At 41.8% G+C, this 71,072-nt stretch overlaps 4 protein-coding genes and 1 long non-coding RNA gene across 7 annotated transcripts; 2 read left to right on the top strand and 3 right to left on the bottom strand.

Annotated features, from left to right (window-relative positions):
• Window positions 1-12,694: 12,694 nt before the first annotated feature.
• On the top strand, window positions 12,695-20,236 carry dmbx1a (diencephalon/mesencephalon homeobox 1a). 2 transcript variants are annotated; one of them, XM_080862093.1, is made up of 5 exons: window positions 12,695-12,999; window positions 16,146-16,315; window positions 16,840-17,018; window positions 17,596-17,992; window positions 18,105-20,236. In XM_080862093.1, exons 2-5 carry the CDS (start codon window positions 16,162-16,164, stop codon window positions 18,542-18,544), a joined length of 1,170 nt encoding a protein of 389 aa, XP_080718219.1. In that variant the 5' UTR covers window positions 12,695-12,999; window positions 16,146-16,161; the 3' UTR covers window positions 18,545-20,236. The 2 variants fall into 2 exon arrangements, with proteins under 2 accessions (XP_080718219.1, XP_080718218.1); XM_080862092.1 differs by having other exon boundaries at window positions 16,146-16,314; window positions 16,824-17,018.
• Window positions 20,237-22,850: 2,614 nt separating this feature from the next.
• Window positions 22,851-30,791, bottom strand: nsun4 (NOP2/Sun RNA methyltransferase 4). Its single transcript, XM_080906614.1, has 8 exons — window positions 30,653-30,791; window positions 29,224-29,443; window positions 27,213-27,360; window positions 26,971-27,125; window positions 26,684-26,844; window positions 26,442-26,566; window positions 26,154-26,286; window positions 22,851-26,017 (listed from the first exon to the last, which is right to left on the bottom strand). The coding sequence occupies exons 1-8, from the start codon at window positions 30,743-30,745 to the stop codon at window positions 25,874-25,876; spliced, it is 1,179 nt and encodes a 392-aa protein (XP_080762740.1). The 5' UTR covers window positions 30,746-30,791; the 3' UTR covers window positions 22,851-25,873.
• A 139-nt stretch (window positions 30,792-30,930) lies between these two features.
• On the top strand, window positions 30,931-33,658 carry LOC308383357 (cytochrome b-c1 complex subunit 6, mitochondrial-like). The gene is made up of 4 exons (XM_080861275.1): window positions 30,931-31,077; window positions 31,455-31,511; window positions 33,049-33,210; window positions 33,286-33,658. The coding sequence occupies exons 1-4, from the start codon at window positions 31,030-31,032 to the stop codon at window positions 33,316-33,318; spliced, it is 300 nt and encodes a 99-aa protein (XP_080717401.1). The 5' UTR covers window positions 30,931-31,029; the 3' UTR covers window positions 33,319-33,658.
• Window positions 33,659-34,155: 497 nt separating this feature from the next.
• On the bottom strand, window positions 34,156-43,111 carry pif1 (PIF1 5'-to-3' DNA helicase homolog). Its single transcript, XM_080907378.1, has 13 exons — window positions 43,022-43,111; window positions 42,232-42,793; window positions 41,942-42,065; window positions 41,651-41,776; window positions 40,719-40,872; window positions 40,007-40,121; window positions 38,785-38,891; window positions 38,432-38,571; window positions 37,746-37,852; window positions 37,552-37,639; window positions 37,263-37,408; window positions 34,642-34,833; window positions 34,156-34,365 (listed from the first exon to the last, which is right to left on the bottom strand). The coding sequence occupies exons 2-13, from the start codon at window positions 42,781-42,783 to the stop codon at window positions 34,318-34,320; spliced, it is 1,899 nt and encodes a 632-aa protein (XP_080763504.1). The 5' UTR covers window positions 42,784-42,793; window positions 43,022-43,111; the 3' UTR covers window positions 34,156-34,317.
• Window positions 43,112-51,456: 8,345 nt separating this feature from the next.
• On the bottom strand, window positions 51,457-53,744 carry LOC308413094. 2 transcript variants are annotated; one of them, XR_013974661.1, is made up of 3 exons: window positions 53,479-53,744; window positions 52,683-52,743; window positions 51,457-52,195 (listed from the first exon to the last, which is right to left on the bottom strand). It is a non-coding gene; the product is annotated as an uncharacterized lncRNA (long non-coding RNA). The 2 variants fall into 2 exon arrangements; XR_013974662.1 differs by having other exon boundaries at window positions 53,135-53,744.
• Window positions 53,745-71,072: the final 17,328 nt, after the last annotated feature.

Consider the following 71,072-nt stretch of genomic DNA (forward strand, 5'->3'; position numbering starts at 1 on the left):
ATACAGCCTTCGTTCTCACAATATCATACAATTGATTGTCCCAAAAATCAGAACAGAATTGGGGGAAAAGGCTTTTAAATACGCTGCCCCTGCTTCCTGGAATAATCTGCAGAAGGAACTGAAACTATCAGAATTGTTACTTTGGGAGAGTTTAAGTCTGTCTTAAAGGAACGAGAGAATAGCTCTTTTACTCAGTGTGATTGTTTTTAATGCACTCTTCATTTGATCTGTTATTGTATATTTTTCACATGTTGGTATGGGATATTGTATTTGTTTTAAATGTTATATACTCATGTGGTATGTGTATTTTGACTTTTGTTGCCATGATGCCATGTCTCTCTTGGAAATGAGATTTTTAATCTCAATGAGATTTTTTTTTACTGGATAAATAAAGGACTAATAATAATAATAAAAATGAGTGTGAAGTCCAAGTTAGAAGTCCAAGTTATCTCCTTGTGCAGTAAGGTTAGACATGCACAATTTGACCTGTCTCGACAAACGGGGCATTCAGCCAGTTCCCATGCAGCCTTATGAAAACGTGACAAAATGTCAGTGTTTGCGTGGAAGAGAAGAGTAGACGTTTGGACACATTTTGCATTTGACATCAAGGAAAATTGGCACTTTGCAAACTGTGTGGAGCAACTCTCACTGGTAAAAACATGTCAAACTTTTACATTTTACATTTTAGTTATCTAAATCAACTTTAGATTTAGTCTGCTTTCATCTAAAACTAAAAGAATGCAAATGCTGTCAGAATTAGCACTGATTATAATGACTACATGAGGAAACACGAGCTTGGTGTTGTCAGTTAATGTTTTTGGGGCTTTTGTTTTGCCTTTATTTGACAAAACAGTGAAAACCAGACAGGAGAGCAGGGAAAGAGAGTGAGGGAAGACTCAAACCTGGGCTGTCACATTGTGCCTTTATAGCATTGTGTTGCCAGATTACATTTGCTAGACCAGGGGAGCTAAACATGAAGCCAGTACTGTCAAAATGTAAAAACAAAATGACAGAGTCATTGCAAGTTTTACATTTTCATTTCTGCACAGATTAAACAAACGCCACATTGCATCTTGTGCTGGAAAGTAGAATTCAGCCTTATTAAGCTACAACAGCCAGCTTGTTCTCCCTGTTTCAAGTCTTTATACTAGGCTAAGGTAACATCTCCAGGCTCTAGATTCACAGGAGAGTGGCAGTTTTGTCTATCATCTAATTCTTGCCAATAACTTGAATGAGAGCAAAAGGCTCAGAAAATGTGTGCCAACAGACCAAAAACTGCATCGAAACTTGTGCACCAGAAAGTAGCTAAAGGTGAAGTTTACAAACTTCTTCTCCATCTGCCTTTGTAAACCAAGTTGGAGCTGAACAACCAGTCATCCAGTGCGGCCAAAGACCCTCATCTAAATGTTCCCCTGACCAATAGGTCTTCCCTTTAGCCAATTAGCTGCCATCGCAGGATCAGACTCAGCTCTTATTTGCCAGCCAAAGAGGCTCAGCTGCTCGACCCCCGGCAGTAGCCTAATGGAGCCACGTTGCCTCCTCGCACCCTTCCCCGCCTCAGTCACCCCATCCCAAGTCTTAATTCATACACTTTGAAGTATCTTGGTCTGTGGTGAGGAGCCACTCAATCAATTACGAATGAAATAATCTCCTTATGATATTTCGAGGTTTCCTCAAGTAGAGGAAGGGGGCGACGCAAGAAAAGATTATGGAAGCCAAATCAGTCTCTCAGCTGCGTCTAAAGTGACAGGGGGAGAATCAGCTGAGAGGATGGTGAGAAATTAAATAAGAAAAAAAAAGATTATGTATAAGTGTGTCACCTCCAAACACTGCTGTGAAATCTCTAACCTGATCCATGAAGAGTGGAGGAGCGAGAACGGATTATTGCAAGCTGTGTTTAAAAAAAAAAAAAAAAAAAAGGGGGGGGGGGGTATGATTGCTTTAAATGCTTTTTACTCACCACTGAGAGAACAGTGGGTGTGACAGAAACTGGGAAAAACAAGCACAGACAAAGGGCGATAACGTGAGGGGAGTTTCATCTTATTGAAAATCAGACTTTATCTGATAAACACAAACATACTCCATTTATAGATCCTCTAGGAAAGGTGTAGGCCCACAGATGTAATATATGCTTTATGGGAAAACCGAAGGGGAGTTTGAAATGGATGAATTTTGGAAAATAGGAAGCAACATTACATGCAGCACATCTGGAAGTTCAATAGCTTAGGTATGACCGCAGCAGCATTTGAAAAATGAAGCCAAGAGCTTTTGGTGAGTCTGTTCCTCGACACTCTCCTGTCACAGCTGCCAACTTAAAAGCAGAAACCGGCATATTTACAGTTGTTCTCTCTATAGCTAATATTTCTATTCATGAGTTTTAACAATTACCTATTTAAAATTTATGAAGCATATCTAGACAATCTCTTATGTGCACTTGGTGCTTGGAGTCACACTATTTTAAATTATTTGCACATTTAAAATAGTCCTATACACATAACCTACATGCCACCTTTAAAGGTATGCAGCAATTTCAAGCATAAACAAAGCATCATGAACCAGCATGCATAATTTCACACTGTCCTCAGAAGCAAAATGTAAAGAAATGAAGGGTGGGTCAAGACTTGCACAGTAAAAAAGTTGCATGAAATCAAATGAGCAGAGATTTGCAGCTAATGGAAATTTAAGACGGAAGTGAGAAAGAGTCACTACCAGATTATTGGTGTGGGAACATAAAAATGTCATCCGTTAACTGATGTAGGTTGTAGATGTTCAGTTAACTTGAGGGATGATGATTTATCATTTCCTCTGGGATTAATAAAGCATCCTGATTCTGATTTTGTAGCGAGTTGGTATAGATCTGTTTCTCACATATCACCTGGCTTTGTGGTTCTGGCAAATTCTCAAGCATCTGAAACATAACAAGACCTCTCCTCCCTTTCCTCCAACCTCCTTCATCCGCTCTCACACCCGCATCAGTGTTGCTCACACATCTTGCCTCAAGCCCTCTTGATTTTCTCCATGGCTGACTGTTGTTTCTGCTAATGCAAGCTCAGCCATCAGCACACATTGATCGCTCTCCTTCATCCTCAGCGTCCCCTCCGCTATACCTGACTATGGCGACTAATTCCCCCATTCTCACCCTTCTTCATCCCAGATTGAGAGGGTCGGAGGAAAAATCAATAACGGTGCCAAGTGGGACGGGGTCAGAGGTCAAAGAGGTCCTTGACAACTGTGTCAGGGGAAGGAAGCAGTGAGAGAGAAAGAGAGAGAGAGAGAAAATATCTGTACGTGTGTGAGTGTGTGTTACATAAGGAGTGGTCAAGAGAAACAGAGTGACCAAAGCCCTCGTGGGCGCAAATGTCAGGCTTGTCAAAGATTAAATTTATGACCATTGATTGAAGCTGTGCACGTGTGTGCACGTGTGTGTATGTGTGTGCAATTGGATGGTGATGAATGTGTGTTTTTTTGATCGTGGTGGAATCTGACAGGGGTGAGGAGTCATCATATAAAGCTCATTATAGCCAATGAAACAAATGAATCCCATGAGAGGTCCCACTGAAGCACCTGTCAGTCACATGTCCGTCTGTTCATCTGTCCATTTGTCCAGACAGCCTGAACTCAGTAGAAGAAACATATCTAATATAACTATATATAACATAACTAATGATGCAAATAATGTCACTGAGGTGTACCTTTCTTTAAAAGCTTATTCAAACGGCTGAGGATGTGCATGCAGACAGTGGACATTGCATTTGTATGTAACTGGATTCCTGAATCCACAAATGAGATGGAGAACTTACATCCCCGACCTCTGCATTCATGATCATCAGAGGGCCACCCCTCATTGAGAAAATAACCCTACGTCTCACTTAATTTATTATCACAGTAAACACTATATTGAAGAGTTTGTGGTCTTAATTGCTAGTTTAAAGCCTTATTTAATAGAACACCAAGTTATTTTACTAAATTGTGGTGTCATTTGGAGCTAATGAACTTACAAAGAGGCTATGATTTAAGGTGTTACTAAACCTTGTTACTAAAAACTCTGTGCACCATTCTGGGCACGCAGGTCCTGAGAGGTTAAATACACTAGCAAAACAAACAACAAAGCCTTCAGACCACGATTCTGCTTGTCACAACTGTTTGACTGGACAGGTAAAAAAAACAAAAAAAAAACAAAAACAAAACACTATCAAATAAAAAGTATTATAAAAGCACACAAAACAAAACAGAAATAGAAAAAGAAACACAACAAAAGTGGAATAAAAGACAATGGAAAACAACGCAAACAGAAAAAATGCTGCAAAAATGCAAAAAACAAGCTAAGTGAGAAGCTAACAATAAATGGTTAATAGGATACATGTATCTACAGTATGAATCATGTGATTGAAACGCACATTACTTGCATCTATTTCTCCCTCACAAGCAGGTCAAAAACTAAAAGCCAATGTTTTACAAAAACAAACCATCTATGGGTTATTTTAAAGACTGGAACAAACAGGAGACACCCTGATGATTCTGCTAAATTCACATGTCATAAACTTTCTACACTTTTGTGATTGTATGGAATAAAGATTCAAATTTTTCCATCCGTTAAGAATGAAATTAAAATTTTGCAGTGTTTCTCTTTTTGTTTCCTATTAAAGAAATGCAGGAAATGCTTCCCAAGCTAATCTTTTGAACTGGCACCCATGTGAAGAAAAAAAACCACTTCATAATCTTCAGATATCCAGATGTGCTGTTAAAATGCATTCAAACTAAAGAAGACCCCACGTTATCAGAGCATATTGTTAATAAGTGCTTAGCTTAGGATGTCCTGCTGTTGCTTTATTTAATTCCACATCAGTCGTTGTTAACAGCAATCTTCCCAGCCACCCATAATCAGAGGCTTTCAACACCCAGGAATTAGCTCACATCTCTCCCAGGGGATTGTGTGTGTATATTATGTGAGAGGGTGTGACTTGATGACATCTATTTAACAATGACCGAAACAAGCTCCACGATACAGGTAATTATCCCTGTCGTACTTCACTTGTTACTGAGACGCAAATGATACAAAGTGTGACTCGTGTTGGATTTTCCCTTCTGGAGTGAAACTTTTGCTTGATGCTTACAAACAGATTTATGCAGGTGAGTGCTTTCTTCCGCAGACGCGCACCTCTACCGTACCTCCACGCTCTGCACGTGCAGGGCAAATGGGAAGCAAAGATGAAGCCTCGAAGAAATCCATTAGCAATTTAAATGGAAATGTAATGAGTCCATGGTGGCAGTGAATTAGCCTGCTGATCAATTGATCATGTCAAGGACAAATAGGTAAACAAACATATCCATTAGCCTCCTGCTCCACCTCCTCTCTCTGCTCCCTGCTGTGGAAGGGAGCTGGAGGATCACTGAGAAGAGTGACGATGGTGTGCGTCTGTGTGTTTGCACACGAGATGAGTAGAAGTAAGGGTGACGCAGCCAGTACCGCTTCAAGTGTGTTTTCATGGGGGAGGCTCCCTGAAAAAAAGTACAAGGTGATCCCTTGCAAACACATATACACAAATGTAAACACATAGACACTCACAATAGCATACCCCACTGTGACTGCCCAGCCCAGCTTGTTACACAGGCAGTTGGGCCCAGCAAGGTTCCTTTCAGAGGCAATGGAGAGAGCAGAGGAGGGGGAGGAAGAGGAGGGGGGGGGGGGGTGACAGGGCCTGTGAGACTCAAATAAGGGGCAAATAAGGAAGGAAGGAGGAAACAGGAGACGCTGCCAGAGGACAGAAGGCTGGAGCCAGATGTGCTGCCTCGTCTCACCCTAACCTGTCTGCGACTTTCTAAGAGCAAGAGATCACGTCTCTCAGAAAAGACGAAGACCAATCAAATGTTTCATTAGTGATGAACTTATTAGTCATGAACTTATTTATTGCTATGCTAAAAAAACTGCTAAATCTGACTGGATGTCTGGAAAAAAAGAAGTAATTTTCTGCTCAGATATTTGAATTTGCCAAAATATTGATATTCCATAAATCACTTCAATCCACATCCCCCATCAGACTCAGCTGATTGTATCTCTAATCTATCTGTCTGTGACAACTCAATCAACGCAGCTAATTCACGTTAATAAAAACCCAATAATGTCCTTCTCTGTTTAAAAAAAAGAAGCATGAATACTCCCTGTTAGTCAAGACAAACAGGATGCTCTGTTACATGGAAAAAGCTCGTGTAAACCTACACTTTAAAAATGTGTTTGTATGGGAAATATGACTGAATCTCATCAAGGCCACGTGACATTACCGGGTTAGCGGTCTCAGGTGGCAGCTATAAGAGAGACTGCCCTTCTGCAACCTCTTGTGATCCTGTGAATAAATTAGTAAAATGTGGTCTGGTGTTGGGGCTAAACTTGTCTACCTGGAAACCCCGAAGAGCTATTAGCTCTTGGCTTAATGTTGAGAAAGAGTGCATTTTAACTAAAACCTTTTAAATATCCTGCATCTTAATTTGTGTCCTAAAGTGTAACCAAAAAGCTAAATTAGTAAGCATGCATGAGTTGTGACTGAAAGAGATATTATTACTGAATGATTTATCTGTGCATTTATTTTAAATAATCTGTTAAAAAATAAATTATAACAGTGCAGAATAGACTCAATAAGTGCTATAGCTAAATGCATGATAACTTGTATTTCATTTACTGCATTAGTAAATCACTTTAACAACCACAATTCAACCATAAATTGAATTCTGCTTTATACACATTTGTTATGTTTTATGTGCTTCACAATGATCGACACCTGATTCGTGTCATTTCTTGAATTTTTCAGGTGTAACACGTGCAATCGTCATGCTCAGTAAAGACAGCACTGGAGACAAAGGAGAGGGTGACAACTTGAACATTTCTATCAGGAGTTATTTCATGCAGACTGCCTGTTCAGCAGGCAGAAAAAAACAAAACACCGCCACCATCTCCACATCCAAAGCAGGATAGGACATTACCCTTAGCCTCGGAGGGCAAGGACACATAGAAAAGCATTGGGAAATTCACACATTCCTGCGTGTGCTTTATCTGTTTTGGTGACACTTACGATTACAACTAGGTAACAAGCGGAAAGTGCACTCTTGCTTTGCAATGTGAGCATTATGGATGCACATTCCTTGTGTCTAATTAGACAGCTCATTTGCACGTTACATGTATGCATCAAAGAAGGGAATTGTGTAAATATAGACTCTTATAATAGACGATCCACAAACGTGACAGGCAAGTGAACAAAAAAAATTAAAAAGTGCTGATGAGGGAACGGCAGGTTAATACGGGATGAAAAGAATGAAAAAAAAGAAGCGCCCGGCAAAAAGAAAGAGCTTTTTAAAGAAGACCATTTGTAAAACAAGGAGTTTAAAGCCAGATTATAGGCCAACAATGACACAATCCCTTATGTTCATTCCTGTAATACGCTGTGAAGAAGAGGATTTATACTTTATTGTGGTGGAATGCATCAAGGCTGCTTTCTGCCTCCTTCTGCGTCTGCCTGCCTCTTTGGGAACCATTTTCCTCCTCCTGAGGCCAGGTGTAATCCCTGCATGAAGGAAAGCAAGATGCCTTCAGCCAACTTATAATGGTTCAAGTATTACGAGCGATGCCACCGGAGGGAAAATTACTTCAATCCAGTCTAAAGCATTTTCTCTACACTGGCTGACTGCTTGCACAGAGCGATGTTTGGTTTGGGTGGCTGCTCACTGGATCTCTCCCTGATTTCTCTCCGTGTCTCCTGGTCTGAGATGGATTGCAATGGATTGTCTTAATTGTCTCTAATGACTAAATTGTCCCAACTATTTGCTTCATTAGCCGTATGCTAGCTCTATTAGGAAGGAATGAAGCCAAAGAGGAGAAGGTAATTGAGGGTGTTAATGAATGTAATATGAGTGCCATGCTGAATGTGCCTAAAAGTAAAAGAAGTGGGGAGACAAGCGGAGATGATTTTGACAACTTTGACAGAGTGGTGGGGCATTTTATTCTGAAAGGGTCTTGAATTAAATACATATTTAAAGAGTAAATAGTTGAGATTTAGCTAAAAAAAAGGAAGATAGTTAAACAAATTTAACTAAGCAAAAATTCATTATTTTAACAGCGATTTGCTCCATAAAATGCTGCAGATATCTCGCTTCTCCCACCACCTGTCCCTCAGAGCTATGACTTAAACTCTGTGAGCACTCAGTCAGATAAATCCAGCTCCAGATTAAAGCTTGATTGTCCAAAGTGGAGCCGATACAGTGAGATTTTCTTTGGTAAAGACAGATGTTTGAGAGGAAGTGAAGGGATTCAGGCTGCACGAGAGGCTTTAGATAAGTCATAGCTGTACAGGTGGACACATTTCTTTTACTGCAAGAACAACCTGGGGCAAAGCAGGTGGTGTCATAAGGAGCCACACCTGAGAAAAACTGAGAATTAAAAATTGATCTTCTTTAGCCTGTAAAATAACAGGTGGCTAGTTAGAGAATATAACCCAAAGCAGAACAGCTGAAACAGGGGTAACACGATGGGCAGTGATTTAGAAACAATTTAAGAAGAACTGTTTTAAACATAAAATTGCAAAGAATTCTGGGTTTCTTTGGCACATGGAAATCATTAAACTATTCAGAAAGTGAGGCTGAAAACCAACACTGAATCACTGGGATATTTGCACCACTGCATTAAAAGCAACATGATTCTATGGAAATGTTCATGGATTTGCAAACTGCACCCAAAAAGACAAAAAGCAAGCAAGCAACAAACAAAAAAAAAACAGCCAAAACGCTGCCATGTAATGAAAAAATATGAAAATCTAAGACTTCTCTGGGCGAAGTGGAAAATCATTATTTAGTCTAAAGAATTCAATCAGAAATTCCTTTTTGTAAATGTTAGATGCCATGTCCTCGAGGCTAAAGAGGAGAGGGACTGTCCAGCTTGTAATAACCCCCTGGTGGGGGTGAGGCTGACAGTGGGCACTAATGTACACAGCAGGACTGCTGAATAGTAATATTTATAATATGCAAAGGCTTTTTCACCAGAATGCGCTGCCATCCAGACATCTTTGCTTATTTCAGCAAGACAATACCAAACCACAGTATGCAGGCAGCTTCTCAGGAAACAAATAATACTAACCCATAAACACTGTTGGGACTCTTAAACTGCACAGTCAGCGGTGCTTGCATTAATGAATACACATTTAATGTTAAGTGTGAGCCGATGCTGCAGGTTTTAGCCTCAAAATCAAGCCACATATTAATCAGACTGACTGAAAGGCTTTTTTAGAACATCGCCCAACCCTGTTAAACAACGTTTTCTCATCTTTTGTTTACATTGATCAACACACTTTTATTTTCAGTCATGGCCAAATTGGACACAGCATTAACACATTTGTGCCCACGTCCACTTTGGTGTTATCTTCACTTGTCAGCATAAAGAGATCCTCGTGTTTTCTTGACAAATGCATCTCTTAAAATAACGTCCTGCTTAATGAACACACCAGCCTCCTTCATTTCGACTGCAAAACACGAGCTGGGGTCTTTAAGTGAGAGATGCGCTACAGTTTGGCAGCACTTAACACTTGAAGCTTACCCGCAGGTGAGAGCTTGTCAGTATGACTTACCTCTTCCTGAAAACTTCTACCTCCTCCGTGTGATCTCCTGTTCAACCCGAGAGCGCGTGAGATTTTTCTCTCTCTCTCTCTCCAACATCTCTTGTTTTCTCTCTTTTTTTCTCCCCCTCTCCCATTCTCTGCCACTCTCCAGTTTCTTCCTCTCTTTCTTTTCAACACATAGGTGGATTAAGGCAGAGGGGCTTTTGTTTAGATAAAGCAAAGGATTAGGGAGAGATTTGCCCCCATAAAGTTGTGGGCTTGATGGGCCTTTTATCCCTGCATGTCCCTAAAGCTGTGTTGCCTCTGGATTAGGACTATACAATGGGGCCCCTTGTGCAGAGGGATCCGAGCCAGAGAGAGACAGAGAGAGGGAGAGAGCAGAGAAGGCAAGGAAAATAAACGAGACAGAGGGATTGAGACAAGGGAGGAAAAGAGGGCAATAAGAAAGAGAGATGGGGATGGACAGAGGAAAAAAGAGGGGGAATTATCCAGCTTTTAGAGGAAACTGACAGGTTGAAAACTTTTAGAGGAGGGATTTGCCGAGGAGATCCTGAGATCTTGTCACAAATAAAAGGGATTTCAGGAGGATTCAGAGGTGTGGTGCTGACAATAAACCGCAAAATTGTTGCTGTCTCTTTAAATTCATATATCAATTTTTAAAAAAAGATTTATATATATATATGGAAAGCAGCTCTTACTGTGGAAGTGCTCCTATAATATTGTGTGTAAGAGGTGGCTCCTCCTGGCAAATTGCTTTGTTATTCTTGTCAAAAAAAAGGTCTCCCGCAAGAAGTCGGTTTTAAACTACACATCAAAATGATTAATTGCTCTGGGATGAACAGATGCTGAAATACCCTTGAATGGTGCAGGAGAGGCTGAGGCTTGCTGGATTGCACACCTAATGTATTCATGAAGTTGCAGAAACATCATTAAGAGTATTAATTAGCTGGCAGAAGTGAGCGCATTAAAGATAGTTTTGTTCTTTGTCAAATAAAAAGCTTGATTTGTTAGTTATGCAAATAGGCTAAATATTATGTGATAAAGGTGGAGGGTAAAACCCGAAAAGAAAATCAATAACTCATCCTGAGCCCTCCTGAGTTTTCTTTCGTTTTTTTTCTCCATATAAAAGGAACATTTTCAAATTTGGCGTTGCTCATCGTGTGGAGGTCATTGTTCGCCCACCTCGCTTTCAGCGGTGCATGGCTGGATGCAGGGGTAAGGGGAGCTGTTTTATGGCGTTTAAGCCCCTCAGATGCGCTGGACAGCTCTAGCCGCTCTAAGGAGCTTTAGGTGGAGAGGCGCTGAGAAGAAACTCTTTCTCGCTTTAATTGCTTTAGAGACGGTCCTCACAAAGAGACAGTGGCCAGATTTACCTCCCGTTTAAGTTCTTATTTCCATTGGTTCACAAGTTAATCCTCTTTCTTTCTCAGACCTCGGAGAAAACCGGAGTGATAGGAGCCTACCAAGGAGACACAACCAGAGAGGCACACGAGTATTTATTTTTTATTTATTATTTTTTTCAGGCGAGGGGAAAGAAAAAAAAAGACTTTGAAGAACACATGAAAAGGTTTTAGGTTGTTATAAAAAAGACTGAAAAAGAAAGATGACATAATAATAATAATAATAATAATAATAATAATAATAATAATAATAATAATAATAATATAATTTTATTATTTGACAGCCTTACAATTATTAATTTTACAACTTCTGAAACATACCACTATTTCTTTATTGTTAGGCTTTGTTTATACACATCTAACGCCATTTTTGCTTTCAAATAAATAAAAAAAAATACGTGTGGACCCTCACCTTTACCCTCTCTCTCTCTCTCTCTCTCTCTCTCTCTCTCTCTCTCACACACACACACACACACACACACACACACACACACACACACACACACACACACACACACACACACGTTTAACTTTCAGATGACCCACGCAAACTTTTTCTGATACAGGCGCGCACACCGCTGGTTGCTCCTGTGAGTGACGCGCTCAGAGGCAGATGTGTTTTCTACGTGCCAGCACGCGTTAACATTAATATTCTTTATTCCGTGAAATCTTTTGTCTACCGTTCAGATTTGTTAGAGTGAAAAACATGGTCAGAGATTTTTTTTTAAAAAAAGGAAGAAATAAAAGCGTTATAGGCCAAGCACTTTCCCAAAGAATCTCCCAACAAAATATGCAAGCTTTACATTAAAAGGATACTTTGCGCTGCCCTTAATTCGCTACCTAAACGGTTTTGCTCCGGGAGAAGAAATCTTCTCTGAAAACCCTTCAAGAAGAGAAGGGCATTATTGCCCTAATCCTCTTACCCGCAGTCATTTTAAGACAGGGGTTTTTGGAGGCTGAGATGGCGTCTTGTCTTTCCTATCCCATCCCAAATCCTTCCAGGCCGGGAGAGAGGCTAAAGGCAGCACTCTGGCATCTATTAGCCATCTCTCTAAAGTCTCTCTCTCCTCCACGGCATGGAGAAAAAGCCGAAAAGCAAACAAACTATGGGTCGGATGCTTGTGCTCTCTAAAACTAACGAAAGACAATCGGATTCGTGAACGAAGTGCAGACAATCTGTCTGAAGACAGATTTGAGGAAAAAAAAAAAAACTAAATATATTTCTTTTTTTCTCCATAGTTGTGTTTTCTGTATGCCTTATCGTGGGAGAATAGCTTTACTCACCGATTCAAGGTTTAAGCTTAATAAAATAAAAATAAAAAATAAAAAATAATTACTGTGTTAAATTACACCTCATATATTCGCATAGTAATGTAATTCATACCACTCCATCACGATAGTAAAACAACATAGCCTACATTCCCGTAAAGTATCCAATATAAACCTTCACTTGTCACGTTTCAGGTTTGTTTATCAACTCCAGAATAAGAAGGGAAAAAATGTGTCCACGGTCACGGGTGGATTTCAGCGGGCGTAATGTGCTTAAATTGATCATATTTGAAAAATAACTCCAGACGTCAGTGCACCGACACGCCACTAGACCCTCAGCTGTGTCGCTCCCTTAACTGGCAGCACCGAGAGCCAATAGAAAGCTCGTACGACCCCAGCGAGGCTCTACTTAAAATCCCAGCTCGGGGATCTCGCGCTCCAGCAGATGGCGGCTTCCCACTTGTGCGCGAGACGCAGAGAGAGAGAGAGAGAGAGATAGAGAGCAAGAGGAGCGCGAGCGGACGGGCTTTGAGCGAAGCAGCACTCGGAGAGGACTTTTTCCATTGAGCTGACTTGTCATCTCACTGGCGGACAAAAAGGACGGTAAAGAGGGCAAAAACACACCCGACAGAGCCGCTAAAAGATCCGAAAAGAAGAGGAAGAGGAAACGAAGGAGCTTGGGTTCTTTCTGTTTGTGGAGGAGGTGACAACGAAGAAAACTACCGGCGCAGGAGGTAAAAAACAAACAAACCTTAAAACAGAAAAAAGTCTTTAACTTTCTCTTATTTATCTAGTCGTGTCTGTCTGTTTAGCTGTGTGTATATATATGAAGAAAAACGGCAGACTCCTACAGAGCAGCAGCGAGTCATATGAAGTTTATAATGTTTGTAAAGTTTGTATGAAACGAACTGCAGGTTATTAGATGCTGTTGTGCTATTAGCTATTTGCAAATTGCATGTTTATTTTTGCACTTGATGAAAATGAAAGCAGAGCTTTGGGTGATTTTTTTAAATTTTGTTTTAGTTATTTATTTTTTGTAATCGTCTGAATGCGAACGAAAATACACCCCATACTATTCACATAAGAAAACAATTAACAGGATAACGTAGAAAAAAATATGCGTACATATTTATTTGTGCGCAAAATTAATATAACCTCAAAATTAAAGGCCTCCTGATTTTTTGACAGCGTCTCACTTATTGTCTTCTTTTACTTTTATGAACTCCACTGTAATTTTTCAAAAACAGTTTCTTAAAAAAACAAAATAACAAAAGTTTCATTTCAGTGTGATTAAAATGGCTTAAAATGTTAATTAAATGCTGACAATTAAATATATATAGACAGTGAAACACCTAAATTTAAATCTGGTCTGAACGTAACAAATATCATTCATAACAGCAGCTCCGGGAAAAATTACAGATGTTCCTCGCCCTCTGACAGTTTTACACTAGTGACACAGCAAAGAGCAGATTGTCAGGTCGACTCAGTCCCCGGAGGGCTGTTAGCAAATAACATTTTTCCTAATTTAGTCGGATCAAAGAGTTGCACTGTACATGCCAATTTACATAATGACGGTTTCATTATTGAAGCACTGAGCAGGGCAGCCAGGAGGGCCCAGCGCCTGGAGCAACGAGAGACTTATGAATGACAATAACACCGCGGACACGGCTCACAGCGACGGGCTATTGTGCAGAATCTGATAGGGACAGGAGATACAGGCTACAACTAGTATTTTAAAGCTGGAAACAACGGGAAGTCGGGTATAAAGTAAAAGTTTACCTGCCCACTAAACACGGGAAAAGCATGCAGACGAGCTCACGCTACGCTTATTTGCAGCTTTGGTGGATTAAAACCAATGACAGATTACCTGCCCACTAAACACGGGAAAAGCATGCAGACGAGCTCACGCTTTCTGCTCTCACTCCGCTGGATGGTGATTCTTTTTTTATTTATTTATTTATTTTCTTAAATCTTTTGCGACTAGAGGCTTAATTTAATTTAATTTCAGAAGATGTAATGCAGAAAAAGGTAGCTGAGGAGAACCGAAGTCTGCCTGAACGCGCTCGCACGCACGCGCACACGAGGGAGCTCCGCCGCAGAGCTAAGCGCTGGGTCCCACTGTACGTCCGTCCATGTCAGCGGTGATGATAAATGGAGGGCCTCGCAGTCGAAACCTATTTGCACTTCCATTAGACGGGGAGCCAAATGGGGATCAACATGCATATTTTTACCCGCGGAGCAGCCATACATCTCAGCCAAAACGTTGCCCCGGGGCGATGGGATAAGAGGCCGCCAGAGAAGGGAAGGGGAGGTGTGTGTGTGTGTGTGTGAAGGGGAGGGAGGGGGTACCCATTCAACTCAAATACTTGGGGGAGTAAAGTAAATGTTTAGCGAAGCACCTTCTGTCCCCGCGAATTAAACTATTCCCCACTGCCCTCTGATCACATTCATCAGCCGCCGGAGCCACTTAATAGGCTGGGAACGGGCACTGCGGGCGTCGCGCGCACACGCCAGAGCACGCACGCACGCACACGGCACTAAAAAGAGAGGAACAGAAAGAAACGCCTTTTACAACGACGGCAACCCGTGTGTGCTAAAACTGGCTCAACATCCTAAATGGTTTACATGTTATTATCAATAATAATAATAATGAGGAGACACAGAAGTTACCTAACTGAAATGAATCACATGTTTATCATAGTCGCAATCAAATTAACAACAAAGTCATACATTACTGTTATCCATCACAGCATTGAACAATTTAAACTCTTCACACTAACATGTACTGAGTTACTGGCCCCTTAGTGTTACTGCATATTCTGATTTGTTACACGAAGAAGTCAAATTCATCTAGTTAAACAAAGCAGTTAAGAAATTAAATCACGCCCTTAAAGTTTTAATTGATGATATTATTTGAGTTCTCCGTTTAAGCGCAAGAATTTACAGCCACTTACAAAGCTGTCATCCAGCAGGAAGATTTATATCTTCTCCCTGTGGTCCCTCTGTTATAGTTATAATAACTGTTTGGGCCTCGGAGATAGCCCCTTCTGTCAGCCTCCTTGGTGCTAATACATATCTAATCGTGTCCTCAAGCGGTCTCATCTATGAAAATCTCGGTCGTGAAGGAGAACTACAAAATAGAGTTTTTGGAAATTGCTGCCTGGTGGACGATTTCCCTTCGATGAGTTTCCTGCCTTTAAAGCTGCAAGTGTTCAGGCCTGTAAGACTTATTATTAATAGCAGAAGACTACCAGCAAATGACTACCTTTGCTGTTAAATATGGGGACAAAAAAGAAAAATATAGCCTTGAAAATTAACATCACTTGACCGGATTATTCATGACTTAATACTACTACTACTAATTATAATCCTGCTATCTGGCTGCACCTTTTACCACCGACACTCTTAACAATCAGCTTGTATCATGTCCTAACACATTTCATGAGCGCGTTGATCTGTCAAAGCAACGTTTTCAGTGGGGATTTAGGTTCTCTTGAACACACAAACGCCGGGAATAAATTCATGAATAAGGCATCCGTCACGGTTCATTATGGCGAAGAGTGATAATTACCCCAATTAAAAGTCTTTTGTATAATTAATGGATTGAATAGAGCGGTAATTGGATGTTAATGGATAACACTTTAGTCTGACTGAAAACATTAAAATCTATTGGCCCCTGAGTGCGTGGGCCTACTGTCACTTACTAATAAATACGCTGTGTGTGTGTGTCACAGTTCATCTGAACTGGATGTCTCCAAACCATTTGTTCTTCTAATAAAAAAAAGGTTTTAGATCACGTGTTCAACAATGTTGCCTGCCAATCAGCAGTCACGCGCCCTCCCCTAACGCCAGATGCCCATCCTTCTCTTCCCTTCCGCAGGTAGCGACCTCTCACCATGCAGCACTACGGGGTGAACGGCTACTCTCTGCACGCCATGAACTCCCTCAGCGCCATGTACAACCTGCACCAGCAGGCCGCACAACAGGCGCAGCACGCGCCCGACTACCGGCCGTCCGTGCACGCGCTTACGTTGGCTGAGAGACTAGCTGGTAATTGAATGCACGCTCACACACACAAGCAGGAGACAGTGTTTATAGAAACGAGCTTGAATTTGTTTGTTTGTTTTTTGTAAAAAGAAAAAAAAGTATACATAGAGCCAAAATTCGCGTCTGTGATTGTTCTAGAATATTTTTAATTAGGTGTTAATATTCGCTTTCACGATTAATCATCTTACACCGTGAAGGGATATAGCTGGGATCAGACTAAATAAACAAGTGAAATATGTGCTGTGGTAGGCCACAAAGACATTTAGTGACGTATTAGACTTTTTTTTATTATTATTTTTTACAATTAGCCATCACAAAAATCTTTTTTTCCTTTTTGGAAAAGCAAAAGAAGAGAGTGGATAATATTAAAACGTGTCTAAGCCCTCAAGCTTTTTTTTAAGCAATAAGTAAATTAATTAAATTAACAAATAAGCTGCCCCAAGTATGAAAGTGCCACACAAACCCACCCTGTTCAGTGAAATAAAACTTGCCGTGTGTTTTCTCTTCCAACGGCTGCACATTTCAAGACATCATCCTGGAGGCTCGCTACGGCTCTCAGCACCGCAAACAGCGCCGGAGCCGCACGGCCTTCACTGCGCAGCAGCTGGAAGCGCTGGAGAAGACTTTCCAGAAGACCCATTACCCGGATGTGGTGATGAGGGAGCGACTTGCCATGTGCACCAATTTGCCCGAGGCCCGCGTGCAGGTAGGCACGTCCGAAGAAGAAGAATAAAAATATAATATAAAAATATATTATTTTATATTAGTGTTGGGTTTATGACGTTAGAGATAGAGATTTTATAAAAGATGGGAGACAGTTTTAAGTAAAACAAACAAAACTTCTGTCTTCATTTCACAAAAACACAGCTTGAAACACTTCAATAAAAACGTGATTAGCAGTGATAAAAACAGTATCTAAACGATATTTATAAGCAGTGCTATGGCTTTTGTAGATTGTGAAGTTTTGCATTATCATCCACAAAAGATTGTTCATCTGAACAACCTAAAAAAAACAACCTAAAAAAAGTTGTAAAAAAACTGCCAGCTAATAAGTATAACATTTTTGAAGCTTGATTGTGAATTTAAAGCGTGGGCACTTGAGCATATTATATTTTATTTTTTGATTTAAACCCCCCCCCACCCCCCAACAAGATCAAAATTAAGAACACAACAAATTAATAAAAACAAAAAACTTCTGGAACATAGAGGATCACTTATCGCAATGCACTAAAGTCTCTACCCCAGTTTCCTATTAACGGTCTATAATAATCTTTATCCTCCAGGTTTGGTTCAAAAACCGCAGAGCAAAGTTTCGTAAGAAGCAGCGCAGCCTCCAGAAGGAGCAGCTTCAGAAGCAGAAGGAGGTGTCCGGGGAAGGAGGAAGCGAGAAGGAGGACATGCCTCCCTCCACCACTATCCTTTCTGATACCCAGCTTCCACCTTCATCCTCCTCCTCCTCCTCCTCCCCGGAGACAGAGGGTCCTGTGGTTCGTCCTGTTCCGCTGGACATGGAGCTGAACGTCACGTCAGCAGAACATTCAGGCAGCGAGTCGGCAACAGAGGATAATGCCACCGATAAGGAGGACGAGAGCAAATCCCAGAAAGAGGAAATGAAGTGTGAAAGGGCGGTGACACCTGGGGACGACTCTCCAGCTTGTAAAAGACTCAGCCCTAAACCAGGTAAGAATACTAAGTACAAGTCCTTTTATCCATGGCAAACTTAATGCATTAAATCAGCTGACTACTAAAGCATATATATAAAACTTTCTTAACCCTCCTTGTCCCTGTACAGATTCCCCCCTGGTCTCTCCGTCAGTGACACCTTCGTCCTCCAGCAGCAGCCTGGCCAGCACCGGTCCTCTCTCTCAGAGCCACTCTTACTCTTCGTCCCCCCTCAGTCTGTTTCGTCTGCAGGAGCAGTTCCGCCAGCACATGGCCGCCACCAACAACCTGGTGCACTACCCCGCTTTTGACCTCGCTGCCCCGTCTTCACTTCCCTACCTGGGAATGAATGTTAACATGCCCCCTGCGCCACTGGGCTCTCTGCCCTGCCAGTCCTACTATCAGTCCCTGTCCCATCACGCACAGCAGGTGTGGAACAGCCCGCTGCTGCAGGCATCAACTGCAGGCGGCCTCACCAGCCACAACAGCAAGACCACCAGCATTGAGAACCTGCGTCTGAGGGCCAAGCAGCACGCCGCCTCGCTGGGACTGGACACAATGTCTAACTGAGAATCAGAAGGGGTGAAAGATGGCGTAAACTAGGCCAGAGCCTGCACATTACCATACCCTACTGCGTGTCCGTGTGGCTGTGATAGCTCTTTAGGAAGCATACAAGGACTCCTCCAGCAGATGGGCACAGAACATACAGAGATGTTCGTAAATAAAACACGCCAAAATGCTTTGGACCTACAGATCTCCATTTAACATCTCTTCAAAACGCACCACATGTCGACCACCTGCTCGACTTCTCATAGCTTCTGTTGCAACTCAGCGTATCGTTGGAAAAGAGAAAACCCCCAAGATAATGGACAGCACTGCTGTAAGATGCAACACTCCATAAAATGAAAATACTTCCAACAGTCATGCAATGCTGGACCTTCCTAAATAAATGAAAAAGAATCATGAAAAATGGTGTGAACGGCTGGACGCGCTCACTTAAACAAAGCAAAACAAGAAAAATAACAATGCAAATAATGTTTACAAGAACAATGTGAATAAATGAGGCACTTTGGAAGGAATCACTCGTGCAGCAAAGAGACATTTCAGTGAAGCCGTGTGGTTATGTACATACCACGTAAAACACAACAGCACATAAATAAAAATAAACCCGAGTCATGTTGTCCTCAACACCATAATTATAAGTGACTAATTCACTAGTTTAATAGCCACTAATATGCCACTTTGTACAGAGGCTGGCTTGATAATGAGCAAATGATTTCAGTGACTAAATTCTCAGAGGTTTTAATTACATTTTGCCCTGGGCTGAGGGAGCTGGGGCGAGCGCAATTACAAACACGCGTAACACTTAATGCAGCATTTTTAGATTCAAAGAGTCCGTATGCCAAAACTGTTGACTGAGGCAGACGCACGACTTTGCAGTGACTTGTTCATCTTCTGTGAATACAGAACGATGGTAAACATATTAGGACTCGGTTAAAGATCGTCTTGACTTGTATTATTCCCGCCTTAATAGTCTCTCTGCAGCTTTTCATTGAAAGCCACACCGTCAGCACTTGATGAGAATCACACACGTCTCTGATGTTTTCCGTTAATGTGTTTTGGAAGATAATGTCTTCAAATAAAAAAAAAAGCACATTATTTTAATATGTAAAATACAAAAAAAGTCTATCTATTAATGTTTACTGGTAAAGTAATTGTAAAGTTCCTATTATGTTGTATAATTAATAATAATGGACTCTGTCTCAGATAAAATTCCTTGTCAGATTGTAAGATTGTATTTACTGAGCTCACCGACAGCCCTGTCCACCCCCTCCTGTCTTGGTTGTCATTTTAACACTCCTGGATTGAACTGATATTTAAAATTTTAAGTTTTTTTTCCTTCTTCGAGAATTAATTTAAAAGAAGAACCTGAGCACATTTAAATTTTCTGGAGAACTACCACCCTCCGTGTTTTTCAATCAATCCAGGTGTAAAAGCAAAAGAAGGAGAAGACATCTCAGTGAATAATTGACCTGAGTCCTCTGTGTTCTGCTGTCTCAACTCTATTTGAGTTCTGTTGTTGTTTCTAATGCTGTTCCCCGACTGTTTCTGTCAAACTACTTGGTCCGGTGCTAAATAGATATGTAAAGGTGGAGGAGAGCGACCGGACCATCAGCAGTGTTGTTTTCTTTGCTCCTCTCAATAATGTAGACTTGAACTTGTGTTGTTGTAAAATAACTTCAAATAAAAACATTGCCTGAAGATCTTTACAATGAAGACTTCTTGATTTTTGCTGAAGATTTAGACGGGACGGGTGTTCACGGACAAACCTTGAAAAAAAGTCATTAAACAGCATGAAGTTAAAGATATGATGAGCATATGATCAAGCTTTATATTTGTAATATTGTTACACCATTTTTCAGGTAAGCAAAACATAAAACCAACTGACTGAGTGAAGGACCTCAAAGTCCTGCAATTAATATAAGCAAGTACATATTTAATATATCAGTTTAGTCTGAAGACATGGATGATGAGAAGAGAGAACGAGCAAAGCAAAGAAAAGGCACGGGGACGATGAAAGAGCGGAGGGAAGGTCAAATTTAAAGAACACTAAAAATACAAACACAAATACATGAGAATTTGTAACAAGACAAAGGGTACAGGAGCAACGAAAGAAACACGTAATCTGAAATATCTGGGAAATAAAAAAAAAAAAAGCAGCGTGGGGACATACGGCATCCCCAATGAATAAGCAGGCCATTATCCTGAAGAATGACAGCCTGGGGCGGTGATTATGCTGCTATTATATCTTTAACAGCATGGTTTGTCAAAATGCAGACCCCCACCCAACCGTACTCTCTCTCTCACACACACACACACACACACACACACACACACACACACACACACACACACACACACACACACACACACACACACACACACTCAGGGCAACTGGGCATCTCTGCCACATCCTCTAAAGCACGCCCTTGCTCCTCTCACAGTAAACTTTACATGTATTGTATGTGACATTGTTCTGCTCTTAAATGAATTAGCCTTGAATATACATATGTCCCTCTCAGTGTGTGTGTGTATACGTGTGTGTAAATAACTAATGCACCTCGGCTGCAGTTATGAACGACCGCTTCCCAAAATTTGGACAGACGGGGATAATGATCTCACCAGATTAGCAGCGTTAATGTGGGTGTAACACCTCACCCTAAACCTTGTTGTGTTTTATTACACCACATACACGCGCGTGTCCTCGGCCAAGGGCACGCTGATGTGTGACTGATATGTCTGCATCCAAAGTGAATGTCCTTGTTATCCAGAGGAGGAATCTGTCCAGGTACATGGCAGGATTTCCTCCCATGGGGCTTTGGACCAGAGAACATAACAATAGTCTTGTTCCAAATGTTCACTCCCCCCCCCCCCTTAACACCCATTCCTCCCCCAACACACACACACCCTGGGGGCTGAACAGGGATTGCTTGATTGTACTGCTTCAGGGTCAAGTGTGTTGAGCCCTTGATGCTGGATCAGGCGCTTCCATCTCTAACACTCAGGGCTTCACTGAGGCCATAGCCACTTATTTGTAGGCAGTTAGAGATGCTCATTTACTTTCCTTAAAGCAAGTGATGGCGATGTGTGTCCTGTGTGTGTATCTGTAAAAAAATCCATCCAGTCTTGCAAACTTTTAGTTTGTAAAAAGCATGAAAATATGCTTCTGCTTCTCACACACACACACACACACACACACACACACACACACACACACACACACACACACACACACACACACACACACACACACAGCCCCTCGGAGCAAGACCCCCACACAAAAATCACAGTGTACCATTCAATCAGTGCTTTTTCTCCCTCCTCTCCATGGTTCTCTCAAAGGTTTAAACCATGGCGAGAATGAAAACTGCCAGTGTTGGAAATCTCGGCCCATTGAGTAGGTGACAGGGTCTGCCAGAATATGATCCTAATCCTGTTTCCAGCATTCTTTTAGCCCAGTGGCATTGCCATTTCGCAGCATATTCTCTGAGCTGTCAGACCCGGGGAAATCCCTCTAATAGTGCATTGCCCAGATACACATCAAAGCTCTCCTGGAAACCACCAGCACGAACTTAAGGGAGAGGGAAGCACAAGTACAATCAGACTCACAGCTGCCCAGGAAAAAAAAAAGGCTTCGTCATTTAACTCACATTTTCTGCCGAAAAGTGGAAACAATCGTTGCCACTTTCCCTAACACCTTTCACAGACATAAACAGAGGGAAATGGGTTACGTGGACAGAGAAACAAAGAAGAGAGTGATATCAAGAGGCCGACAACAGGTGGCTAAACTGTGTATCCAGGGCCACCCTCCTTTAGTTCCACTTCATCTTCCATTTTCTTCTTGCCCTTTTTCTCTTAAACACTCTGACTGCCATCTCGCCCCTTCCTGGGTAATCTTCTTAAAGAGAAGAAAACCCCAATTCTCTCTCTTCTTAATATGGCTGCAGTCTAAACCTTGGGGTGCATTTCCAATGTGGGCGTCACTAAACCAAACGGGAGCTCTCCCAGCCACTTCACGGAGCATCGAGTCTGTCGACGGATGCTTAGATTACACAGTGAAAACACGTCTAGTATATGAACCTCATTTTATGAAAACCGTTAAATGGTACGGTGTTGGTATGGGCCTGTTGGATCAAACTGTAAGGTCCATGTGAAATATTTAAGTCACAGATTAGTGGCTTGTGATATGGATAAAACCTTTGCATGATAAACTCAACAGGTAACACAGTAGTTATAGTCACTGAAAACAGACCCCTGTACGTGTGTAGAAAATCCACCACAAATTCTTTTTATTATTTATTTTAAAAAGTATCTTTATTTACCACATTGAAAACAAATAAAACAAGTACATTCAGTGTGTATAAAACCTTGTGTCTATTGGTGAGGTTTGCTTCACTGCTGTGGCTGTAGATCTACTGTTCCAGTGTAACCGTTGAGTAATTATAAATTATTCAAAGTGGAAAAGTCTGAAAATTAAAGAAAAAGGCAGGTCAACTGCTCTCAGTCCGTCTCCACCTCTCTCAAGTTTCTAACATTTCCACACAAGCATCAAAAAAACACAACGTGCAAATGATCTTTTGATAAAATGTAAATAGACGACTGGATGCCTGTAAATATGAGCGAGCTGTGGAGCTGAACAGTAAAGAGACGAACAGCTGCACTCTGAAAATGAAGAAGGAAAAACGCACACACACACACACACACACTCTATAGCATTTCTGTGCACTCTGTGGTTGAGAACAGCAGAGAGCACATCCTGCTGGGCTCAAGTCTACATTAATGTATCTGCAACAAAGACCCCCACTGCTGAGATCTTCTGCCCCGCTGCTAGCTGGGACACGAGTCTGAACTTCACCTCTGGGCTGGAATCTCCACAGCAGGAAGAGCAGCTTAACTACTAAAACCTGCAACATTCCTCCATGTGTGTCTTTACCAAACAGACACCTTAAAGTTTACTTTGAACCACTGACGGCACAAACACCGATTTAACTATTAAAACAACCTGCTGTAGATGCTCAGTTTTAACATTCATTTCGAGCTCGTGAGGCACAAGGTGAAAACATCAAACCATTAGTGTTTTTGCAGGTTTATTAACAAAAATTGTACTAGAAAACACAGCGGAAGCATGTGGGTGTGTAGTTAAATCCATAATATTCATCTTTCTAATACACAGCATGTCTCCCTAACACAGGCTTACACATAGGGACACAAACGCACAGCGCTTCATTGGCTAATTCAATAATAAAGCAGGCAGCCAGTCGAGTCTATAGACAGGCAGAATAGAGAGTAACTCATCTCTAACAGTCTGCCGTCTCCTGAGTGTTAAAACATGTAAATTTATGTAGGAGCCCATAGGAAACACATATTTACAATACGTTTAGGTAATCACAAGATATGCGAGGAGGCATTCGAGGCCCTGGGGACGAACGCAGTCAATACAAAAATAGTTTTTATGTGTCATTAATTCCCCCTGCATTCCCCGATACATCCCCCTTTTACCGCAGTAATACAGTAATCACTCACAATCGCACAGAAAATTATCTGCACTCATCTGTGGAATAAAAAAAAGCGGAGGGGCAAAACGGGGCGAGTCGTCCCATTTTAGCTCTCTGCTGCCTCTTTAATGTTCATCTGGGAGCCGCATGGCTGACGTCCATCCCGGCACGGGGATGGGAGTCAGCTCCGGAGCAGCTTAATGACAGTGGGATGTGGATGGTGGACTCGTTAAGAAACACGCACACACAGAGACACACACCTTTTTTCATGCTACATTGCCTGGGCCAGGACAACATAAAGGGTCATCGGCGGTGTGATGGAAAAAAAAGAAAAAGAGGCACCTCTGCGCTCACATTAGGCTGTGATAAGAGGAACCATTTCACCTCTGAGTGATGCCGATGCAAAAACGGACTCAATCCAGCTATAGTAATGAAAGCTGCGCAGATTCAGATGTGAGAAGCCAAATGGTCAAAGAAGTCATTACCTGCCTTTTCATTACGCCCTCCTCTCACACAGCCATATATCGCATTATTAGGCAAAGCCATCAAACCTGATGAATAAGCAAAGAACAAGACAAGCCCATTTTCATTGCCGAGCTAAAGAGAGCAGGTAATTCTGATGGAAATTTGTGTTTTTTTTCCCCAAACCACAAACATCATCCCTGTGCAGCTGACAAAGTACAGCAAGACAAACACACATAGTGGAATTACAGTAGCATTTCCACATATAAACGCTCAGTGTCCTCTAGTGGACAAGGAAGATACAGGACACTTGTAATCTTGATCTACTGTTGACACCTAGAGGGCAAAAATTAAACAGCAACTCATAAATAGCTATATATGAGTGGAGGAGACCTTTAAAGAAAATGACACATCCTTCCTAATTGTAATCTTAATCCTCTGTCCATTGTTTTCTTGTAGCTATCGCCTGTAACTTACGAGCACCACTTAAATATTAACATTTAATCACACTCAAAATGTGATAAGAACGTAAAGTGCTGACTAACAACTTATTGAATGACTATTTGACTTCTTCTCACACGGCCATATGCATATCCTGGTTGTGTGTCACATCTCTTTAATATGTCACAGTAGAAAAGATCTGTGCAAAGAACACTCTGGTGCACAGTGTGCCCTCGGGTGATTTCTAGTGATAATGTAAATTTAACTTACATTAATTTGAATGGTTTACTGATAAAAACCTAAACATCCACATCGTCAATAAGTTCAGTTTAATTATTCGTTTAACAGCAGTTTAGTGCATCAATCATGATGACCAGCATGAATGATGAGGACACTGAAGGGACGGGTGTCAGTGCAGGCCAGACTTTAGGAAGTACTCCTCACATCCCTTTGAAACTAAAAAGAGGTCATTCATCAGCTCGTGCAGCTAGTTTTAAAGCATAAGGACCCTACTAGAAAGCTGCAAAAAAAAAAAAGTGTTAGGATTTGGATGGGATATTGTGCGCTCAGAGTCACCTGTCCTCGTGTCTGGTGAATTGACTGATCCAATTCTGCACTGAGGAAAAATCTCTTTCCTGTTTGTCTCATGCTTTACCTGCACAATCTAAAACTGATATTATTTACATGTGCTGTGTAGCCTGCAAAGGTGACCCAGTGTTAAGGCTTAGTAATCATATAGGACTGAGAAAACAGAGGAAAAAGGAGAAACGTCTCTGAGAGTCATGGTTGGCTTAGAAGGCTTCAAAAAGCTCCGGAAAACAGTTATGATGAAAGCCCGGGTCCACCAGAAGCAGTTTGCAAATCCAGCTGACTCCAAATCTGGCAGCAGAGTTGCTCAGTATTTGAAAGTCTCAGGCGAACTTGTGCAAGAGTCCACATCCTACGTCAGCCTCTTTAGCTTGCACATGTAAATAGGTCCAAAGTTAGCTGCTAGGTGCGGGATGACCATCTCGCCCAGGTGGAGGTCCGGAGCGAAGTGAAAGGTGTTCCCGAACATGCGCATCAGGGGCCTCAGATCCACAACCTGAATGTGATCGAGATATGAGGAAATAAAAGAAAAATGGGCAGTTATTCGAGGTCTGATTTCAGTTTCTGTGCGTTTTATATCTCCCACAACTTTGACGTGTTTCTTATTGATACAAAAAAAGTCTCTCACTAACCTGTAGATGGATGCCATCTTTCTCTCGAGCTTGGTAGATAGCCTGTTCAACCACACTGAGGTTCTGGTTCTGTGAGAGCGTGCAGGTGGAGTAGAGGATCTCCCCACCAGGACAAGCAGCCTGGATTCCCGCTCTGCAGGAAACACAGAGGGTTCGATTTACATAACATCTAAATAAAAGTTCTCACTACCAGCTGTTATTTTGCTTAATTGTGCGCATATTTATATGAAACCATGCAAACTTTAACAGCCTCAAAGCCCATTTTGTTCACATTTCCTCCAAACTTACAGCAGCAGCTCCAGCTGTAGCTGCGGGAGCCTGCGTCTCTCCCCAGTCCGATTCTTACTGAATATGTTGTTGTCGTCCTCCATGAGTGAATGTCTGTCTGTGGTGCAGGGAACGTCAACAAGGACCTGAATTTAGAGGGAAAAAAAAGGAAAGGCTGAACAAAACAAAGTTTTTGAATAAAAACATAACGACAAAGAGCAAAACGTGAAAAGGATGACTGTGACAATGTGGCACTGGCTTACTCTGTCAAAAGTGTTGCTTTCAATTTCCCCCCATTTGGTGCCATCGAAAGAGGTGATGCGCAGGTTCTCATTTGTCAAAAAATGCTTAGGAACATAGCTGTGGAGGACCTTCCTCAGTCGTAGTGTTCGAGACACTGAGCTGTCATTTATGCACAAAAACCCTTTGACGTAAACACAAACAGGTGGACGGTTAACAGCAGAACAGCAAATAGAGCATAGGTGATAAAGACTTTTGGCCCGGCGATTCAAAAAACAAACTGAAAAAGGGTAAAAGTACTTTGACTTACTGATGGCCTGGGTCTGAAGCAAAGCCAGGGTCTTGCCTCCTGGAGCAGCACAGAGGTCAAGCACGCTGTGACCTTCTTGAACATCCAGTGCAAGACAGGGCAGCAGAGATGCTGCGTCCATCAGGTAGTAACCCAACAGGCCGTTCTTGTCTGGCCTGAAGAGGAGAAAAGAGAACTGAGGATCAGACTGCACGCTGCTAGAAGATGCTGTTGTTAGTAGCAGGATAGGAAATATTGCTCACCTTGCAGGCTTGAATCGTGTCACGTCGCCTCTCGGAAACACTAAACACTTGATGTTTGGGCTTAGAGATAGCTGCTCGCCATCAGCGTCAGAGCTCTTCATGGAAACATCACTAGGTTCCTCTGATTTTTCCTCCAAGCAAGAAGGAACTGCAAATTACATGCCAGTCAATAGATGATATACAGTGGGGAAAAAAAGTATTTAGTCAGCCACCGATTGTGCAAGTTCCCCCACTTAAAATGATGGCAGAGGTCAGTAATTTGCACCAGAGGTACACTTCAACTGTGAGAGACAGAATGTGAAAAAAAAAATCCATGAATTCACATGGTAGGATTTGTAAAGAATTTATTCGTAAATTAGGGTGGAAAATAAGTATTTGGTCACCTCAAACAAGGAAAATCTCTGGCTCTCACAGACCTGTAACGTCTTCTGTAAGAAGCTTTTCTGTCCCCCACTCGTTACCTGTATGAATGGCACTTGTTTGAACTCATCATCTGTATAAAAGACACCTGTCCACAGCCTCAAACAGCCAGACTCCAAACTCCGCCATGGCCAAGACCAAAGAGCTTTCGAAGGACACCAGGAAAAGTATTGTAGACCTGCACCAGACTGGGAAGAGTGAATCTACAATAGGCAAGCAGCTTGGTGTGAAAAAATCAACTGTGGGAGCAATCATCAGAAAATGGAAGACATACAAGACCACTGATAATCTCCCTCGATCTGGGGCTCCACGCAAGATCTCATCCCGTGGGGTCAAAATGATCATGAGAACGGTGAGCAAAGATCCCAGAACCACACGGGGGGACCTGGTGAATGACCTGCAGAGAGCTGGGACCAAAGTAACAAAGGTCACCATCAGTAACACACTACAACGGCAGGGAATCAAATCCCGCAGTGCCAGACGTGTTCCGCTGCTGAAGCCAGTGCATGTCCAGGCCCGTCTGAAGTTTGCCAGAGAGCACATGGATGATACAGCAGAGGATTGGGAGAATGTCATGTGGTCAGATGAAACCAAAGTAGAACTTTTTGGTATAAACTCAACTCGTCGTGTTTGGAGGAAGAAGAATACTGAGTTGCATCCCAAGAACACCATACCTACTGTGAAGCATGGGGGTGGAAACATCATGCTATGGGGCTGTTTTTCTGCCAAGGGGACAGGACGACTGATCCGTGTTAAGGACAGAATGAATGGGGCCATGTATCGTGAGATTTTGAGCCAAAACCTCCTTCCATCAGTGAGAGCTTTGAAGATGAAACGAGGCTGGGTCTTCCAACATGACAATGATCCAAAACACACCGCCCGGGCAACAAAGGAGTGGCTCCGTAAGAAGCATTTGAAAGTCCTGGAGTGGCCTAGCCAGTCTCCAGACCTCAACCCCATAGAAAATCTGTGGCGGGAGTTGAAAGTCCGTGTTGCTCGGCGACAGCCCCAAAACATCACTGCTCTCGAGAAGATCTGCATGGAGGAATGGGCCAAAATACCAGCTACTGTGTGTGCAAACCTGGTAAAGACCTATAGTAAACGTTTGACCTCTGTTATTGCCAACAAAGGTTATGTTACAAAGTATTGAGTTGTATTTTTGTTATTGACCAAATACTTATTTTCCACCCTGATTTACGAATAAATTCTTTACAAATCCTACCATGTGGATTCATGGATTTTTTTTTCACATTCTGTCTCTCACAGTTGAAGTGTACCTCTGGTGCAAATTACTGACCTCTGTCATCATTTTAGGTGGGGGAACTTGCACAATCGGTGGCTGACTAAATACTTTTTTGCCCCACTGTAAGTGAGTTTTTAATAGTGTTAATTACTAAGATATTGACTTTTCCCAGTGAAATGTTTTAGTAAATAGTCTATTGAATGAATTTAAATCAAATCATTCACACTCCAGCGCTAGCTTCATAAAATTTTCTGAACTCTTCAGAGCATCAGAGATTGCCACAGCACAGCATTTCCTGCATCAGTAATAAGCAATAACCATAACTGTGACTGAGGCTAGCGCACTTACCGTCTTTCTCTCTTTCACTGATGAAATCTACGCATCCCTGAGCTTTGAGCTCTGTCAGAGCAGCGTTATGGGAGAAATTATTGAGCAGGGCTCCATATTTTCTCTCTGACAGCATGGCGAGTCGCACTGAGGGCCACAGCTGCCCCAGCTGAGTGCTATAGGTGGCGTCAAAGTGATGCACGGCCAATCTGGTGGGTGGGAGCTTGGGACGTGTAGCAGCCTGTCAGAGAGCAAAGGAGGAGGACATTTAATATAAATGTTAATTCATTTTTATCAATGCTCTCTTTGTGCCAATTTCAATATAAAATTTAAATGCCCAGGAGAGTGGAAAGCTGGCTTTAATACGTGTAAAATTAGAGTAGACCTATAATGTACATCTGTGTACAAATATATGTACCTGACCATTTTCAGAGGCAAGTTTTCTTTTTGTAAAGCCACACAACACTGACCTATGAATCATTTCAGAACAAATGATGATGAACCAGGGTTGTGTCTTAACAAACAACTTAACAACTTAACAAAGAACCAGTTTTAAATTGTATCTTTAGGCACTTTGTTACTACCAGGCTGTCACAAAACACATCATCTCTTCCAATTTCTTTAATTGAATGTAAAATGAATGTAAAAAAATGCCAAAGATAAAACAGTTTGATAGACAAAAAACATCATTTTTGGACTGATTTGACCAAAGAAACCAGACGAATCGAGAAAAAAAGGGGCTAAAACCCCCAAACTATCTACAATATGAACAGCATCTGAAAGTCATGTTGGGTGTTGGGGATCTCGTCAAAATGGATGAAACTATAAACACAGAAATGTATGGTCAAATGTCAATCCACTTTGCAACACATCTAGGAAGTGTCTGACTGGCAACAGGATAATACAAGTAAATCTGGATACAAAAACACAAAGTGAAACACTATCAGTCATGGATTGGACCTCCCCAGAGCCCGGATTTCGACGTTCCTGAAACAGTGTGGGGTCATCTTGACAGATAACAAAACAAAAGGCAGCCAACATCCAAAGATGAGCTCTGAATGTCCTTCAAGAAGCCCGAATAACTATTTCTGAAGATTACTTAAAGAAATGACAATAAGCTTGAATAAAGATTAGGATCTCAATCTCACTAATAAGAGAGTTCCTGCTGTGCTGAAGAATAAATGTGGTCAAGGCAAATATTAACTTTCAAGGTATTTAGACCTGTACAACCTCTGTCTTTACCTTATATCAGAATCAGAGTGAGAATACTTCATTAATCCCTAAGGAAATGATGTGGGTTACAGTTGCTCCAAGACAGTAACAGACGAAACGATTTAACTAATACAATATGTTACAGAGTTTACCATTTTTTCTCTTTTTCACTGTGTTTAGCAGCCACACGAGATCTAAATGCAAATACTGTCTGGCATTATTAATGTTGAGCACGTACCCATTTCTCTTTCACTCGGTGTCGTCTGGGTGTCAAACATCTTAAATCTTTAACTTTTCTTAACAGCAGGCTGGTGTCCCAGAGCAGCGCCATCTTGCCGTGCCCCTGCTTTTTTTTCGTCCGACTTTGCGCTGACAGTTAAACAATGGTTCCGCACGCATTGAATATTTGAATGGGGTAGGGCCTTATACAAAATGGAGATCTGTTATTGGTTCACATGGACATCAATAATTTCAGTCAACCAATAGGAAACGTTATCCGGTTATCCTTCTAGTAGTTTCCGGCGTGTGACCGACCTCGCGTCCTCGAACAGAAGTAGTGAAACCGAGGAGTTTCAGCTTTCTGAGTTTTATTTTGTAAAATTGTCAGACATAACCATGGTTTTCGAGAAAAAAATGCTCACACACGGGGACCCCGACGATGAGGTACCGAAAAATATCGTATTGTGTCTTTATAGACTGGTCTGTGTGTGTGTTTGACGAAGTTACCCAAATCTGCTGCTCAGTTTAGCGGTGTAACCTGCGAGTTTACTGTCAGCTCCTTTTAAGACCCTTTAATATAATTATCGCCATTAAACGAGGCTGGCAGCTGACGGTGTTACCCTGAGAGACTGCTTATTTTAACTGTGACTGATTCAGTGCGTTTCATACGGCACAGTTTTATTAGGTGATTACAATATCTGGACATTCTTTAACGTAATTAATAAAAATGTACACAAAACTTAAAAAAAGCCCTATAAATCTGTAAGCTGTGCTGGGTTGTAACTGGATTTTAAAACATTGATATAAATGTCTCTGAATAGGAGGAAGATGCCCCTGCTGAGGAGGAGGAGGAGGAAGAAGAGGAGGAAGAGTTGGTGGTAATTGTTTATTTATTAATACTTATTATAACAACATGTATTCTGGTCACAAACAGCTTTTTATGTAGGACGAAAGGTTGAAAAAACCCTCATACCGGATGGGTTAAAGTCTGACTGATTTATCGGCGGGCCAGTATTATCAGCCGATATTACCTATGTGTCTGTGTATTGGTATCAGCATTTCTATATAACGAATTATATATTTAAAAAAGACAAACAAAAGAAACACCCTTCTTCTATGGTATAAGTGTTGATGAATATTTTGTCCGCCAGAGGGCACTCTGCAGCTTCCCTGCTTGCAAAACTTGTTTGATGCACAACAAACCCAATAACCAGCTGATCTGAACAGTGTAAATAAGTTGATTAAAGAAAACAAAATGCCAGTAATGGATATTGGAGAAATCAGTTTGTTTTCTGTGTTTGAAAGGAAAAGAAATGTATCAAAATACCAGATTTTTACATCACTAGATATAGTATAGGTCTTAAAATATTTACTGGAAGAGCTAGGAATGAGCATAGTGGTGCACAACAAGGTAAGTTTAGTGGCTTAGTGACGGATCTCAAGCTTAACATCAGAGTTTTATATTTTAGGAAATCAGCTCTCTGTGTACCTGGTAACTTACGCTGAAAACATATAACCTAGTCTGGAGGTGATCTTCAGAGTTGTGAGTTAAAATCAGTTGGAAGTATTTTCACTGACTCATGTGCGTGTATTCATTTGGTGATGAAAAACATGTATAAATGTTTTATATTTTGTTTTAATCTGCTATTAAGTCTCTTTTGTACTGCTAGTATTGCACCTACTAGAAAACAGAACGGACAGCAGAATACCTGTTCAATCATTCAAATTAATTTCACTTTGATCTGCTAAAATAATAATGCAGTTTCCACATTAGGCTGTGGGACAGTAACCTTCAATGTTTAAATGGATCCAGTTTAAAATTTCTGAGCGCAGCCATGATGTTAGAGATAAACGGCAGCACTGAGAGCACCCAAGTGTTAAAATAATTAGCTTAAAAGGTTTGTTTTATTGCTCGGTAGAGTAAATCACTTGATTAACATTTTTCTACAGAAATAATAAACAGCACTCCAAAGGGCACTCGTAGGGATCATTTTGAGTAATATGATGCTTCCACAGCATGTCTTTTGTCCTGTCTTCCTTCTCTCACCCCAACCGGTCGCAGCAGATGGCCGCCCCTCCCTGACCCTGGTTCTGCCGGAGGTTTCTTCCTGTTAAAAGGGAGTTTTTCCTTCCCACTGTTGCTAAAGTGCTTGCTCATAGGGGGTCATATGATTGTTGGGTTTTTCTCTGTATGTATTTATTGTAGGTCTACCTTACAATATGAAGCGCCTTGAAGCAACTGTTGTTGTGATTTGGCGCTATATAAATAAAATTGAATTGAATAAAATGCCCCATTTTGAGCACACAGAAAGCCTGGCTTATTAAACCTCTAACTTCATTATAAAATCACCTTCATGGTTTGAGAGTTTTTGCCATCATTTTCCTGATGATTAGCATGGCTTCCTTTCTTTTTAGGATCCTCTAGAAGCGATAAGAGCCAAGTGTGAGGAGACTGAACACTGTGTGCACTACAAGGAGCGTCTGGAGCTCTGTGAAACCCGGGTCAGTTCAAGGTCCAACACTGATGAGGAGTGTACAGAAGAACTCTTTGACTTCCTGCATGCGCGGGACCATTGTGTAAGTGTGCGCTAGACAAAGGAAAGATTATTCTCCTAGTGAAGATGCTCATTGTGCCACTTTCTGTCTCTACAGGTTGCACACAAGCTGTTCCACAATGTGAAATGACAACCCGTCCAGTAGACCCGATATAATTTCTGATAATGTAAAATAATCTACAAATGAAGCCTGTTGTTGTTCTCCTGAATTCCCTTTGACTACGTTCCTGACACCTGTTTGTATGCAGTGCATACTAATATAGCTGATAGCAGTATCGACATCAAGAGTCACTAATAACATATTGGAGCATACACTTTAAAAATTTGTGTCAAGAAGGGATTGGCTGTAATGAAAATGTGATGAGGTGGAATGTTGGAGCAAATATGCTGCTACAGTAATGGAAACCGGCTCAGGTTTGGTCATGACTTCACTCTGCTGACCAGAAAATAAAGGTTGTCTTTGGATTCCACTTAGTCTGAGCTGCTTCTTTTCAGAGCATCTGCGTTCTCGGGAGGACTCCATGACTGATGGTTTAATTAGTTTTATCCAGCCACTAACGCTAAATGGTCTCACTGATGTTTACGATGACACAAAATTGGTCTCTGGCATTTCTATTTAATGGCGCATGCACTGGAACACTTGTCCCACGTTTGCAATTTTTGAAAAGCAGTTGAGGTAAAGTTAATTAGATCAGAGCATTTTTTCTCTCCCCACAGCTTTAACACAGACACGGTTAATTCCCTTACATCATCCCAAACGGGTGGGAGAATGTTAGGAGTGGATGCTGCCACTCGGTGACTAAAGGCAGCTATAGATTTAATTTTCTCCCCGAGACCTCTAAAGCCAAGGAGCGTCATTGTTTGAGTGTTTTTCCTCCCTTAAATATTAAGGACTGATAAAAAACTTCACACAAATAATTTGGCTAAAATTTTATTTGAATACATGTAAAAAAATAATTTAAAAAAATAACCTCTGGAAAAAAAAAAAAAAAAAGTATAGTGATGAGCAGATGGTGGCAGTGTGACTCCAAGTAGAGATTGAAGTCTCAAGAAAATAAGGTTAAATGGTGAAATAGCTCAATAGCTCATGCACATAGTGCATATCATTAGAGTGGATTTAGAGCCAGCCTCACCATGCATTTTCTTTATTGTTGCTAACAAAATCATCCATGGAGGCCTGCAGAGAAAAATGAGGACAAAGAAGATCATAAGTACAGCTGGTGAATGAAGTTTTTCATCCACAGCACTCCAGTGTAGTTTGATCCATCTCACCAACTCTAGGGAAAAAGGAGCTTTCCAAAATATTACCTGAGAGATTTGGTCTCATTTTGTTCTGCTTAACATAAACTTAACATTGAACTATATAAAAATGAAAATGAGAAACTGAAAAAAAAATTAAAATGTGAGATACGAATAAACATTTTCTACAGGCTGAGGTAATATTTGCCCTCACCTGCATGAGCAACCTTTCCTTCCTCAGTTTTCTGTAGAAGAGGAGGACTTCTGGGTCTGCCCGGACCACGCGGGGGTCAAAGTCCATGACCCTTAGACCCTCGAGGCTCCGAGCCCGAGACAGGGCCACGTAAGCCTGGCCACTCTCAAACACACGAGCCAAAGATATTTCCACACAGTCCAGCGTCATTCCCTTCAAAACAAAAGCATAAAACCATAACATGATAACCATCATTGTTACATAAAAACAACATGTACTGATGGAAGTCCAGTGTTTGAAAAACCCAAAAAGCTGACTACTCGATTCTAGGATTCAACTACAAACCCCAATTAGAAAATTGTTATGTTGCTGCTTAAATTGCAAATAAAAACACAATGTACCATTTAAAGAAAACATTCGCTCATTTTGAATCTAATGGCAGCAACAGCTCTTAAAACAAAAAAGTTGGGACAGGGTGTAGCGTCCACTCTTCTTTTAGCAACAGTCCATAAACATCTAAACACTGAGAAAACCAGCTGCTGGACTTTGGAGAAAATTATTATTATTATTCTTTTAAAACCCAATAATGTTTCTGACCTGATGTTCATCCAGCTGTTTCTTTTTAATACCACTTTTCCAGCCTTTGTCGCCCCCATTTTTTGAGACATTTGCCGCCCCCATCAAATTCATCACGAGCTAATATTTTTCAGGACATGGTAAAATGTCTCAGTTTAAACATCTGATGTGTATTTTTGTTTTGTTGTGAATAAAATCATTGCATTTTTAAATTTTACAAGATCCCAGCTTTTTGTTAGCTGGAGGGAAACAAACAAAGGGTAATTGTTTAGTCTACAGTATAAGATTTGTGACAGGCCAGGAGCATCAACTTTCAGATTCACCTGACCAGCGTATACACCTCCAACCTGAAATTATAATTTATTCAGGTCACACTATGAGGACATTGGTATGGAATCTAATTTTTACATCCTTGTGCCCTGACATGTCTGCTGTAGATCACCCCTTTGCACTCATTGGTCATTACCAATTAACCCAATTATCCAGAGATGACCCTTTTACCTTTAGCTAGATTCTCAGATGGAGGTTAGGATATTGAGTGTGTTGGTGCAGCAGAGCGGAAGATTGCCAATTGTTGAGTTACAGCTTGTGGTTAGATTGGGCCTCTATAGCAATTTTCCTTCAAATTGAATTGTTGCACTTAGTTTTCCCTGCCTGTTATACGATCATTATAAGATTTAAAATGGCCAGTGGGACTTTCTATGTGATATTGTTGTTTTTGTGCTTTCTAGGTGGCATTAGAACAGTGAGGAAGGGAGAAAACAAGAGAGAGGAAGAGGACAGACCCTGGTCTGGCCAACTCTTTAACAGAGAGCCAGTCAAGTAAATTTGTGTTAAAATCTCAGAAAATGAAGAGATAATTAAAAATAAATAAATTAAAAAAAAAATCAAAAAAATCTTACATTTATAAAGATATTATTCTGGTATATTTTAAGATGTGAAAAGAAAACTAAATTAGTGGTGTGTCCAACAAGCCAAAACAACTTGTTACTTTTACAATATGTTTGCTAATGTCAGCTATAGACAATAAAAAGCCTTTGAAATCAAGCTGAACATTCAGAACATGTTAAACAGAGGAACTCTGTACTTCGCTCATAGTGACAAACAGGAATCTGCGATTAACTGATTTTTAAATTGATCACAATGTGAATTATTTTATTTTATTTTATTTTTTTAAATAAAGTCAGCAATTGTAGCGATTAGGTTATGTAGTTTTTACTGCATAGCCACCACTGTTCCATTTTTGTAACTGGTCCAAACTAATAAAGATAAAAGCAATAAATATATTGGATGGCAAATATTTCCATGTAGTGGAACATAGAGTAAATTAAATATTCATTATATTCCATATATTCCTTTTTCTAATTTTTTATCCCACATTTTTAATTTATTACACTGAACACTGACAAAGTGCAGCTTTTCAAAGTTGGTGACAGAGAGAAAAAGATGTTTAGCAGGTATAATGTTCACCATCTGCAAACCATGTGACTAGATCAAGTTTAAAACAATATTTTTATAGTTACAAAAGGAGAGAAATATGTTTCCAGTAACAAGTGCAAACATGTCCAAAGAGTTTAAGGCAACTAACAGGCTCTGCTTGTACAACATTTCAATACAATCCATTTTATAGCTGTTGCAAGGCGGTGGACCATTGAACATAATTTGGCATGCAAGACAATCCAAATATAAACATACTCAAGCTTTCTTTTTAAAAAGAAAAATACAAAAATGAGCACCATCTGCACCTCTGAAATTGCCTTCTGTCTTCCTCTCACTCTCATGTTAACCAGGAGGCAAAGTGAATAATATGATGCTGGAATTAGACCTAATCATGCCATTTTTTTGTTGTTTGTTTTGTTGCTGTGAGGCAACAGTGCACCACCGTGCTTCACAGTTTTGAACTAATTTTTCATTTTTTAATTTTAACTTTTTAAATAATCATGTAAACAGTTTATCAAAGACAAACCCACATAAAACACTGGTGTCCCATGACAACACCAAACAACGTGCTCTACAAAGAAAATATAAGGTCATCATCGGGAAGTGAGCACCGAATGTTTACTGACCTGGCTCTTGTGGATGGAGATGGCCCAGGCCAATTTGAGTGGCAGCTGCTGTCGGCTCAGGTGGATCCCACCACCGGACTTAAACACCCAGCGCTCTGGCTTCAGCACCTCTGTGACGCCGCACAGGAAACGCACACGTGGGAGTCCTGTGGAAACAAACAGCATTGGACAAGATGCCAAGGATGTAGACAAGTGTGTTTCCTAAAAAAGTCAAACTAATATGCAATCCTGTCTTGCCATTGCTTCCGTAGGATTTTTAACAAATATATTTTCACAGCTAGGTACGGACCATGTTTTCCAGACTCAAAATCAACCACGACACCTCGTGCTCCATTCACCAGACCTCGAGCAACATCCAAGTTCTTTGTTAGCATGACCTTAAAAATACAAGCAAGCAGTAAAGCAGGTGTTAAAAAGGGTTTGTGTAAAATAAAATGGTTTCTCTGGGAACACACACACACACACACGTACGTGCACACACACCTGAGCTCCCACTTTGAGTTGGATCAGCCTGCCGACAGGACTGTGAGCATCTATAGTGTTGACCAGCACTGGGTCGCTGTCTAGTGCCTCAAACAGACGCGCTGACCCTAAGGAGCAGTGAGAGATTAATTCAACTGAAAACTAGTGGTACTTCTTAAAGGAATGTGTAAACAGACAGTAAATGTGATGGGGGAAATGAAAGGGAAGACCTTAAACATACATATAAAAATCTGTTGCTACTGTCGGCCAAATACACTCCAAAGTTTCCTGAATAGTTGTGTCCATGAAAATACTGGTACACCACTACAGGAAATGACAAAATCAGCACCTTGTTGAGACTGAAAGCACCTGTTTGGGGTTCATCTTGGGTGAAACTGGGCATTTGGGGAGGCAGAAACATGTAAACACAACTTGAATGTATAGAAACAGCAGGAAAAAGAGTCAGAGTTGAGCTTTTCACAAAGTTATGGTTTTTTGTTCAGACGATCAGAAATGTCTATGCCAGTTAATGAAACAGTTTGGAAAATAAATAAATAAAACATTTCTCAAATTGCCAGGCAGGACAGACCACACTCTTGAGAGGAAATGGATTATAACAAGGTTGTCCATTTTCAATTGGATCCAAACCAAACAAAGTAACACGTGTTTCTTTTTTTTGTGGGCGGGGCAATCAGAAGAATTCAGACCTGGTAATTGCTGGAGTTTGTTCTCGTTGGTGAGATCCACATCATCTTTGTGTGTGCACAGCCTGGTCGCTAGGATACCGTCCCTTTCAATCTGATGGTTGGCACTTTTGATCAGCTTGGCTGTGACTTCCTCCGTCACCCTGAATTGTGTTAATTGACAAAAAAAAACAAACAAACAAACCACAACCTTCCTTTAAAACTTTTCCTGCCCAATCAGACCAATTCAAAAACCTTAACAGCCTCGAGGACATTTATAACATACGTACATAAGTGGAAACAACATGGTGTAATACAATTTCAGGTGAGATTGCATTAGTTGAACAAAACAAAATGTGATAATGAAACAGGGTTACCTCCCCACCCTCACTGCCTGCAGGAGGGAGATGAAGCTCTGGTCTGTTTGCCTCCGCACTTCCGTTAACTCCATATTGATCTGGATCACCTTACGCCAACTCCTGGCCTGAAGGGTCAGAAAGTGGAAAAGTTCATCTTCCCCAAAAATGCATTAATGCTCTCGAGGAAATACGCAGAACAGAATAGACGTGTTGAAAAATGCAACGACTCAGTGCAGTCTCTCAGCACCAGAAAAGTAAATGCTTAACAATGCATAGAAATCACAGCCTTAACATCTAGTTTACACAAATAAATGCATTAAATATGATATTGTCATCTTTTAAAAATTGCTCTTCTAAGTAAGCCAGTTTCTTTCCAAACTTCTTTTACTTTAAATAATAGGCCTGGAACTAAGGGCCTAATCACTCTGTAATTAAATGGATTTTCACTATTTTATTTGAAATTACAATGCAAGTTTATTTACATACAAATACTAGAATAAGCGCGTAAGGGGGTTAGACTTTTACAGCAACCTGTACTCTAAGAAAATTTAAGTTATGGCAATTTTATGATAATTTTGCAGAAAAAAACCAACAATATTTCCTTATAGTGCATCACAAATACGCTGTACTTTTCAGGACACGGGCGTAGCATGGAGTGGATCAGTCTCACCTTTTTACATCACATATGTGGACGTGCATAATGGATGTTCTATTATTGAAATGTCCTTTTATTTTAGCAAATTAAATGCAATATGGGCCATTTTCCATTAGCAACTTACAAGAAAAAAAAGTAAATACCATCAAAATTTGCAAGCGTATGTTTCCTTTCACAGTCACTGTTCAAACATAACTTTCAAATCGAGTGTACAGGAAAAGACCGTCTCTTATCCTGTAAAATACCTGGAAGTTGGGCACCATTTAAAATTACTTAAAATGAATAACAGAGTAATATGGGTTTCCTTTTCTATAAAACACCCAAAGTTATGCAACACTTCAAAAGTACTTGCACATTACGTCCAATTATTTAAGCACACTTAAATTTACTTGCATGATAATTAATAATGCTTTTTCCTGACTTGTTACCGCCGTATTCTAGTGTACCTACGTCTTTGTTTTATTTGTAGGTAAATATTTTTACATTGTCATTTAAAATTTTAAAAAGTGGGAAGTTAGACCCTTAGTTACAAGCTGTATTATAAAGCGTTACCTCAACTTCTAAGAGGCTCCACTATGATCTGACCTGAAAACAGAAGCTGGCTTTTTCTTTTCCCTTAGAAACTGGAGGCAGCTGAAGAAAGTCACCACAAACGATCAGCTGGATCCCTCCAAATGGCTCGGTAGACCTCCTCACCGACCTGCAAGATTTCAAAGAGTTTTAGCCAAGCATTTGTCTGTCAGACAAATTTGACTCTAGAATACTTCGACTCAGAGAGGAGTTTGTGGTAGAATCAGTGACACCAGAGTGTCCACGTCCTGTGGCTCCAAACCAAGCTCAAATCAGCACACCACCAGTTTTGATGTGTTTGTGCTGACATGCTGTGTTTGTGTGGTGCTGTGTGTTATGAGCAAACATCTCCACTTTAGTCTCATCTGTCCAAAGAACATTGTTTCACAAGCCTTGTGGTTTGTTTAGATAGAACTGCTTTAAATTTCTCTTTTCAGAGATTTTCTTAGTGTATTTAATTCTTGGTCCACATGTGTGCGTTGTTTTAAGGCAATTTTTACAATACTGCAGATCTAATTTAAACTGACTTGTTACTGCCATCAAAATAAAGAAGTAAAATAATATTTAACAAAATAAAAGATCTTCTTGACTTCAGCTCTAACAAAACCAAACTTTAAGCAAACACTTGCTATGGACTATGCTAGTATGTACATTTTGGAATAAATTAACATTACAAAGTCATTTTCGATCTCAGTCCAGGAGCCCATCTTTGAATCACCATCCTCACCTAGCTACTGCCTCGAGCTTGTCAAAGAACTGAGCCTCCACCATGGAAATCTCATCAATGATAAGGTGTCGACAGCTAGTCCAGTGCTGGAGCACCCCGGGCCTCTGAGCCAGCTCGATGCACTGCTCCACTGGGGCAGAGCCTGAGCCAATACCTGGAAAGAGCAACGATTCAGAGAATGGAAAGAAGATAGCCAGGAAGAACAAAAATGATTAACACCCTTGCAAATACTCAGCTCACATCCTACTGTATATTAAGATTTAATTAAAAAGGTCTGTTAAAAAGTGAAAAGATATCCGAGGAGCCCGCCTCAAAGATTTAAAGATTCATAAAGTGAAACGGGGCATCAAGCAGACATTGAAATGAGTCCAAGGATGTGGTTTTAATTAACTGAGTAAAGAAACAAAGAAGGGGCCAATTATAAGGACAGCTAAAACGATTATCCATATTTATCAGCTATATCCACTAAAACCTGTAATTTTAAGCAGTCTGTACTTATATAAAGTTTTTCTACATTTTCTATCCAATTTGAGCATTCAAAGTGTGTTCTTGCCACACGCACATTAATCTGAGTGCTTTTTTGTTTGCTTAAGGCTAAGCACTTAACCTCACACTCCAATGGAAGCAAATCAAGGTTCAGCATCTTGATGTATTCACAATTTAATACATGCAGGCTGGGGAGCCAAGGATCTTCAGACCTTCTGATTAGAAAAGGAGCTGCTCTAACAGTTGACTCCAAGAAAAGGATCAGCAGAATAATTATGTTTGTGCTTATAACCAATTTTCCCATTTCAGTTTTAGAACAAGCTTTAAAAAAATGATACCTGTAAATTGACCAATTATTTGTGTCATCTTGTTGATGCTGTGGGAAATAAATTGAGCTCCAGATAGTCACAGTGATTATATTAACACACTTCAGATAATTGACTGACCAGCAAAGTTGTGTAACGTTGTTCCTCCGATGTGACACGCAGCCACTCCCGTGCTGGCTGTGGCAAAAGTGCTCTTTGGTGGAAGAGATCCCATGATTCTCTTGAGCAAGAAGGACTTCCCTGTACCTGAAAACACAACCGAGCAATATTTACACCAAGCTGTGTTGATGAAAATGTCACAAGAGGGATTTTATAAGCAAGATGCAGCCTGTAATTTAGCAGAACAGTCAGACAAAACAAGTAGTTTCTCAGTGTCATCACTGTGAAGCTTTATCTTTGTGCACTTTTTACCTGCACTTCCGGTGAAAAAGACATTCTTGCCACTCAGCACTGCACTGAGAACAGCAGCCTGCTCTTTGTTAAGCTTGCGTGATGGTAAGGAGAGGATTGGCTTCTTACTCGGGTTGGCCTTTACCTGGAACAATGACAATATCTGCTGTCATCTTTGTTTAAGTGTAACCCACAGTGTGAACAGAGAGAATGTGTTCAGGACACCAGTGCCTCCTGTGGGAAACAGTCCTGCAGTTTGCTGTGACGCAACCTGAATGTAAATGGGAGAGAGTGCTGTGTGTACAACTCACTGGGCTGAAGTTACAGTCACTCCTGGAGCGTTTGACCTGCTGTCCTGTACCTGCAGCGGTCATCCTATTACTGCGGTCCGTCAGTCCGTTAGGAGCCACTTTGCTTCTCAGCTCCTTGACTTTCTGGATGTCTTTTTGCTGCAGGGGGCTGATGGCCTCGAAGCTGCAGGGCAGGCCGGCCTTGAGCTTCTCTCGGTTGCTCAGAGGCTTGCTGCCCTGCCAGGCCTGGTGTTTGATGCTCAGGGTTTTGAGAAAGAGGCTAAGCTGGTCAGTTGGACAGTTTGACATGAGGACCTGGATGTTTTCAGGGACCAGTTTCACGGTGCACTTCCCATCTCTGGCAAACTTGGTGAAAAGTTTGAACTCTTTCAGATGGTAGCTTTGGGGCACTTTGCCGTCGTGGACTCGCAGGATGATCTCCTGGTACTCATTCCGGCCCATAATTACTGAGGCTTTGCGGATGACCTTCCTCCGGGTGGCCTGTCCCGAGCTGTTGAGCTGCTCCACCGTCACAGTGCACTGAAGCTGTGCGCCGTCCTCTCCCGATAACATCACAGCGACTCTGAGCACAAAAACATACTTAACATGAATTAACAGTAAAACTAATAACACTGTAGCTGCCAGAGTGCATGAATCTTACAAAGAGGAAACGCTACTATGGTTTAAGAAAGTCTGAATTCAAAAGCAGCCGTGCTTGTACTACTCAACCTAAACAAACAACAAAGCTAAATATGCGATCCGGGTTTAAAATCAACCTCTTAACACTGTTTTAAAATACATTTGTGCTAACCTTTGTGTGTCAGCTGCTCCTGCACTTCTGAACGCCGATTTTCAAATTGTCGGTGCGTGAGATCAGCCAATAGCAAAGCGATGCTCCCGGCCAATCAGAGAGAGGAGATTTAACATTACAACCAATGGGAGATGACAAATGACGCCCCCTTGCTTCCTGCGACCAATCAGTGAGCCCGTTGTCGTGACGTTGACTTTTGAGTGAAATACACATGGCTATCCGGAAATTACAATGAAGGCAGACAAATCAGTCCGGTGAGATCTCAACAAAGCAGCTATTCTCACTTCAAATTTAACAGAAAACACATTTAACAGATTGTTTTTGAGTCCTTCGGAAGCATTTGTAGTCTACCTTAAGTGCGCATGCGTCAACCAGTTGTTCCTCCTTTTTTTCTTCAACTTTTTTCTTACTTATTTCTTTGTCTTTTACTTTGACAAAGTAAGTCATGGGGTGTTTGTCACATAATGCCCTTAGGAATTATTAATGTATTCTGATCAATTCTGATTGAATATTATCTTCAATGTATAAATTCGTAAATATTTTTGTGATAAGACACGCTACAGTTAGCAAGAAACCACAAAGACAAAGTACTGTGCAAAAGTCCTGAATCACACGTCGTTTCTTAATATTTTTATATTTTATATGTTACTAGGAAATGGGAACTAGGTGCAGAGATTAATGACTGAGTGAAATACACGTGGAAATACAGTATGTGGATATTGGCTGCCTTTTGTTCTGCTCTGTTAATCCTGTATTGCTTCAGTAATGTTGAGGTCTGGGGATGCCATGACTGATAGTGTCAAAGGTGTGTTTTTCTTTTCATGGATGAATCGTTGGCAGTGTGTTTAGGATCACGGTCGTGCTGAAAGATGTAACTCTTGCTAATCACACACTTTCCAGATGATATTACACAGTGGATTAAAATATGGCCATACTTTTTGCGTTTACTATTCCATTGATTTTGACAAGATCATTAACACTGCTGGCTGACATGCAGCCCCAAACGATGACAAAGCCTCCAGTGTCTTTTAAAGATGGATGTAGACACTCTCCTGACCTCCTCTGTCCATACTGACGGTGATTTGTTTCCTCAGTTCTCCTCAACACACTGCACAAGCAACAAAGTGTTTAAAGAAACAATTTAAAACTGTGTTGTTGGGTTTTTTTTTTTAACTCAGTTGTCTGTAATGTGTAGAGGCAACACTGTTTCTACAAAGCCAGTTGGTAAATCATTACATTAAATTCTTTTAATAATCAGACTTCTTTTTTTTTTGGTAAAATAATTCTAAAAAAAGGAAAATAAATGAAACAAACCAGTACTTGAATCTGGAAAAAGAAATGTCCTTCTCTTCTTTTGATTTCTTTTAGTCATTAATAGTATTTCTCTTGACATTATGACTATTGTGGAGGCAGATTTCTTTTCTCATGTATTAATCACATATTTAATCATATCACATTAGTTATAGTAATATCACTTTCTCACTTTACTATAGTAAGAGCACCAGTTTGCAGTGTGCATATTGAATAAATGTGGAGTAATGAGTCCTTGGCAGAGAATGAAGATATTCCCTTTGTGTGTTTAAATCTCAGTTTTACTCTTCAATCTTTTTGCTGCCAGTCTCGTTCTCTGTGCATCTGAGTCGCTTCCTTTGGAAACGGCCTTTTAAGAAATGTGAGTGAAAATGAAAAGTCAAAGTGGGATAGCAGGATGAAGTCCACTTGTGATTCATAAAATGACCTGTCTCCCCAGAGCCAGGACCTCAATGTTAATGAAGCAGTGTGGGATCATCTTGACGGTAAATGGAACAAAGGCAGCCAACATCCAAAGATGAGCATTGAATGTCCTTTGAGAACCCTGCAGAACTATTCCTAAAGACTACTCAGAGAAATTACAATAAAGCTGCCCAAGCAAGTTCAGGCTGTGTTGAAGAATCGTAAAACCCAATCTTTGCCGCTACTACTGTGTTTCCATGTGTGTTTGCACGTCTTTCAATAAATCACTGCACATTTTTCCCATTTTCCTTTGCTTCTGACTTTTAAAGGCTTACTTAAGTGAATAAAAAATGTCTTGCTAAACATTTCACTTACACTTAGCTGTGATCATCCACATTGATGTGATTATGGTGCAAATTTTCTTTTTCTTTTTTTTTTACATTGCTTTATGTGACATCTAACTTTCATTGTCATGTCTTCAATGTTAGTTAACATATCAAAGATTTTATGAAGTATCTCAGTGTCATATTTGCATGAATAAATGGACTCAAACTCAAAACCCTGAAGACCAATGCAAGTTTATTAAAAGAGCTCAAACACAATTAGAGAATGAAATTACAGTGCAGAGGCTGAGCATCGGGACACCAGAGAGAAAGTCTGATTGAGATTTTATTGCTCTTATTTACTCGTGCTTACCTTGTTTACTCTCAGGTGGGTGAGGCGGGGAGCAGTGACAGTGGACGGTAGACATGCAGGGAATTTCCAGGTAAGCGAGACAAACAGCAGCCATCGTAGTTTTTCAGGAAAGTCTTTACTTATTACATGAAACAGCCAAACCTTGAGAACGAGAAGGCAAAGTCAAATTATGGGAAATAGTGGAAGTTTCACCTGGCCCTTTGAATCTCAGTGTAATGAACAGATGTTAAGCAGCGGTGCTAGCTGGAGCTAGAGACAGCAGTAACCTCACATAAGTCCAGGACAAAACCAGAACCCTACCCAAACTCCACCTGAGAGCAAAGAGAGAGAGAGTGGCAAAGAAGGACGAGAAGGGCTTAGCCGAATGATGATATTCAAGACTTGATTTAAAGATGCAGTGTGTCTGCACACTCCCATAAAACTCTGATAACTCAGTTCAGACTCAATGAATTTCAAACAGAATGCCCTGATCTTTCTGTCAGGGAACACTGTGTGCTTTTAAGGCAATATCAGGGCGTCTGATCGCTTTAAGAAGTCAGACACTCAACCTTGACATGTATTTAAATATATGATTAATGTATTATTTAATTACTCGGCAGACAGGTACCATATATTCATCTTACATTGAATCCCTGTCTGTCTGGAACATCTTTAATGTTGTTTTTTAAATATATAAATACTCATTCATTTCACAAAAAAACTAATAATGCAGCCTTTTTTCTGGGGTCACTATTTGCCCTTAACATTTAATCTGTCCGTCAGTTCCATTTCACCCATTTTGTTTCAAACTTTTTGTGGCGTAATAATAAAAATCCAAATGTAATGTTGTGGAGAAAAAAAGTAAAGCTTCTGGTCCCGACCAGAACACGTTCTTTTGATTTTAGCACTGCTGGGATTATGTCCATTGAAATTGCAACTGTGCTAACCTTGCTGCAGGCAAAATGATAGTCAGCTAGAGTTTCGACCTTAAGCTGTATAACGTCAGAGGAACTTTAGATGCTCTGCAAGCAAAAGCAAACCACATTTAAAGCTCTGAACGTGTTTTACTGTAGAGCTCATTCTTTTGGGTGAGAGTGTTCCTGTTATGAAAAACAGCACGTTGTACATCAGGCTGCGCTCTCTTACAGTTCAGCTGCTTAACATTTAAAATGTAATCAGAGGTGTTGCATTCCCTTCGGACAATGGACTTCACCATCTGCACCGGTGGTACATTTATAGTAAACACTGGCTTCTGATGTTTCTGCAGATACTATGGTGACCATAACACATCACATGGCCCTGTTGAAAAAACAAGTTTTAAGACTTTGTATTCTAGACAAACAGAAAGCCGGCAGCATCAATACTGGTTTCCCAGCATTATGAGGAGATGGAAATATGCATTTCAGAAGAGGCTGTTTAAAAGCTTAAGTGCAGATGCGATCATTTAAATGCATTTTGACCCATTTTCCCTCAGCAGTTGATGCATTAGAACACATTTTCATTAAAGATGACGGTCTGGGATCGGTCTGCTTTTATATAAAGAGATGGAACCCCAGGACAGTATATGCAATTTTCATCTGACCTTTAACTTTGGCCATTAGGTGGGCAAATGGTAACTGTAGGTGGCTTACATCTCCCACAATCCCATAATTAATTTACTGGTGGCGACCTGTGGGAAATGTGTTTGTATCAGATTATAAACCAAATAAAAGTGATTGATAAGATACATGTGAGATTTTGCACTGACTTGTGGATGCCTGCATTACACTTGACATAATTTTTACATAATATTTAGGCTATTTCTTTCTAGGTTTCTTCTCTTCTTCCTTTTTGCCTTTGTGGCATTTCACCACAGTAGTAGAGAGCAGGCAGAAATAAATCTTACTTGTACGCTGTTAAAATAAAGAGCCCATCCACCCAAACATATGCCTGATGACACTTGATTGCGCCTTTTCACAATCCCACACTAATCACATATAAATAATGTGTAGTTTCTCACCATTGTTGTATGTATTTTTTATGTGGCTCTTTTGTTATGAGACAGAATATTAAAAACAACCTGTACACCAACTGTGACACACAGTGAGCGAAGCTCTCCACGTTATCCGTTTGTTTTCACTTCCACAGACAGAGAATGTCAAAAGGCTCCAGTGAGAGAAAATAACCAATTACTAAAAGCATTTAGGCAAGTTTGTTTAGTGCTTTATTAGGTACACCTTCATCATTAACACAAATATATAATCAGCCAATCACATGAAAGCAACTCATTGTATTTAGGCGTGGTCTAGATCGCCTTCTGAAGTTTACACTGAGCATCAGAATGGGGGAAGAAAGGTAACTTAGGTGACTGTGATATGGTTGTTGGTGCCAGACTGGCTGTGTCAGTCTGACATGGCGGACCGTGTGGAGAGAAGAGAGAGCAGACCCAAGTGCAGGTAGTGAGTAGCTGTGAGTGAGTTTTATTTATAGTGAAAGACAAAATGCAAACAAAAGCGGATCATGGTAGGGACTTAAACTAACAAAACAACATGAGGAATGTAGAAAACATTACCCAAAAAACCCCTGAGCAGCAGGCGTGAGGCGCTTGAGACATAAACACCAAGGAGGCAACAATGAACAGACAATCTGACGGGGGGTAAAGGAGAGCACACACTATATATACACAGAGGATAATGAGGAAACAGCCAACAGGCGGGGAACACAGCTGTAACTGACCAGACAAGACGAGACCAAAGGGAAGCAAAACTGAAAACTTTAACAAAGGACACGGAACTATCAAAGTGAAACAGGAAACACACGAACGCAGAGACAGCGAACATTACGCACAGAGACAAGAGTAACTTAACATGAAACGTGGAACACTGGAAAGGTAAGGTAACAAAACCTAAGGACTAGAACTAAGAATATAACATAAACAGAAAACAATAATGAGAATCAAAACCATGAATAACAATAATCAAGGAATATCAATTAATCCACAACCACAAAACACTGGGTCACAGATCCAGTGCTGTGACAGGCTGGTCTTTGGATTTTGGAGATTGCTCATCTGCTGGGATTTTACCGCAGATGATGGTCTGCGCTAAAATGTCAGAGTTTAAAGGAGAATGACCACCAAATAACCACTTGTTACAACTAAGTTGCGCAGACGAGCATCTCTGAATGTGCATATCAAACCTCGAAGCAGACAGGCTGCAGAGGCAGAGGACCACAATAGGTCCCACTCCTGTCAGCTGAAGAACAGGAAACTATAATTTCACACAGACTCACCAAAATAGAAGACTAGATAAATATAGTCTGGTTTGATGAGTCTCAGTTTTTTCTACAACTTTCAGGTGGTGTGGGGTCAGAATTTGGTGTAAACAACATAAAAGCATTGATCCATCCTGCCTTGTATCAGCGCTTCAGGCTGGTGGTGGTGGAGTAATGACACGGGCAATACTTTCTTGGCACACGTTGGGTCCCTTAGCACCAACTGAACATCGTTTTATTTACCACAGCCTTCCTGAGTATTGCCGCTGATCATGTCCATGCCTTTGTGACCGTGGTGTACCTGATGGCTGCTTCCAGCAGGATAACGCACCATGTCACAAAGCTCAGATCATCTCAAACTGGTTTCTTGAACATGACCATAAGTTCACTGCACTCAAATGGCCTTCACAGTCTCCTAATCTCAATCAAATTTGCTTTGTAAATATCTGAGGAATGTTTCCAGCATCTTGTTGAATTTTAAGGCAGTTCTGAAGGCAAATGAGGGTCTCACAGAAGGGATTTTAGTGGTCCCTGTCATGCTGTACCTGAGAAAGTGTCCGAGGAGAGTATACTGAAAGAAAAACAGATTATCTCTGTATCTTTTGTACACACAGTTTACTGCTTTTTGAAAGTGCATAAAGCTAATGGAGAAAATTCAGTTCAATTGAGTTGTATTTACAGTGGGGCAAAAAAGTATTTAGTCAGCCACCGATTGTGCAAGTTCCCCCACCTAAAATGATGACAGAGGTCAGTAATTTGCACCAGAGGTACACTTCAACTGTGAGAGACAGAATGTGAAAAAAAAATCCATGAATCCACATGGTAGGATTTGTAAAGAATTTATTGGTAAGCCAGGGTGGAAAATAAGTATTTGGTCACCTCAAACAAGGAAAATCTCTGGCTCTCACAGACCTGTAACGTCTTCTGTAAGAAGCTTTTCTGTCCCCCACTCGTTACCTGTATGAATGGCACCTGTTTGAACTCATCATCTGTATAAAAGACACCTGTCCACAGCCACAGTCCACAATCATCAGAAAATGGAAGACATACAAGACCACTGATAATCTCCCTCGATCTGGGGCTCCACGCAAGATCTCATCCCGTGGGGTCAAAATGATCATGAGAACGGTGAGCAAAGATCCCAGAACCACACGGGGGGACCTGGTGAATGACCTGCAGAGAGCTGGGACCAAAGTAACAAAGGTCACCATCAGTAACACACTACAACGGCAGGGAATCAAATCCCGCAGTGCCAGACGTGTTCCGCTGCTGAAGCCAGTGCATGTCCAGGCCCGTCTGAAGTTTGCCAGAGAGCACATGGATGATACAGCAGAGGATTGGGAGAATGTCATGTGGTCAGATGAAACCAAAGTAGAACTTTTTGGTATAAACTCAACTCGTCGTGTTTGGAGGAAGAAGAATACTGAGTTGCATCCCAAGAACACCATACCTACTGTGAAGCATGGGGGTGGAAACATCATGCTATGGGGCTGTTTTTCTGCCAAGGGGACAGGACGACTGATCCGTGTTAAGGACAGAATGAATGGGGCCATGTATCGTGAGATTTTGAGCCAAAACCTCCTTCCATCAGTGAGAACTTTGAAGATGAAACGAGGCTGGGTCTTCCAACATGACAATGATCCAAAACACACCGCCCGGGCAACAAAGGAGTGGCTCCGTAAGAAGCATTTGAAAGTCCTGGAGTGGCCTAGCCAGTCTCCAGACCTCAACCCCATAGAAAATCTGTGGCGGGAGTTGAAAGTCCGTGTTGCTCGGCGACAGCCCCAAAACATCACTGCTCTCGAGAAGATCTGCATGGAGGAATGGGCCAAAATACCAGCTACTGTGTGTGCAAACCTGGTAAAGACCTATAGTAAACGTTTGACCTCTGTTATTGCCAACAAAGGTTATGTTACAAAGTATTGAGTTGTATTTTTGTTATTGACCAAATACTTATTTTCCACCCTGATTTACGAATAAATTCTTTACAAATCCTACCATGTGGATTCATGGATTTTTTTTTTTTCACATTCTGTCTCTCACAGTTGAAGTGTACCTCTGGTGCAAATTACTGACCTCTGTCATCATTTTAGGTGGGGGAACTTGCACAATCGGTGGCTGACTAAATACTTTTTTACCTCACTGTATGTAGCGCTGTTTTATTTAACAATGGAGGTTCCTTGACGTGCTTTATATTGTACAATAATACAAAGGAATGAACGTTTGGTGTGTAGCCTGCTTGGTGTTTAAATGGTGCAGATATTTCCTTAAAGATGAATCCAAACCCCACAGTTGGTTATGGTATTTAATGTCGCTGCATACACTGTAAAAAGAATAACCCTATTCAAATAAAAAAAAAATGATGTCCAGTTGTCACATCCAAAATATTTGGCTTTATAGAATCCAAATTGAGTCACTTGATATGACCTGATACTTTTATGTTGATATAAACAATATTACTAGACTTGACTGAAACTTTAAATTTTGCATTGATCCAAATTGATTTTTTTTACATAGAACCATATTTTAATTATTGAACCAAGCTAATATATTGAAATTTAACCAACCTAATGTATTCACATCGAACCAAATTAACATGAACTAATATGTTTGTGTTGAAGCCAGGTAATTGATTTACATATATTCAAACTATATTTTTTACATTTCATTTTATTTCAGTTCAAACATGCTCTGCATTTCCTATAAAAAACAAGACAGTTGGCCAACCAATTATTTCAAAATTATTTATTGTTCCAAACCATTTGAACTATAATCACAGAATATGATGAGCGTATGTTGAGGCGTATATTACTAATATTATTATATTAGTAATATACAGATTTAGTGCTACAGCAGAAATGATTAGAGAAATGTTTGTTTTATAAAACCTGCAATCTTTTGAAAACCAGTATAAAACCTGCAATCTTTTGAAAACCAGTATAAAATCTGCAACCTGTCTAAAACTGGCATAAAACCATTATAAAAACTCTTTTTAAACCAATTTGCAAGTACTCAAAAATGTTTATATGTGCACTGAGCGTGTACAATGTAAAAAAAAAAAAAAAATCTACACATGTATCAATGAAATCAACTTAAATCTCCCTTTCAAATGGGTGTTCTTATAAATTTTGAATGTAGAATACCACTGCAGGCCAACCAAGCACACATGCACATGCATGTGCACATACACATGCACACATGCATGCAAACACACTACTGTGCAGTGTTAAGTTCACAATTAAGTTTGCGAATCTTAGAGGTCATCTTGTTAAAGTCAAGCTCCATCATAATCTTTTGAAGAGCCTCAAAGGTGAACCTGAATCCTCGTGGATATTCCATATTAAGAGCATAACAGAGTCCAAAGACCATTGCCACTCCAGCTGCCACAGAAGGCAACTCATTCAGGACTTCCACACCATCAATGATTATCCCGATGTCTCGAGGCTGATGTAGGAGGCTTGAGTTGTCCCTGAAGACGAAGAGTAGCATGGTGGTACTCTGCAGCTCTTCCTCAGCTTCATCTTTCTGGGATATCTTGAGGTAAAATATGGAACAAAATGTACAAGTGAAGAACTGAAGTCTGGCACACCTGATAAATCTTTGACCATAATAAACTACTATTTTGATAGTTGTTTGGTCACAGACTATTAGAACAATTATTTGACTAATCAGATTTGTGAATTGCATAATCATTAAATTAAATCAATGGTGGAACATTTTCATAAATGTTCCACAAAGCCCAAGAAAAAAAAAAGAAAACAATACAGAACCCTAAGATATTAACTTGATGAGTTGATTAATCGTTGCTGTCCTACATTAATCACTGCATTTAATAGCAGAGTTGTCAAATTTACATCAAGAGACTGCATCTCATGTAGAGACAGAACAGATATGGACATACCATGTATTCTTTTATCAAGTCCTCAACACATCAGCAAGGTGAATGAGAGGATAATGAGGGAGAGTCTAGATTATTATGAAATGTTTAAAAAGGATGTGCAGTGTAAATGCAAAATGATACCTGTTCAGATTAAATGAAAATGTATGCTTCAGCCATGGAATGGATGGAGCGATCTGTGGTTCTGAAAGCATACAGAAAAAAAAGAATAATGTTACTTCTCTATAAAACACATTACATAGAAAAACCAAGAAATACGTAACATGACATACCAAACAGTCTACAGACCAGCCATTAGCGACTAAGTTTGGCATAGGGTCAATTTTTTGCTGTTAAAATTACAATTTCTTCAGAAAATGCACATTTTTCCGAGCCGCGCCTGAAAGTCAATTGAAGGAATTAGTCTTATGTCATTGATCTTATATGCTGGCGTGTTATTTCTGTCTCTAAATCATGCACATTAATAATTATCTTTTGCGCTCGGTGTACACACACATAACACACAGATATTTATATGAAGAGAGACAAACGTGCGCGCACAAACACAAGCTTGTGTCTAGAAACCGCGAGCTCACCAGAAAAATTCAAACGAAGCGGAGCACGGAGTTATACTATGAATGTTATGAACTATGAACTTATGCTAGCTAGCTGTATCCACCACCGATGCATCGTGGTAACGCTAGCTAGTTAGTATACTGGTAAAAAACGGCTTTTTGCCTAACTTGCATTCCCGACTGTGATGGTCGGTTTCTGGTAACCAGTTCTAACGTTGCGCAGGATAGCTAGCTAGCTTATAGCTAGCAGCTACAATCATGCAAAAATTAGGGGTGGCTGTCGACCCAGCTTAAATGGGGTTATTTTCTGCAATTTTGGCAATACAAATTATAAAAGCTTTTGTAACACACTTGGCTTTACTTACGTTTATTTTCAGATGAAATTAATCAAAGATGTGACACGATGTTTCCAGCAGCCATGCAGAATAAAAATGGGTCCCGGTCTATTTCTGGTGGGCGTGTTCAAGTGCAAATCACTTTGACTCAAATTAAAGATATTATCTGTTCAACATGAAAAGAAATATATGTTTTGAGAGAAATCAAAAACTTTGCGTTGTGTCCTTTGTACAGATATTTAGTTTCATCCAAATCAAAAGTGGTATTTTAAAATGCAAAAAGAAAGGGTTTCACAATCAAATCAATGGTTTTATTCTGTTTTGAATGGCACTTATTAGATTGAATGAATGACTGCATGTTAGACTTTTTTCAGTGTACATCTCTCCTATTAGCTTTTATTAGGCTTGCACTCATGCCTTTGCCTTTCACCACTTCAAAAGTGCGCCTACTTGAATATTACCTTGATAGGCTCTCTTTGTTTTTGGCCTTCCTCACTACACCGTGAAGAGATGTTGAATAAAAAAAAGCAAAGAAAAGATGGTTTTGTTTTGTGTTTTATTGAAAGCACTTTCCAGAAAGTGTAATTGTTTAGAATGAAGACAGAAGTAGGTAGGTAGGTTTCCATGTGTAATTGATGTGTAAGAATATTGCAGAATCTGCTGTGCTGTGTACTTTGTAAAAACCATGAGGACTGGCTGGCTGGCTGGCTGGAGAAGAAATGATAAATGTCCTTTTTTTTAATCATTCTCTCGGCCGGCCGTTTGGCGTATGATGTGTGGCAGAGCACTCTGGTACAGAGCGCCGCCAGTTCGAACCCCCACGATCTCGCTGCCACGGCCCTAGCTTGGGGGGCGGGGATGCGCATTCGCGTTTCCCCTTTTGCCTTTTCCTGCTCCAGCCAAGTCCTCCGCCTGCTCGACATCTCTCCTATTACCTTTTATTACGCTTGCACTCATGCCTTTGCCTTTCACCACTTCAAAACTGCGCCTACTTCAATATTACCTTCATATGCTCTCTTTGCTTTTCGCCTTCCTCACTACACTAAGTACCATTTTTTAACGCTGTGTACTCACTCTTGCTAAGTACATGTGAACAGATCTTGAAGAAAAAAAACAAAACAAAACATACTTTTCTTTTCTCTTTAATTCAAACCACTTTACAGAAAGTACAATTGTTTACAATGAACAAAGAAGTAGGTAGGTTTCCAATGCTTAATTAGTGTGTAAGAATATTGCAGAATCTGCTGTGCTGTGTACTTTGTAAAAACCATGAGGACTGGCTGGCTGGCTGGCTGGAGAAGAAATGATAAATGTCTGTTTTTTTTTAACCATTCTCTCGGCCGGCCGTTTGGCGTATGATGTGTGGCAGAGCACTCTGGTACAGAGCGCCGCCAGTTCGAACCCCCACGATCTCGCTGCCACGGCCCTAGCTTGGGGGGCGGGGATGCGCATTCGCGTTTCCCCTTTTGCCTTTTCCTGCTCCAGCCAAGTCCTCCGCCTGCTCGACATCTCTCCTATTACCTTTTATTACGCTTGCACTCATGCCTTTGCCTTTCACCACTTCAAAACTGCGCCTACTTCAATATTACCTTCATATGCTCTCTTTGCTTTTCGCCTTCCTCACTACACTAAGTACCATTTTTTAACGCTGTGTACTCACTCTTGCTAAGTACATGTGAACAGATCTTGAAGAAAAAAAACAAAACAAAACATACTTTTCTTTTCTCTTTAATTCAAACCACTTTACAGAAAGTACAATTGTTTACAATGAACAAAGAAGTAGGTAGGTTTCCAATGCTTAATTAGTGTGTAAGAATATTGCAGAATCTGCTGTGCTGTGTACTTTGTAAAAACCATGAGGACTGGCTGGCTGGCTGGCTGGAGAAGAAATGATAAATGTCCTTTTTTTTTTATCATTCTCTCGGCCGGCCGTTTGGCGTATGATGTGTGGCAGAGCACTCTGGTACAGAGCGCCGCCAGTTCGAACCCCCACGATCTCGCTGCCACGGCCCTAGCTTGGGGGGCGGGGATGCGCATTCGCGTTTCCCCTTTTGCCTTTTCCTGCTCCAGCCAAGTCCTCCGCCTGCTCGACATCTCTCCTATTACCTTTTATTACGCTTGCACTCATGCCTTTGCCTTTCACCACTTCAAAACTGCGCCTACTTCAATATTACCTTCATATGCTCTCTTTGCTTTTCGCCTTCCTCACTACACTAAGTACCATTTTTTAACGCTGTGTACTCACTCTTGCTAAGTACATGTGAACAGATCTTGAAGAAAAAAAACAAAACAAAACATACTTTTCTTTTCTCTTTAATTCAAACCACTTTACAGAAAGTACAATTGTTTACAATGAACAAAGAAGTAGGTAGGTTTCCAATGCTTAATTAGTGTGTAAGAATATTGCAGAATCTGCTGTGCTGTGTACTTTGTAAAAACCATGAGAAGGGCTGGCTGGCTGGCTGGCTGGCTGGAGAAGAAATGATAAATGTCCTTTTTTTTTAACCATTCTCTCGGCCTGGCTTGGGGGGCGGGGAGACGTGCACTCGCCTTTCCTTTTTGCTTTTTCCTGCTCTTGCCAAGTCCTCTGCCGGCTCTGACTGTGCAATTTATCCCGGGAGAAGTGTAATGAGAGCAATAAAGTCCTACATCCCATTAATGCCTATCAGAGGATAAGGTCTTCTCATAGTGGTTCATTATTTCAGAGCTGGAAAGGATAGGTTATTATGCAGCCTGGTATACGTGAGTATATAAATGCAGACTGTGACACTGAATCTGGTATAATAATAATGGGTGCCTTGATAACTTGGGTTGTATAGACGTGGTCGCGGTACCGATTTCCTCTGGTTTATTTAAGAAAAGAAAAGTAGCAGGTTTTATGCTGCATTTATTTGAATTTGGCAAAAGGGGGGTTGGTACAAACTAAACTAAAGTGATAACAAATTATTGTTAAATGTAAATATGATAAATGGAGACCATTGTGAGTTATGCCAGTAATGGAATTAATATTTCTCACGAACACTAGGGCACCAAAAATTGGAAAACAATTCAAAAATAATTTTTTGTGTGAAAGAGATAAACAGAGAAAGTTAGTTGAAAAGCAACTGAAGCAGAAATATTAAAATATCCTACTGCTGTCAGTCAGTGTTGAAATCAGAAAGTAAAGTCTTGTTGCACCACTTTTCTAAAAAGTCTGTCATGATATCTGTGCTTGAGCCAGCTGGCCTTTCATCCTAACATCTCACTTATTATATAAGAGTCACACTTCTTCTAATTTCCTTGTTGGAAAGTTAGTTGATATGCAGCATAGATGGTGTACGCATAAACTTGGTTTCTGGGGAGTGGTCCTCATTCCAGTCAAAAAGGATGATAAAGAAGGGTATGCTTCAGGGATGGCCTACCTTGTGAGTGACATGTTGATACCCTTTGAGTTTGCAGTTGGACGAGGCTTCAACTCAAGGGTCACATCACAGCTATGTCAATCTTTTAAGAACCAGGCAAACGTAAAAGCAGCTGTTGAACAGGCGCTTTTACTCAGCTTTTCTTAGCTTAACTACAAACATGATTATGTAAATTATTGCTCAAGGTGGTCATGAACAAATGACCACAAATGTTGGTCCCAAACAACACCATTCACGTTCGTATCATATGATTTGATTTGATATCTGTGGCCAATTTGGATTCACCAATTAACCTAACCCCACCAACTGAATGTGGCAGGAAAAGGGGGGAACACACAGACTCAACACAGAAAGGCTCTGGCCAGCTGGTGGAGTTGAACTCAAGACCTTCTTGCTGTGAGGCAACACTGCTAATCACCCCAAGTTAGAAACCACTGGGAAAAAATTAATCTAATGCAAGGAAGCTCCACCCTCCCCTATATGGTCTGAGTAGATGCTTAAGTCCATTTAAAGCAATTCCAGCCTCTTTTGTTTAAAGCAAACAAATAGCAGACAGGTAACTCAAGAAAAGAGAAAAAAAAAGTAAGGCGAGTTATAAATCATTGACAGAACAATGCAAACTAAATGTGCGCACCAACATTTACAACACAGTGTAATGTCATATTCTATACTAAAACAAACTAATCACCTTAATTAGTTTGTGAAGTTTGCGGACGACACTACAGTGGTGGGTCTTATCACCAACGGTGATGAGACGGCTTACAGGGAGGAGGTCAGCGCCCTGACCCACTGGTGTCAAGACAACCATCTCACCCTCAACGTCGCAAAGACAAAGGAGTTGATAGTGGACTTCCGGAGGTGCAGAGAAGTACACACCCCCATCACCATCAACGGCGCTGCTGTGGAGAGAGTGAGCAGCTTCCGGTTCCTTGGCGTACACCTGGCTGAGGATCTTACGTGGTCAGTACACACAAACAAAACAGTGAAGAAGGCGCAGCAGCGCCTCTTCTTTCTCAGGAGACTGAAAAGATTCGGCATGAGCCCCCGCATCCTCAGGACCTTCTATCGCTGTGCCATTGAGAGCATCCTCACTGGATGCATCACCACCTGGTATGGCAACAGCACCGCCTACAACTGCAAAGCTCTCCAGCGAGTAGTGCGGTGCTCTGAACGGATAATTGGAGGTGAGCTTCCCTCCCTCCAAGACATCTACAGGAAGCGGTGCCTGAGGAAAGCGGGGAGGATCATCAAGGACTCCAGTCACCCCAGCCATAAACTGTTCAGACTACTTCCATCAGGAAGGAGGTTCTGCAGCATCCGGTCCCGTACCAGCAGACTGAGAGACAGCTTTTTCCATCAGGCCATCAGACTGCTGAACACGTCATAGACACCTCAGCTTCACTACTGGAACTTCAACATTATGTACTCCACACTGTATATAAATGCCACTTGTTTTGCACATATTCAACTCTGTATATTTTATATATTTTATTATTATTATTATTATTATTATTTTATTTTATTTTTTTACTATTTAATTTGTAAAAATGTGTATACACACACACACACACACACACACACACACACACACACACACACACACACACACACACACACGTAGGAAAATATTTAGTATACACATCCAGAAATGCATACACTATTATATATTGTACATATATTTATTAGTTTCAGGTTGGCCATTCTTGTATTTTGCTCGTTTGTGTTATTGTGTTTGCACATCTCTGTTGCTTGTGGGGCTCGCACACAAGAATTTCACTCGCATGTGCTGTGCCAGTGTGCCTGCACATGTGATGTGACAATAAAAAGTGATTTGATTTGATTTGAATTAAAGTAACGGTTTACGCTGTAACTTTGGCAAATGCAAAACCTAAATATGAAAAATTAGGTGGGACAGTAAAACCTAAACTCTGGATCCGTCACATACTGAATGCTGTGCCTTCATAAACTGATAAGGTCATCAGACTTTCGCCTGCAGACCTCACTGTGTGTGCGGCGACTTTAAATGTTCAGACAGAGATACAGTCAGGAGGGAGGGAGCGAGAAAGAGATCTCGCAGACTTAATTAAGTTAAAGAAATAATCTCCATGACTCCATCTTCAAACATGTTTGAAAAAAACAGAAAAAAACATGCACTGCAGCAAAATTGATGTTTTAACACAGTTTTTAAAAAAATATATTGATCACCTATTTGATAAAGTGTTTAAAAACCGCTCTGAGCTAACCATCAACATGGAAACATAACACATAGGAGATAATGGCTGTTCATTAAATCTGGCCATTTGGGTTTACTGAGCTGAACAAAGATTTGTGGGGCCCCGAGTTTATAGAAGGTTAAAAAAATCAATTTTAATCGCCATATTAAAAAGGCAGACCTACATATTTTTCCACTGTTCATGCATAATGTTATGAATAAATTGCAGAAACAACTCACTTGTCTTGTTCTGTACATTTGAGACTGATGGTGGTGACATCACATGTTCAGCAGTCAGTGAAGTGCCACAGGTGCTGGCAGAGATTTGACAGTCTGTCAGGGTTAATGAGACCCCCACGTTTGCAGGCTTTTATCTACAAGAGAGGCAGAAAACTAAATGATGAACAATTGTGAGACGTCTGAAAGCAATGTGGGAAAAACATTACCAAGCTGTTGTCTCTGCTTTCACTCTCTGTGGTTTGTGTGGTTTTCACAGTTAACGTATTCTAATTAGTGGAGTTTGGCAGCTTTTGTGGTAAAGATCATGACACTGCATGGCGGTGATGACAATTAAGCTAGTCATTTCTATCAATTAATCAGTTCGCCTCTGGCACCACATCTTTGCCTCTCTGTGGTTACTGACTCACTTGTTTCAACAGATGGATTAAACAGCTGTTAATTGCCTGTGAAAGTTCATGTTCACTCTTTGCTGTTGGGAAGATTTCATGATGTGGCCATAACTGAAACAATAACGCTAAACTGTTCTGCTAAATATTTTTACAGGAGCAAAGATGTTTAGGTTGCCTGAATCAAGTCAGATTGAATTTACATGATTTCCTATGGTGATATTAAAAGCAAGTTATATTTGGGATGAAAAATTAAATGTCAGTCTGCTGAATATGATCAAAATTGACTGTGATGATGCTTATATCCATCCATCCATCCATTTTCTGCCAATTATTCTTGGTCGCAGTACATCCACCCGTTCCCAGCTCCTTTCACCATGGGCATTTCCAGATTGGATCAGAGTCCAGTCCCTCTCCGGGAGGATGGTTCCAGAACTCAAGCCATGTATTGAAATTAACCTGACGATATCTGGCTCGTTTCTGTCACCTCACACACTAACTCAGGCTCCTTCCCCACCATAGAAGTGGTGTTCCTTATTCCATGAGCTCCTTTACACCTGCCTGACAAACATTGCACCAGACCCATACGGCGTCTCCTGCAGGTGGTGAACCCACAAGAGGCCCATGTTGCCCCTTCAGGCTGATCACGACCAGGCCCCATGAGCTAAGCCCTGGTATTTGTAACTCATTCTTTGTCTGGCCCCTCACCCAGCACAAGTTTGCCTTTGGACCCTACAAGGATCAAAAGACCCTGAAAGAAGAAGCTGATGTTGTCTCCCAGCAGTCACAGTGGAATCATTAAAAATAAAATTTAATGTGACGCTCATAAAATAAATAAAGGCATTTATTCAGAAATGTGGTGGGTGTGAGTGATCAGCTGTTCTACCAGTTGATATTCACCAACGTTGTTCTCAAACTGTGGAGAAAAAGAACTACCAGCACATACTGCAGAATTTGAATTACTGGCATCTGCACTCCAAGGTTCAAAGCAGTTGCCATAAAACATTTTTAAAATTACCTTGGATTGAAAACTGTTGGCTTGTAATATGAATTACATGACTTAAATGTTCCCATTTCGTTTGTTTTGCTGCACACCTGCAAACGTCAAAACTACTTCCCCTCATTGCATCTGTTTTTGGTGATCTAATCCTAAAGAGATGATCCTTGCAACATTACCAATGCCAGTAGACATCTGACACAAACCCAAGCCTGCATTGCACATCCAGTAATCCAGAATACATCTATAACACAAGACTGCAGGTCTACCTCGACACAGATGGTCTCTGATGCAGCTTTGGCAGTACACACATGCTTATTTTGAAGAAACCCTTAAAGTAGCTTAAACCAATCACCCTGCTGGATGCACCCAGTTCCCAGGGCGTTATGTCTATTAACAATAATAATTCTCTGTGACAGCTGACGTCCTCCTGCAGTGCCATGCTTCTTTTCTTAACACCTTATCACTTTCTCTAGATCCACAAAGACACAGTGAAGCGACTTCTGATCTTCTCCAAGCTTCTCCATCAACACTCTCAAAGCAAACACCACATCTGTAGTGCTCTTTCTCAGCATGGAAGCCATATTGCTGCTCACTGTTCATCACCGCTCTCCTTGACACAGCTTCAACAATTCTTTCTCATATCTTCCTGGTATGACTCATCAGCTTTATCCTTCTGTAGTTGCTACAGGTGGCAACATCAACCCTGTTCTTGAAAATCTGTATCAGTGCACTTCTTCTCCATTCCTCTGGTATCCTCACACTCTCCAGAATTGTGTTAAACAATATAAACAATCGTCCACTGCCTTATCTCCTAAACATTTTTGTACCTCCACAGGTATGTCATCAGGACTAACTGCTTTTCTACTCTTCATCCTCTTCTTAGTTGCCCTCACCTTCTCCTCACTAATCCTCTGCACTTCCTGATTAAATAACTGTCCTTCCCACATCCATCCGCCTCCCTCTCTCAGTCTCTCTTATTTTTCTTCATTCATCTTCATGTCATCTATTTTTAGAATTAGTAATTCAGGTACTTCCTTAGTGTTTACTCTCTTATCCGCTTAATGGAAACTGGAATTATTGTGCTGTGTTATGTACATTTTGGGAAATACACTTATTTGTTTTCATAGATAAGAAGATCAATACAACTCTGTCTGCAAATGAAATTAAGCTGAAGGCAGTCAGGTTGAAGTCATGGAAGCCATGAATCTCTTAGCTCATGAGACTGATTTCTTTTATGATGTTTCTGTGGCTTGGAATTCCATTTAAATGATATAAAAATAAAGTAATGGAGGCTATAGCGAATCTAGGCTGAGATGACGGTGTCGGTGCTCAAACTCAGGAAGCTAGACCACCTTAATTCTTTTAGAACCCTCTTCTGCATTCATATTGATCGTTCCTTCTGGAAACTCAAAGATGAAAGAAGACGTGGCAGGCCTAGAAACTATCAAAACTATCTACACTCGTTGGAAGTCATGTCCTTAAGAAATAGTAAGCAGTACATCAAACCCTGACACAGGACACAGGCACCACAGACCCTTCAGTTTATCAATCTAGTATTCACTGAAGCCTAATCAGAAATGGTCTCATTGGAAAGGTAGCTGTCAATCAGGAAACCATTCTTAAGTAAGGGAAACAGAGAGAAAAGGCTGAAGTGTACTAAATTACACAAGAACTGGACTAAAAATCAGTGGCAACAGGTCTGATGGAGTGATAAATTCAAATTTGAAAATTCTGGTTAAAATTCTGGACAGAGGAGGTCAACAGAGAGGCACAGCAGTGAGCTGTACCTCTCTGTCTGGACTCTACACGTGCCCCAGTGGGTGTTTTTATTAAAATTATGCAAAGTAATGCTTGCTCAGTTGCTAACATGTCTCATACCCTGGTTACATAATCAACCTCTGAATTTCCTGTAAAAAGTAAAGCGTCTTTGGAAGTCCGCTGGTTTTGTTGACCATTGTGAATTCTTCAAAGAGCTCCTTTGCTCTTAAAATGAGGCAGTCAAAAAGGCTAGATCCTTATATTTCTATAATCTTATGAACTGTCATAAGATTAATCCCAGGGTATTATTTGATACTATAAACCACATTGTTTCTCTTCAACATCAGCATGCCGCGCTACTTTCTGATGACGACTGTGACACATTTCTCAATCACTGTGTAAATAAGGCGATGAACCTGAGATCGAAAATCTCCTCAAGTCGCTCACCTTATGAAGATGGTCCTCAGTGCACTGAGTCATTTATTTCTTCTTCACCAATTTCACTTAATGACTTAACTTCAGTAATATTGAAGTGCTCCTTAGACAAATTACCTTCTTCTATCCTATCTGGGAGTTTCGTCAGCATTGGTCCTTTATTGCTGTCTATCATTAACATCTCACTGAGGCAATGTTGTTTTCCATCCTATTTTAAACATGCTGAGGTAACTCCCCTACTAAAGAAAACTAATCTTAAACCCAGCACAAGTAATAATTATCACCCTATTTAAAAATTGCTAGTAAATTATTAGAAAAAAAATGGTAGAAAATCACTTCAGATCTTTATTATGGAAATGACTGATTTTTTACCCCTTTCAGTCTGACTTTCAAAAGCAGCACTCCACTGAGACCACTCTCTTGAAGGTCTATAATGATCTGTTAATGGCTTTTCATGCAGGAGATTGTTCTGTAATTATTTTACTTGATCTTAGTGCAGCTTTTGATACCACTGACCATAAAACCTTACTTAATAGGCATAAGGTTTTGACTGTTTTTTCTGTCTCTGCGTCAGACTAGTTTTCTTTTTACTTATCTGATAGGATCTTCTCACTAACCTATGGGGTTCCACAAGGTTCAATCTTGGGGCCATTATTACTTTCTTTCTACATGCTTCCTTTAGCTGACATTATTTTTTTTTTAATTTTTTTTTTTTTTTTTAAACATTTCTTATATTTTTTAGGCTGATGACTTTCAGCTGTATATGTCTTTTCAACCCAGTATCACAGAAAAATGTGTAATAGACACGCCAATCTACCATGTACATTTCACGCTTTTTGCCTCTCCATAAGTCTTCGATAAAGTTTCCCAGCATTATCAATTGCCTTGGTTCTCTGTCACTGAATGTAAAGCCTTATGCAATAAATATTGGTGTCATTGTCACGGGTTGCTCTGAGGATCCACTCGCAGGACTCCGGAGTGTGTTGTAACAGAGACAGTTTATTCACAAATATCTTCACCAAGTGTATTTACAGGCAGTGCGAGGACAGTGCTATATACAAGATGTGCGAGGACGGGTTCCAGGGCTCCAGGGAAAACAAGGGGATCACACACACGCTCATGCCAACCTCTCTCCGCTAGTGACCAGCCACCTCATACACGCTCCACACGGGGAAACACGGGGACGGGTCCGGGGAATCTAGAACAGAGAGACAAGTGTTACTTTCTGAGTCGGAAGTGTGGGAAACTAGGGCTCGACGTGTACTGACAGGAGTCTTCACAACAATCCAGCGTTGAACAGCTGATCTCCTCCTTCTGATATACCAGCTGGTCTGATGAGGCCTAGGTGTGCATGATCCGGGAGGGCGTGGGCCGAGGGCGTGAACCCGCCATGAGTTCCGCCCCGGCAAAACAGGGGAGGGGGAGAGAGATTGCTGATCAGTGCCTTGCCGACCCCGCAGGTCGTGACAGTACCCCCCCGCCAACGGGAGCCTCCCGGCGCCCCCCAGGGTGAGCCGCATGGAACCGCCGAACCATGGCCCGGTCCAGCAGAGCCGCCCGCGGGACCCAGGAACGCTCCTCAATGCCATAGCCCTCCCAGTCCACAAGATACTGCAGGCCACGGCCCCGGCGCCTGACGTCCATAATCCGAGACACGGAGGAGGCCGGACGGCCAGCGACGACCCGGGCGGGCGGAGGGGGTCCGGAAGGAGGGCACAGAGGACTGGAACAGTGAGGTTTGATCTGCGAGACATGAAACACGTTGTGGATACGCATGGTCCTGGGGAGCTTGAGACGCACAGAAACGGGGTTAACAATGGAGTCCACTTCGAACGGGCCAATGAAGGAGGGGGAGAGCTTTTGCGACTCCGTCCTGAGAGGCACATACCGGGTCGAGAGCCAAACCTTCTGTCCAGGTGAGTAGGCCGGGGCCAGGGACCTGCGGCGATCCGCCTGCCGTTTGTTCCGGTCCGCCGTGCGAAGAAGGGCAGCTCTAGTGGCCCGCCACGCGCGCCGACACCGCCGCAGGTGCTGCTGAACAGAGGGCACAAAGTGCTCACCTTCGATGGCAGGGAACAGGGGAGGTTGGTACCCCAGGGAGGCCTCGAACGGGGAGACGCCTGTGGCCGACGAGGTAAGGCTATTGTGAGTGTACTCCACCCACGTCAGTTGCTCACTCCAGGTGGTCTGATTAGTGGACGTCAAGCAACGGAGAGCTGTTTTGAGTTCTTGGTTGGCCCGTTCCGCTTGACCGTTGGTCTGTGGATGAAAACCTGACGAGAGACTAACCTGGGCCCCCAAGGAGGCACAGAACTCCCTCCAAAAACGTGACGTGAACTGTGGGCCTCGGTCCGAGACCACTTCAGCAGGGATCCCGTGGAGGCGAAACACATGAGTTGACAGAAGCCGGGCGGTCTCCAGGGCAGTGGGGAGCTTGGGGAGAGCGACAAAGTGGGCAGCTTTAGAGAAACGGTCGACAACTGTGAGGATGACTGTGTTACCTGATGACGGCGGAAGACCAGTGACAAAGTCAACCTCAATGTGGGACCAGGGGCGGCTTGGCGTAGGCAAGGGATGAAGTAGGCCGGCAGCAGGCTGGTTGACCGGCTTATTCTGGGTACAGGTTGGACAGGCAGCGATGAAGTCTTGGACGTCCTTGGCCAATGTAGGCCACCAGGCGAACCGCTTGATGAAGGTGACGGTGCGATGAACGCCCGGATGACAGGTGAGTTTTCCGCCGTGGGCCCATTGTAGCACTCGTGAGCGAACCAACGTGGGAACAAAGAGCACTCCGGGGGACCAGTACCTGGATCCGGTTCCGCCCGCTGGGCCTCCCGTATGGTGGACTCGATCTCCCATGACAGGGCCCCGATAACGCACGTGGGAGGGAGAATGGGAGCCTCACGGGTGGGGTCCTCTGAGGTGGTGAATTGGCGGGAAAGGGCATCGGGTTTCACGTTCCGGGAGCCGGGCCTGTAGGTGATGGTGAAGCAGAATCTGGTAAAGAACAGAGCCCACCTGGCTTGTCGAGCATTTAGTCGTTTAGCCGACCGGATGTATTCGAGGTTCCTGTGGTCAGTCCATACCACAAAGGGTTCTGTTGCGCCCTCTAGCCAGTGGCGCCACTCCTCCAGGGCGAGTTTGATTGCCAACAGCTCCCTGTCCCCAATGTCGTAATTCTGCTCTGCAGGAGAGAGACGACGAGAGAAGTAAGCACAAGGGTGGAGCTTACCGTCTAGTTGCTGGGAGAGAACTGCTCCGACCCCTACATCCGAGGCGTCCACCTCCACGACGAACTGCCGCTTGAGATCCGGTTGCCGGAGGATGGGCGCCGACGCGAAACGTTTCTTTAGCCGGGAAAAAGCCTCCTGAGCCTGATCATCCCAGCAGAAAGGCACCTTAGGGGAAGTTAAACGGGTTAGTGGCAAAGCAATCTTGCTGTAGTCACGAATGAACCTCCGATAAAAGTTTGCAAAACCGAGGAACCGTTGAAGCTGCTTACGGTTAGGCGGCGTGGGCCAGTCTAAGACTGCTTGTACCTTAGCTGGATCGGTTCTTAAATCGCCCCGTTCAATGATGTAGCCCAAAAACGACACAGTACTCACATGAAACTCGCACTTCTCCCCTTTAACAAACAGCCGATTCTCCAGGAGGCGTTGCAGGACTTGTCTGACGTGATGTACATGATCCGGGAGAGAGCGGGAGAAGATGAGAATGTCGTCAAGGTACACAAACACAAAACGATCGATGAAATCTCGGAGAACATCATTGACTAGACTCTGAAAGACAGCTGGAGCATTAGTCAGTCCAAACGGCATGACCAAGTATTCAAAATGGCCCAGGTGCGTGTTGAAGGCCGTTTTCCACTCGTCACCCTCTCTCATCCTGACTAAGTGGTAAGCATTCCGCAGATCGAGCTTAGTAAAAATGGTCGCCCCCTGCAGGAGTTCGAAGGCGGAGGATAAAAGCGGCAGAGGGTATTTATTCTTAACAGTAATGGTATTGAGACCCCGGAAATCAATACATGGCCGAAGGCTTTTATCCTTCTTAGTGACGAAAAAGGACCCGGCAGCCACAGGGGATGAAGAGTGGCGAATCAGTCCATCAGCCAAGGATTCATTAATATACTTCTCCATGCATTCACGTTCAGGTTGAGAGAGACTGTATAAGCGACTAGTGGGAAGGGGTGCACCCGGGAGCAAATCAATACTGCAGTCGTACGGGCGATGAGGGGGAAGAGAGCGGGCGCGGTCCTTACAAAACACTTGCTTGAGATCATGATACTCTGACGGGATAGCTGAAAGGTCAGGGGGCTCGTGTGGTAGTGGTTTAGCTGCTTTAACGGGAGTAGCTGCTGTCAAACAGGTCATGTGACACTCCTCCCCCCACCCCAGAACCCTCTCCTCCCTCCAGTCGAGCACGGGGTTATGCTGGCGTAACCATGGAAATCCTAGCACCAGGGGCGTGAGAGGGGCTTCAAAGACATAAAACTGCAGCAGTTCAGTGTGATTCCCAGACAGCGTTAGGGACACGGGTTCTGTAACATGAGTTATGTCGGGAAGACGTTGACCGTTTAAAGCGGTGACCTGCAACAAGTGGGGTAATGCCCGTGCGGAAATCTTAAGTTTGAGAGCCAGGGACGCATCTATGATGACTCTGGTGCGGAGCAGAGTCAATCAGCGCCTGAAGAGAGTGAGAGGCAGAGTGGACAGTCACTTTAGCGGCTAGCATGAAGCGTGGAGGAGAATGTGAAAAGGAGACCTCGCCCACCCGTATCCTCCTTTCTACCGGCGGGCGGGGTCTTTTGGCCGAGCAGGACAGACCTTGGCGAGATGGCCCTTGCGGCCGCAGTAAAAGCACTCACCGGATCGCCATCTGTGTGCCCTCTCCTCCGGGGAGAGTTGAGAGCGTCCGATCTGCATGGGTTGCTCCTGCTCGTCGCCGCGGTCCACTTCCCGATCGCTACTTCCGCTTCCGCCGGAAGCTGACTCCGCACGCCCCACAGGCCTCTGGGAACCGTAGTTGCTGGCGCGGTGACGCGCCCTCAAATGTTCATCAACCTTAACACATAAGGCGATCACCTCCGATAGAGTCTTGGGCAGCTCCCTCATTAACAGTTCGCCCTTAAGGACATCACAAACATTGTTCAATAAAGTACTTATCAGCGCAGGCTGCCCCCATCCCGTCTCCTCAGCCAGTGTCCAGAACTCCACAGAGAAGTCCGCCATACTCCGTCTTCCTTGTTTTAAGTTCAGCAAACGGTGGCCCGCTGCCTCAGCTCCGGTGCCCCTTTCGAACACACTTTTGAACTTTGAGAGAAAATCAACATAGGTAATCTCCGGGCTAGTCCGTAACACTGCTTGGGCCCAGTTCAAGGCTTGACCGCGGAGTAACTGAACGAAAAAGGCTATCTTAGCTCCATCACTTTCATACGTTCGCCGCAGCTGCCTAAACTGCAACGTAATCTGCGTTAGGAAACCAGCACACTTGTGGAACTCACCAGCGAATGGCTCCGGTGACGGTAGAGCTCGTTCCAGGGGTTCCGCGGAAGCGGGGGCTGGTGGCGTGGAGTGTTCCGGGGCCGGCGGCTGTGCAGGAGCAGACGGGGGTGGCATAGCGGGACCTGGCAGCGGAACGTGCTGAGCGAGAGCCTGAGTGAGTGCGATCAGCTGTTGGTTAATGTGTTGTAGCATCTGCTCGTGTCGCTCCAACACGGCTTCTGGAGGAGGGGTGGGTTGTAGAGCTGAGTCCGCTGGATCCATAGTATGGCTGGATTGTTACTGTCACGGGTTGCTCTGAGGATCCACTCGCAGGACTCCGGAGTGTGTTGTAACAGAGACAGTTTATTCACAAATATCTTCACCAAGTGTATTTACAGGCAGTGCGAGGACAGTGCTATATACAAGATGTGCGAGGACGGGTTCCAGGGCTCCAGGGAAAACAAGGGGATCACACACACGCTCACGCCAACCTCTCTCCGCTAGTGACCAGCCACCTCATACACGCTCCACACGGGGAAACACGGGGACGGGTCCGGGGAATCTAGAACAGAGAGACAAGTGTTACTTTCTGAGTCGGAAGTGTGGGAAACTAGGGCTCGACGTGTACTGACAGGAGTCTTCACAACAATCCAGCGTTGAACAGCTGATCTCCTCCTTCTGATATACCAGCTGGTCTGATGAGGCCCAGGTGTGCATGATCCGGGAGGGCGTGGGCCGAGGGCGTGAACCCGCCATGAGTTCCGCCCCGGCAAAACAGGGGAGGGGGAGAGAGATTGCTGATCAGTGCCTTGCCGACCCCGCAGGTCGTGACAGTCATTCTTGACTCTGAAATCAAATTAGTTAGTTATGCCCTATTAAATGTGTCTATTAAACATTAAAGACTTTTAACTTTCTTTAATTTTTAATTTTCTGTTGCCTTGACAACTGTAATTTTCTTTATGTATGAAGCTGCCACTCAGCCTTGTACCAATACGAGATGCCACATCTTCCCTGTAGATTCTTTTTTTTTTATTTTAAGTAAAGAATTATTTAAACATTCTTTCATTTGTTTTATAAGTAATATAGGTGCAGAAACCCTCTCATATAACCTGGTGCCTGTCCGTGAAAAGCTCTCCAAGTCAGTAAAAGAATCATGCGCTCTGAAATAAACCAGAAGCCAATGTAGCTGCATCAAGATTGGAGTTACATGTCAAAACTGGGAGGATTTTGCAGGAGCATTTTAAACAACCTGCAACCGTTCTAGGGAGGTTTTGCTAAGATGTATATAGTGCATTGCAGTAATTCAATTGTGACGAAACAAAAGCATGAATAATAATTTCCAGTTCAGAATGTGACAAAATGGAGTTTAATGGAGCAATATTTCTTAGATGATGAAAACAGGAATGAACAACAGACATTGACATGTGCATCCAAAGTAAAACCAGAATCAAAGGTTATACCATGGTGTCTAACAGAGGTTTGTGCCAAAAACAAGATGTCCAAGTGTCTCCTTTATCCCAGACATGCATTTTTCTGGTGTAATGACAATTATTTCAGTCCTTCATTGCTGGCACCAGATTATTTTTCTCAAAATCTGACCTCAAAACTAATTCCAGACCCCTTACATCTGACTACTCACTGCTCTCCACTGCTTTGAGAGATAGGGATCAGAGGACAGGCACAACGGCAGGCTATAAGAGAATTAGCTAACACTGCTGAGAGGACCAGTCACTGGCTATGGTTAAAAAGGGCTGACATCCCTTGGGCAGCTAAGGCAGTCAGCTAACCAGGAGAGAAAATAAAATATTCTGCTCTTCTCCCCTCTGCTCTTCTCCCCTTCTCTGGGAGGCAGTTGGGAGGTGGAGCGTACAGCCCGATCCGGCGGGAAGGTGTGGGAAGCCAGAGCTGGCCCCTTCCGGCTCTGTTTTCTGCTCTCTCCTATCTTGTCCCGTTTGTCTTACTTCTCTTTATCACCTTTTCTATCCCTCTGAAGAAGTGAGGTTCCATAAATGCTAAAGACGTTGCAGTTGCAGTGAATAGATAGGAGAAAATAAACTGTAGAAAACTAAACAGAAGAAAGAATAAGAGAAATACGAATTTAACATAAACCAGTGACACACTCCAGGGCCTGATCAACCCCGGCAGGGCCTCCTTGGATGAGGGTGTCTAGTGATAATGGCTGAAACACCCGATGAATCCAAGGTCCACCACTGACGATGTGTCCCAAATCTTAATATGATAATCTAGATGAGATCTAGATTGAGGCAATGGTACCACTGCGCCACCCAATATCAAGATATGTTATCTAGATGAATAATGGCATGTTCCTGTTACGAAATGTTCCTCTCACATCTTTCCAGTGGAGTGTTTTGTATGGCCACAAACACACACACACATTCACCTTAACACAGACACACAATTCAAAGTTCAAATTTTATAGCCTGCAACTGTTGACTGTGTGGTTTCAGTTCTGACATCCCACACACTGTCCACGCAACTTCACTAAATGTAACATGTTTGTGTATTTCTGTGTGTGTGTGTGTGGGTGCGCGTGTGTGTGTCAGCATTGTCTTTGCATTACATAGCTCTCCTATTTCAGGAATTAATGTTGGTATCCTGGATCATCAGATCATCTTTTTTCTTTCCACACAGTGAGAGCTGACGTGACTGTTTCATGTTGTTATCACTGCTATCACAGTGATATGAAATTAA

This window comes from Rhamphochromis sp. 'chilingali' (assembly GCF_963969265.1).
Source record: "Rhamphochromis sp. 'chilingali' genome assembly, chromosome: 16".
In the NCBI taxonomy this organism is placed as follows: Eukaryota; Metazoa; Chordata; class Actinopteri; order Cichliformes; family Cichlidae; genus Rhamphochromis; species Rhamphochromis sp. 'chilingali'.

Coding starts and splice junctions, on each gene's coding strand:
- dmbx1a (XM_080862092.1), top strand. CDS start 16,162: ATGCAGCACTACGGGGTGAACGGCTACTCTCTGCACGCCATGAACTCC. Junction 16,315..16,823: donor CGTTGGCTGAGAGACTAGCT/GGTAATTGAATG, acceptor TTCTCTTCCAAC/GGCTGCACATTTCAAGACAT. Junction 17,019..17,595: donor TGCCCGAGGCCCGCGTGCAG/GTAGGCACGTCC, acceptor TTTATCCTCCAG/GTTTGGTTCAAAAACCGCAG.
- nsun4 (XM_080906614.1), bottom strand. CDS start 30,745: ATGGCGCTGCTCTGGGACACCAGCCTGCTGTTAAGAAAAGTTAAAGAT. Junction 26,845..26,970: donor GCTTCAGACCCAGGCCATCA/GTAAGTCAAAGT, acceptor TTTACGTCAAAG/GGTTTTTGTGCATAAATGAC. Junction 26,567..26,683: donor AAAGCAACACTTTTGACAGA/GTAAGCCAGTGC, acceptor CTCTAAATTCAG/GTCCTTGTTGACGTTCCCTG.
- LOC308383357 (XM_080861275.1), top strand. CDS start 31,030: ATGGTTTTCGAGAAAAAAATGCTCACACACGGGGACCCCGACGATGAG. Junction 31,078..31,454: donor ACGGGGACCCCGACGATGAG/GTACCGAAAAAT, acceptor GTCTCTGAATAG/GAGGAAGATGCCCCTGCTGA. Junction 31,512..33,048: donor AAGAGGAGGAAGAGTTGGTG/GTAATTGTTTAT, acceptor CTTTCTTTTTAG/GATCCTCTAGAAGCGATAAG.
- pif1 (XM_080907378.1), bottom strand. CDS start 42,783: ATGTTATCGGGAGAGGACGGCGCACAGCTTCAGTGCACTGTGACGGTG. Junction 40,873..41,650: donor AACGTTACACAACTTTGCTG/GTCAGTCAATTA, acceptor TGCTCTTTCCAG/GTATTGGCTCAGGCTCTGCC. Junction 37,640..37,745: donor AACTCAAAGTGGGAGCTCAG/GTGTGTGTGCAC, acceptor TGTATTTTTAAG/GTCATGCTAACAAAGAACTT.